The 72,089-nt window shown below is 31.9% G+C and overlaps 1 long non-coding RNA gene across 4 annotated transcripts; it reads right to left on the bottom strand.

Moving 5' to 3' along the window:
* Positions 1-22,100: 22,100 nt before the first annotated feature.
* On the bottom strand, positions 22,101-53,798 carry LOC145166086 (uncharacterized). Of its 4 annotated transcripts, none has more exons than XR_013740351.1 (5): positions 53,689-53,798; positions 52,958-53,014; positions 52,372-52,461; positions 28,728-29,086; positions 22,101-22,253 (listed from the first exon to the last, which is right to left on the bottom strand). It is a non-coding gene; the product is annotated as an uncharacterized LOC145166086 (long non-coding RNA). The 4 variants fall into 4 exon arrangements; XR_013740350.1 differs by lacking the exon at positions 22,101-22,253 and adding an exon at positions 26,465-27,399; XR_013740349.1 differs by lacking the exons at positions 22,101-22,253; positions 28,728-29,086 and adding an exon at positions 32,458-32,621.
* Between the last annotated feature and the right edge of the window lie 18,291 nt (positions 53,799-72,089).

Consider the following 72,089-nt stretch of genomic DNA (forward strand, 5'->3'; position numbering starts at 1 on the left):
ATGCAATTTTAAAGTATGATGACTTAATATGAAAAAATTGGAAAAAAATACAATTTTCAAAACATGATGTCTTAATATGAAAATGTTTTGAAATTTTAATGTAATTTTGTAATGTATAATGTCTTAATAGGTAAAATAAATTGAAAATTTTGAAAATAAGATGCAATTTTTACTAGTATTTTACTTGAACTGTTACTAGTATGCTCTAGTATCTAGTATGAACTGAACCCCTAAACTATAGTATGCTCTAGTATTTAGTATGAACTGAACCCCTAAACTATACCCCTTATAGTTTACTAGTATTTTACTTGAACTGTTACTGAAAGACTTATTTTTCTACTAAGTTATGTTGGTACTTTAAAAATGGAGTTTTGTTAAACTATAAAGTAACATAACTTTAAAAGAGTTTTTGAAACGTTTTGACCACTTATAAACGACATAAGCAATCTTTTTAAAGATTTTTATAACAAACAATTACACAATTATCATTGTGTTCAACTTGTATTCCCCCCCCCCCCCCCCCCTTAAAAGCATTTAAAACAGTTTAAAAGATTGATTACAGGGGTATGAACTCACCTTATGTGGGTGATTCAAACGAATATGCGTGTAAGGATGAGATGTTCCACGAATGAAGTCCCGAGACTTAACGAGTCCTAAGTGACATATAATGGCATATATTGGCATAAATATAGTGTTTAGAAGCAACCAAATGCAAGGAAACACCTTTAGGGACTAGGAAACACTTTGACCAAGTGTTGGAATCACATGTGATTCACTAAAAGGGAGTGTACGACCACTTTGAGGAGTGTACGACCATTTTGAGGAGTGTGCGGCCATGGGTGTGCGGCCAGGGAGTATGCGGCCGCACACTCATGGTAATGAGTGCACAAAAGTGTTTTCCAAAGGTAGGGAGGCTTGTGGGACAATTTCTCATCAAGTGTTGAAGCTGGGAATGCACTTTGAAGGCCCTTTAGGGGTGTTTTGAGGAATGTATGGCCACTTCTGGGTGTGCGGCCGCACACACCTTATGTTCATGAGTTCTGGGCATTTTTAAGGTGTTAAACTAGTGTTCTTAACAAGATCTAAGTATATGGAAGGAGCACTTACGATCCGGAGGCTCAAAATCACCTATAAAGACGTGTGTGTTCTTGGTGAAATGGATGAAGATTTGGAGATCTAGCCAAAAGATAATTTCCAATGGATGAAATCAAAGGGTGTTACTAGGTTTAAAGGATTAACAACAAATCAAGGGGAGAACACTTACAATCTTGAAGATCTAGGATGAAAATCGGAAGGTAGTTGAGAGAGAAGTCGAGTTCTTGGCTTGGGAGGGTGAAAAGAGGTAAAGGAAAGCTAAGTCCCACCTATAAAGACGAGAGTGTGCTGCCAGGAGAGGGGTGTGCGGCCGCACACTCCTCATGTTGGAGTGTAAGGCCTGATTTCGATGTTAGAAGTGTACGCGACTCAATCCTATACTCAATGCTTGAATGTACTGAGCTTTGAACCTTTAAACGAACTCTAAACAAGGCTAAATGATAGCAGAAACGAGTTTGACACTCAGTTGAGTTGAATGGCTGAACTGATAAGGCAAAAATTTTCTGGTTGTCACATATGTCGTTTAAAAATGTTTCGGTTTTTGAAAACCGAATTATAAAAACCGATCCAACCGAATTGTAATTGGATCGGATCGGATCGGATTTGAATTTAGTTTGCACTATTCGGATCTATGTTTTGAAAACCGAAATCAATTTTGGATTCACTTGGATGGATCGGATCAAACCGATCCATCCAAACGAACACCCCTAGTTCCACATGAGATACAAAAATGAAAGTAGGATCCTGTAGTTACATAAATGGTCTCTATATAAGACTAAATTTACACAAACGGTCACTGTATGAGACTAAATTTACACAAATGGTCTCTGTTAATATTTTGTTTAAAAAATCATACACACATACACAATAACACAAACAATGATTTAACTGGGAAAACTTTGAAAGCAAATTGCTTTAACCGGAAATATGTTGGTATTTGTTGCATTAAGTAGAGGAAGAAAATCTTACATGAGACTGATTCCTTTGATAAAGAACAAAAATAAATTTTAAATTCGGTATTGATTAATATTACTCGGTATAAGATTAGAAATAATGCAAACTATTTTTATAAATGTGTGAATAGAAAACTGGACAAGCTATGGTTTGTCAATTAGTTAGTATATTGATAACCACTACACATCAATCCCAGAAATTCATGGTTATGGATCAACCTGATAATTATGACAATGTGCACATCAATCCAAGTTCATCATAGTGCATCTCATAAAGCACAAAGTACACGAATCAAAACTTTACCTATTGCCCATTTCATCGATTGTAATTCCCCTGGATCAACAAAATTTACATAAAGCCCCTTATAATATTAAATATTTTCTTTACTAACCCCCATTTTTGTGAAAATGTCTCAAAAGACACTACTATACTTTGCAAGAATGAGCCATTTTGGACAATTATCAAAAATCAATGCAGAAAAAAGCATGTACTTGGCCTTCTTATCTAAAATCACTCATTCTTAAAGTGTATAATGATTTGAAAAGTCAACCATGAACGATTTCTTATAGTGAAAAAGATGTTTGGAAAGTGTATTATTAAGCATATATTCAACTACAAGAAGTCGTTCATCATGTTCACAGCAGCAGCCGAGAATATTTGCTAGCCTCACATTACGCAATTGACCAACCAATTTTACTTCTTCCTAATATTCATAAAATGATAAAATCAAATTTTCACATATATGTGTTATAAAATTCACAAAATAGAACAAATAATTGAGTTTTTTATACCAAAAATTATCGGGAATTAGACCAAGCGGACTTGTTAAACCTTTTAACAGCCATCCTCACTTTATTTCAAGTTTCCATTTGTAGACGACATTTGGAGCCTTTTCACCATGTTCAGATACAGTGTTTTCAGTTGCAAAACTTGATGTTGCATTTTTAAGTTGCTCAAAACTGATTTCTTTAAATACAGGCAAGTTTCTAGCTAACTCTTCATTCCCTATTGTTAAAAAAGAGGGTTTGTTAATAAATTGCTTAAAATGATAGAAGGATATATTATGGAAATATGGAAACATACCACCATTTGGGTCCTCGAGAATTGAAGCTGTGTGGTGAAACCAGACATGGAATGAGCTTCGTGCAAAATGAACCCATGTTGATGAATGCAAATCAATATCTATAACATACAACTCCACGACAATTAATTCCATTGATAATGATAATAACAAACGAAAATGCTAAATATTACGCATAAAAAATAATTCTAAGGTGGCAAATAAGAGAAACGAAGATAGATGAGACTGGATTTAATTTTGAGTCAATTAATTTGTGTGCCGGTAACTAATTAATTTAAATATACCTAGTAATTATGTTAATTACCTTTGTAATTAAATTAAAGAGATGTAAGTTAAGAAAGAAGTCGAGAGCCCAAGTAAGAAGGAAATTAGAAGTCCAAAACTCAAGTGGCCTGAGTTAAAAAAAGCTTGGTATCTGTCCACCTCTAAATTCTAATAGGGCTGTTGGGCTCTATGCTCCAACCCCGGTATCCACTTTCTTCTCGGATTTAACCCATGCCCAATAGCCGTTTAAAACTTTTCTTTCCACTCCATTAAAACCCCAACTATTTACTCATTAATCCATTCATAATATTTTCACTTCCATATCAATTTAGAAACACTTTCAAAACACGTTTCATCATCAAGTTTATGTTGTCCAAGAAATATTTAAGATTTACTTTATGTTGTCAATTCCAAGCAATATTTAAGATTTACTTCGTCGATGACATTTTTCATTTTTGAGTTCAAGATTGGTAGGCAAGTATAAACAGAAGAATTAACTCCTCTTGCCCAATATAAGGTTCCGGGCCTCGTATTTCAAAGAAGGATTATCACTAAGGGAAAGTAACTCCGGATATTGATCTACTGGCAACTTCTAACTCTCACTCTCATTCAGCTGATTCAAAATCGTTTCTCTTGAAGAGAGGTGCAAAAGCTCCCCCTTTGACTCAGGGGGCCTTCCACCACTTCGACTGATGCGGACGCGGTTCTTGTGATCAACAATGAGCTGTTTCACCAAGATAAAAGAAACAAACCAAATATGAGGAAAAAAAAATGAGAACATGGATTACTTAGAACCTAAGCTTTTATTAACCATAAAAACTTATTCTATGATTAAATATAAAGAAAACGTAATACCCTATTTATACTTAGACAAAAAGAGTTCGACTCTGATACAAAAACTTGGAAAGAAAGTAAAAAACAAAACTTTCCAAAATACCCTTACACACAAAATCCGATTAATCCAACAATTATCTCGTTGTGAAAGAAGTAATTAAAGGTAAGTCGTGGGTCAACACGCGCTCGTTGTTGCATGTATAGCTTTCTAGAGTAGAGATCTAGTTATCAGCACATATCATTGGTATTGGATGTATCGTTAGGTTGTGCCGAGTCAAATATGCTCAATTTTTTCAATGTGTGTGTGTGTGTGTGGGGGGGGGGGGAGGGGGGAGGATGGGGCCTCTCAGAGAAAATAGTGCTAGTTGTAGCGTGCTAACGCGCATTTGACTAAAAAGAAGACCGGAAGAAATGAGATTCGAACCCATTCATGATGCCTTAAGCCCTTGTGTTATCCCCCATGATCAGATCAGATAGCCCTTTGGGCAACCAACCCATTTCGCTCTATCACTTCTTCTTTCTTTCCTATCCTATTGAAAACACTGAATCGACCTCGATATGTGGAATCATCTTGCGCCATATGTACTAAGATTGTTCGGGAGACATGGTCCAAGCCCTCTATGAGGATGACGTGTGCCTAGGGGTGCAATGAATTCTTTCCCGGTATGCCGCTCTACGAGCTACGTCCCCGAGCGGCAGTTAAACACGGGTGTGAATGCGAGATGCCAATGGAATGATCGGCCAAACAAAGGTTAGGGATCCTTCCTTCCCCTCACGTCCTTAGATTGTCATTCGTAGCCAGAGCATTAGAGCATTAACTGATGTGACATCATAAACTAAAGTTATACGTGGCGACCCCTAATGGTGTAACTAACAGGTTTTGATATCCAGCTAAATAACATCTGATCACGCCTGATCACGCCACATAGTAGGATTTGAACAACCCAGTGAAGAAGCCTAATGATTTTGAAGTAGAATTTCTTACAGGAGGTCCAGGTTCAAAAATCTGGCACACCCTACGGTTTACAATTTTTTTAGTAGGAATTGAATTTGATGTAAGTACTATGTTTATCGTTGGAGGTTTTAGATTTGTAAACACTATTATTTTATAAAGTTCATTAATTTTAGTAATTTAATAATGCTACTTAGACTCTTAAAGATTTTTAAGTGTGAAACAACTTTATTGTTGGGTTTTTCTTAGCCATGTTGTCCCAAAGCAGCCACAACAATGTGTAGGATCGGGGGAGGGGATGCAAATACACATAGTTAAGTATTGTATATATGTTCAACATGACCAACTCACGGTCACAACGTATAGTATGATTTGAATTTTATTTAAGTATCGTATTTAGCATTGAACATGTTAGATTTGTTGTTCTTCCCCGACCTTGTTGTACCAAAGCATCCACAGCGGTGTGTAGGACCGATGTCATGTATTAACAGGGGCGGATCCAATGTAGAGCCCGGATGCCCCTTAATTTTTTTCAGTAGTGTAATTTTTCTAGGAAAATTTTGTTTTATGTAGTGTATATATACATAATATTAGTACGTTTAGCAAAACAATAACAAAAGTTGTAGTTGGTTTAGGTGGTTATGGCATTAGGGTGTTTATTTTGGAGGTTGCAAGTTTGAATATTCTTTCTAACATTTCTTTTCTTTCATTTTCGCAACTATATAAAAGGATTTTATATAACGTTATTCAGATTTTCTACCTATTATTATATGATGTTGTGAAAATTAAACCCAAGTACCGAGTTGTCCAAGTGGTAAAACGCTGAACCTGGATGTCCCTATTTCGAAGCTCAGCCTTGACACAGGTGTATTTTATTTTGTTTATCAGTTTCTATCATATATCCCTTCAACTTGCTTCTTATAATTCTAAAATTGTCCCACATCGGCCATTACATAAAACATAGCTCCTATACATCAGTTATATAAGCAACACAAACTTCTCAATTCTCAGCAAGTTAAACTTTCGAATGGGCTTAGGTTTAAATCCGAAACCGAGTTTAAAAAACTGAGAAACCGAACCCATTGGTTTGGGATACCACTTTACTTTGATCATGACTTCATGCATATATAATTAAGTATTGTCTTTATGTTCGATATATCTAGCTAAATAACCTGCAATTAGGATTTGAATTTTATATAAATATATTGTTGAACGTTTTAGTTTTAGATTTGGATTTCCGTTTCAATTTATTTAATTCATTTGGATTTCCGGCTAATACACCAAACAAACGACACAAATGTAAATTGTAATGAATTTTACAAATAGAAAATTTATCTCAAAAATGTTTTTTAAAAGAATTATTTGGACACACCTCATATTTTACCTTTGACCAATTCCCTCGACTTTCTCCCCCACGCTAATAAACTACAGAGAAATTTCCAAGAACTGGCTTGAGTTTCTGTATATAAATATTAGGATTGGTTAATCCACCCCAACACAAAAAAAAAAAACAAAAAAAACAATGTACGAGATATTGCCAGTTTTACTATTTCGTAGAATTAAGATGGCAATTTTGTTCGGTTTGTTTAGTTGTTTCTTGGGTTCAAACAGAGTGGCAGTTGAAGGAAATCAGAGAGAAGATCATCACGTCGATGGTGATCATGAAGCAAAGAGCAACAGTAGAAAAAGTGCAGCAATTCCGGTGGCTTACTTTCCCGTTGGCTCAAACCGTTCATGCTTGTAGAAGTGGCCACAAAAATGTCACAAAATGTTGTCAGAAAAATGATAAATTACAATTTTGCCATATTAGTATTTTTATTGGAATATAATTTTGGATGTTCGTTCATTTGAGGAAAGGAACTACTGATTAGGCATCCATAGTTTATACCTAATACCATCTCCAACTCACTTCTATTTTTTCCCTTAAAAATAGAATAAAAAATAGGATAAATAGTGTTTCATCTCCAATCTTATTTTATTTTTTACCTCATTTTTACCCTAAAAAAATATATTCCATATATTTCATTCTTCCAACTTATATAGATTATCAAACACACCCCTTCTATTAATTTTGTTTAACAAATATATAATCTATATTTTTTCATTATAATAATATTAAATAAATAAGATTATGTTTATAACACTTAATTATAAGCTTTTGTAAAATACGTTATCGTGTTTTAAAATTTCAATATGTATTTAATTTTTTATATGAATTTGATAAACAAAAAACAAACTTTATATTTATAATTAATTAATATAATTTAATATAGAACACAATATTATAAGTATTAAATATTAAATTTAAATTATAATTAGTAGATAAAAATAAACTAGAAATGTATAAATATATAAAAAGAGAGATTAAAACCGACAACTCAAAGTTTATCCTCATTTTGGGAGAAATGAATAGTATAAGACCATATTTGGTGTTATACTATTCATTTCCTCCAAAATAGGGGAATAAATGGAGTAGGGTTGGAGAAGAATGGAGAAGAAATGGGGAAATAATGGAAAATGGGGGTGGGTTAAGCTCGTTTTCAACTTGCATGAATTCTTGTCTCACAGATATTGCTAGAATTAGGGCTGACAAACATATACCACGGAAAACCAACCAACATGTTACCAACCAAACCAAGAATATTGGTAACCAATATGTTTGATAACCAACATGATTGCTTGGTAGTACCATACCAATTGCAAAATCATGGTACGGTAGTGGTACAAAGATTTTTATACCACGATAGTACCATACCAACCAATTCAATAATATATATATATATATATATATATATATATATATATATATATATATATATATAGAGAGAGAGAGAGAGAGAGAGAGCTAGGTTCAAATGTTTCTAGCAACTATTGTGTGCATGTATGCACCAATGAGAATTGAGGAAATAATAAATCATTAAATAAATTAAAAAAGGTATAATGGTAATTAGTATATCTAATTATGGTAAAAAAATAATAATTCATTTAATCCCTCCTTAATTAGTTAAACCCTACAAAACCAACATCCCTAACCCTACCCCCCCATTCCGTCGACTGAGCCACCCAAACACCAACATATCCTCCCTCTCAATCGGCGCCCTACACTGCGATACCCACCTCCGATACTTTCATCCGAATGAACGAAACAACTTTTCATCGGGAGTATTCTCTAAGGTTTGTTAGTAGGGCTTTTATTCGGGATACTCTTCAGAGACATTAACCGATCTCATACCCAAACTCAAATTGGGTTTTTCGCATTCAGGGTATTTGCTCTATACAAATTGGGTTTTTCGCATCCGAATCTCGCATCAACACCCGTTTGAGTCTTTGTTGTTAAATGAGTTTGGGGGTCGAAGGGAAGATGGAGGTGTATTCAACGATCTGATGGTGGGTGCTTGGTTTCCAGTGAACAGTTCTTAAAGAAGGAGAATTTGAAGGACATGCATAAATGGTATAATTTGGGGATGATGGTGGTGTTTAACTTTGGGTACATGCTCTAAAGGAATTAAAAGAGATGAAGCAAGCAACTCATTGATTCGACACTGTTACTGCTAATACTCCCAAATGTCTGCAACAATTACTCATTGGAACTGTAATATTTGAAGAACATCTTCTCTTTACCTGAGTAAGTTTTTCTTTTTTTCATGTATTTTATTCTTAAACATACAATTTAACACTTCTGATTACTTAATTTAGTGTAAAACTTAGACAAAATATTTAGTTAGAAGAATTGATTGTTCACATCGGAAGTAATATGTAATATTCATTGATTTACTTTATTCACAACTTGGTGAAATTAGTTAATAATCTTCAATTATTTTATTTATGAAATGTTCGCCGAAGATCGACATCCGCTGGTCGCGATTTCTTAGCCACCACCGTGCTATCCGATTGACTGTTCAGATCGTGTTCCTCTTCCCGATCAATTGGCAGAATAATGTTGAAGACCTAACAATCTGAAGATACATGATATCTTTGACGAAAATATAAACCTACAAAGTTTGTCTCCAAAGTCAAAGGTAACAAAGACAATCACTCCACATCTGTTTTCTTTAGATTTGGTTGTTTTCATTGGATATGTATATTATTGCACTCTAGTATTCAAGAATCTTAATATTCCATAACATACAATTGAAAGTGTTTGTTCATACAATTTAGGATCCAGAAGGTGTTTGTTGGTTTCAAGAATATATACATTGTATATCATATACAAATTCTGTTAGAATTTTACATTGTAATGGTGCTTTTAGTTTAATGATTCTTTAAGAATGATTTATGTTGGATGATTTTCGTTGTTATTTGTGAATTTTTTATTAAGGATAAAACTCAATGATATGACACATAATTGTTTTTTTTTTCAGTATCTTGATTACAGCTTCAACAAAGAATTATTCTGTTAGAATATTCAACAAAGAATGTATTATTCAGGTAGAATAATATACAATGGAATGCTGAGATTTTGGCCAACGAGTGCAGGTAAATCTAGAGTTTCAAATTTCATTCTACTCACAACTTAGATCTGCCAGAATATATTCTATGTATTCTGTCATATTCTATGTATTCTACCATAATATATAAATTAATAGTTAATTGCAACTAACATGTTTTTAACTATTATTAGTTTTTGTTGTATTTGTGATAGGAATGGCTGGAAGAATGAGTTGAAGACCTAATAATGTTGTTATTTTAATAATGTTGAAGAATGAATAAAGTTTGATCATAATCACATTTTAATAATGTTGTTATTTTTTAAGAATTTTATTCATTTTTGTTGATATTCTTTTAGAATATGTATAAGTATATTAAAATGTATAAGACGTTTAGTCTGTAAGAATATGTATGAATTTGTATTTAAGTTCGAATGTATATGAATATATTAGAATGTTGTTATTTTTCAACCTCAGATTCAAGAATTTTGTTATTCTTCAATAATATTCTAATAGAATAAAATTCTGAAAGAGCATCATTCTAACAAAAAAAATTATGATAGAATAAGATCGGTTATGTTTACAAATTACGTTAGAATTAAAATTGAATTAATTAAAAAAATTCAAAATTTTAAAATTTGGAGAATTAATTATCCCTAAAAATCCGAAAAGTTCCTTTTATAATTGTAGTTGATTGTCCAAAATACCCTTTTGCTAAAATTTTTGTGATTATATGGTACATGCTATCCCATTGTAATATCATACACTCTCAAATCATGTTCATTGATTAATTCCATCCGTTGGTCCAGATCTATGCATTCTGGCACACAATAGTTAGTAAAAACAAAATAACATAGGCCTATATATATATATATATATATATATATATATATATATATATATATATATATATCAAGGTCACAGAAATCGGGATTAATCGTTTGGCGTTCTCCAACCGACTAGGATTAAGGGTGCTTGACAGAAATTAAGGATTAATCGGTCTTAACAGGATTAATCAACCAACAAAAGTCAAAATAAAGTCAAAAAAGTAAAAAAAATAAAAAAATAAATAAAAGTTTTAATCCTAAATTTTCAAATTTTAAAAATTTCAAATATTATATCAAAATGTTCATATTTCGTATTTTCAAATTTTCAAATAACAAATTTTCTTACTTTTCTAATTTTGAAGTACTTGTTTTTCTTAAAATATATTAATCTTTGAGTAATTTTAATATTTTATTAATAATCTATGGTCCCCGATTAATTCCGCCAAAACCGATTAATCTCTTAACCCGAGTCGACCGTCGAGCGATTTCTACAACCTTGATATATATATATATATATATATATATATATATATATATATATATATATATATATATATATATATATATATAGAGAGAGAGAGAGCTAGGTTCAAATGTTTTCTACAACTATTGTATACATGTATGGACCAATAGGAATTTAACAATAATTTAATCATTAAATTTAAGAATAAGGGTACCATAGTCATTTTACTTTTATAAACCAAAAATAAATATTGTATATTTAGAAAATCATTAAATGAAATCTTAATATTTTTGTAAACCCTAATGATAATGACGACCATAAGATCGTCTTCTCTGTAAACCTACCGCCATCACCATCCACGCAATGTTGCCCTCTTTCTTCCCCAGCACCGTCGGCACAAAGAATCCTCCATCACAACCATATTATTTCACACAATCCATCATTTCTTCTTTCTCGTCTTAGAACTCTGTCACCAATTCGATAGAGATTGTCCAAAAACTCACCATCGTCGGCGACCCAATTTCTTCTTCCTCCCTCTCCACCATTGGTGACTTATGCTTCCTTCATGCCACTGTCAAACGATGTTTACTTGTAAGTACAAGGCTTTAATTATTCAAATCAAAGCTTGATCAAAGTAACAACTCAAGTTATGGGCAGAGAGAAAAAATGGTACTGAAAGTATATGTTGATAGACTCTCCTAGACATCTCGTTCTGTTCTCCTATTCTACAGGTAAATTACATTCTTCATTTACATTGGGTGTTTTCTTTTTCTGTCCCAACCTTTACTTTTTCACATTTGGCAGCTTCGTTGTAGAAATGGTCTAAAAGAGAATTTGATGTCTATGTTGCACACCAGGTGTTTGTAGAAATGCCTCAAAGAGAATTTGATGTTCAAATTCTTGAAGAACACAAAAATAATTCTAACTTGGTTATTTGTGTTACTTGGTTCTAACATGTGATATGCTTATTTGTTAATTGCCTGAAAGAGTACTTCTTTTATTTTCTTCATTAAACCTTTTGATATGTTTTTTTTGTTAACTCCTTATTTGTTAATTACCTGAGTAGCATCAATCTTTGCTATTGGAATTTGATTTTTTTAATCAATTTAGGCTGATGATTTGAGTAACGGTTTATAAGAGATTTTCACAAATTTGAGACAGTTTATAACTTAAACATTGTATGAATGAGAAAACTCTTCTCAAAAGCATTTGTAATCACCTGATTAAATAAGCAATATGTGGAAAATATCAAAATATAACCGTCTAATATTTGCAAAATATTAAACTTAACATGTTCCACTATTCCAACAATTTTATAATCTTGATTTAGTAGCAAATTCTATGTATTCTGCCAGAATGTATTCTATGTATTCTATCATATTCTATGTATTCTTCCAGAATATATAAAGTGCTAGGAATTGCAAGTAACATTCTAGTAATTCTGGTAGAATACATTTATACATTCTATGCTTTAGAATGTTTATATATATAGAAATACGATTGCAAATGGCAAATCACATGCTTTTAATTCTTTATAGTGGCATGTAAAGTTATAACTAGCAGATTTTATTCTATGTATTATGCAAGATTGTGTTCTATATATTCTACTAGAATGTATTATATGTATTCTGCCAGAATGTATAATTTGATTGGAATTGCAAGTAACATGCTTTTAACCATTCTTAGTTTTTGTTGCATTTGTGATCGGAATGGTCGGAAGAATGGCTTGAAGACCTGATAATAATGACTTGAAGAATGAGTCAAAGATTGATCACACTCACAGTTTAAGAATGTTCTTATTTTTTAAGAATTGCACTTGTATTTATTCATTAATTGTATATTCAAGAATGCTGATTTTTTATGATAGTCTTTTAGAATATGTATAAATATATTAAAATGTATAAAAGCTATTAGTATGTAAGAATATGTATCAATTTGTATTTAAGTTCGAATGTATATGAAAATATTAAAATGTTGTTATTCTTCAACTCGGAGTTCAAGAATTCTGTTATTCTTCATTGATATTCTAATAGAATAAAACTATGAAAGAACATCATTCTAACAAAAAAACATTCTGATGGAATAAAATCGGTTATGTTTACAAATTATTTTAGAATTAAATTGAATTAATTTAAAAAATTCAAAATTTTAAAATTAGGAGTATTAATTATCCATAATAATCCGAAAATTTCCTTTTTTAAATATAGTTAATTGTCCAAAATACCCTTATGCTGAAATTTGTGTGATTATATGATACATGCTACCGTATCGTAATATCATAGACTCTCAGATCATGATCATTGATTCTATTCCATCTGTGGTTCAAATCTGTGCATTCTGGTACACAATAGTTTGTAAAAACAAAATAACCTAAGCCTATATATATATATATATATATATATATATATATATATATATATATATTTGAAATTTTAGTATGTTTGGTGGTTATGATTTATGAGCTTTGATATTAGCATTTACTAAATTAGTAAAATTTAAAGTTTAAAACTTATATTGGTGTGTCAAATATTCCTCCACATATTGAACTTATAATTCATGATAGAAATTAGTAAAATCATTTTGGAATGAATTTTCAATTTCAACTATTAGAAAACTCTTATTCTTAAAACCCTCATTTAAGTTTCACAATGCTCAAGAACACAAAAATGGTCATTCACAAAACCTTCGTAGATGTTGGTATATACCATTACCACCATGTACCAACCGAATTTATTGGTAGCCAAACAAGTTGGTACCAACTATACTTGGTACAATAGTGGTAGCAAATTTTCCGTACCAACTATAATTGGTATGGTACACGGTTTAATGAAAAAAATGAATTGGTACCTACCAATTCCACCCCTAGCTAGAATGCAAGTCAAATATTATGCTATATTACAAAATATAAAGAGATATGAAATGTTTTTGAATAAAATAAACTTGATGAATTTGCTTTTTTTTCCTATAAAAGAACAATTTCGCAATGTATTTGCGTACTACAAGAATAGCCATTTCGTATTGTTTTTTGTGAGTTGTTGATGGAAACATTGAGAAAAAAAGGTTTTTGTATCATACTCGACAAATCTCACCCCGGACAATATCAACAACACTTTCACAATGCGTGACACTACGAAATTGTTCAATGTCCCAATGCATGTTGTTTATTTGGTTTATGTATTTCTGGTAGTTGCTTGTATAAGTTTATGTAAACGATATTCAAATTTTAGTTGTATATAAATATTTCCACTGATGAACATTTACGGATTGACCACTGTGAAAATACAATTTCACAATGCGATTCATTGTGAAATAATTCATTTTCGCAGTGCTAGCTAATACGGACGGTTTGTGTGTTTTTCAATTAGTTTGTTAAAAAAAGTAGTATACACAATTTCCCGTTGTGATTCATTACGAAAATGTACAATTTCACAATGAGATAATTCATATTTGCAAAGCCGGTTTTTATTAATTACATGGATATTCCGAATTTGAAAATTATCACTTAGTAATTTTCCATACCAACGCTCAATCCAATTAAGTCCATAGCTTCTACTGTTTTCGCCATATCCCTTTTTTTAAGATTAAAATCTCATCTAGGTGGTACGTGTGGTTCGAGTGTTTTTCAGTTAGTGTGTTAAAAAGCAGTATATAATGAACTATATTGTTGAAATTATTGTTTAAATAATATAAAAATGAATGCTTATGAGAATATCACAGATAAAACTTAGGAACTATAGTATTTATGAATTGTCGGTTGTTAGTGTTCGAGATACGATCAACTAAAAAAGTAGAATGTTTTCGATTACTAGGAGAGAGTGATATGAGAAAACTAATTTACTATGTTTTCTCTATCCGGGAACCATTGCATACACACAAAAACTGATAATTATCCATAATATTACAACCCTTATTTGGAAACTGTTCATCCGACGTGCATCATAAGTAATGTCATGATGGAACAACATTTTCAGCTCTTGTACATAAACATTGGCTACAATGAGTACAAGTTTGGGTTTAAATTATTTGGATCGAACTTATTGGTATTAAACCCTAGATAAATATTATGTCTTGTGTGCAAAATCTAGAAAGACCGTGTCAAAATCTTTCCAAACCCGAGCATCACTTGGATGTACAATATTTTCCAATTTTTTTGATGATTGAAGTGTCACGTTGTATTTTTGGTTGTGTTTTTTTTAATAGAATGATATTTGAAGTTTTGTTCCAATATTGTCAACAAAGGACTAACCAAAGAAAGTATTTTGTATACATCTGTCAAGGCAACCACATAGTGTATAATGTCTTAATTGGTAAAAAAAATAGGAAATTTTGAAAATAAGATGCAATTTTAAAAGTATGACGACTTAATATGAAAAATTGAAAGAAAATGCAATTTACAAAATTATGATGTCTTAATATGAATTTTTTTTGAAAGTTTAATGCAATTTTGTAATGTATAATGTCTTAATTGGTAAAAAAATTGAAAATTTTGAAAATAAGATGCCATTTTTAAACTATGATGAGTTAATATGAAAAAGTTGTAAGAAAAATGCAATTTCCAAAGTAAATGGCTTAATATGAAAAAACAAGATGAAAAATGCAATTTTCAAAACATGATGTCTTGCTATTAAAAATTTTGAAAATTTAATGCAACTAATGTATAATGTCTTGATAGGTAAAAAAAATTGAAAGAAAAAAAATGCAATTTTTAAAGTATGATAACTTAATATGGTAAAATTGAAAGAAAAATGCGATTTTCAAAACATGATGTCTTAATATGAAATTTTTTGAAAGTTTTATGTAATTTTGTAATGTATAATGTCTTAATAGGTAAAATAAATTGAAAATTTTGAAAATAAGATGTAATTTTTAAAGTATGATGACTTAATATGAAATTTTTTGAAAGATTTAATGTAATTTTGTAATGTATAATGTCTTAATTGGTAAAAAGGTAGAAAATTTTGAAAATAAGACACAATTTTAAAGTATGCCGACTTAATATGAAAAATTGAAAGAAAATGCAATTTTCAAAAATTATGATGTCTTAATATGACATTTTTTTGAAAGTTTAATGCAATTTTGTAATATACAATGTCTTATTTGGTAAAAAAATTAATTTTTTTTGAAAATAAGATGCAATTTTTAAATTGGAAGAAAAATGCAATTTTCAAAACTTAATGTCTTAATATTAAAAATTTTAAAAGTTTAATGTAATTTTGTAATGTATAATGTCTTAATAGGTAAAAAAAATTAAAAGAAAAAAATGTTATTTTAAAAGTATGATAACCTAATATGAAAAAATTGAAAGAAAAATGCAATTTTCAAAACATGATGTCTTAATATGGAATTTTTTGAAAGTTTAATGTAATTTTGTAATGTATAATGTCTTAATAGGTAAAAATAAATTTAAAATTTTGAAAATAAAATGCAATTTTTAAAGTATGATGACTTAATATGAAAAAATTGGAAGAAAAATGCAATTTTCAAAACATGATGTCTTAATATGAAAATGTTTTGAAATTTTAATGTAATTTTGTAATGTATAATGTCTTAATAGGTAAAACAATTGATTATTTTGAAAATAAGATGCAATTTTTAAAGTATGATGCTTAATATGAAAAAATTGGAAGAAAAATGCAATTTTCAAAACATGATGTCTTAATATGAAAATTTTTGAAAGTTTAATGTAATTTTGTAATGTATAATTTCTTAATAGGTAAAATAGATTGAAAATATTGAAAATAAGATGCAATTTTTAAAGTATGATGCTTAATATGAAAAAATTGGAAGAAAAATGCAATTTTCAAAACATGATGTCTTAATATGAAATTTTTTGAAGGTTTAATGTAATTTTGTAATGTATAATGTCTTAATAGGAAAATAAATTGAAAATTTTGAAAATAAGATGCACTTTTTAAAGTATGATGACTTAATATGAAAAAATTGGAAAAAAAAATGCAATTTTCAAAACATGATGTCTTAATATGAAATTTTTTGAAGGTTTAATGTAATTTTGTAATGTATAATGTTTTAAAAGGTAAAATAAAGTGAAAATTTTGAAAATAAGATGCAATTTTTAGAGTATGATAACTTAAAATGAAAAAATTGGAAGAAAAATGCAATTTTCAAAACATGATGTCTTAATATGAAATTTTTTGAAATTTTAATGTAATTTTGTAATGTATAATGTCTTAATAGGTAAAACAATTGATTATTTTGAAAATAAGATGCAATTTTTAAAATATGATGCTTAATATGAAAAAATTGGAAGAAAAATGCAATTTTCAAAACATGATGTCTTAATATGAAAATTTTTGAAAGTTTAATGTAATTTTGTAATGTATAATTTCTTAATAGGTAAAGTAGATTGAAAATATTGAAAATAAGATGCAATTTTTAAAGTATGATGCTTAATATGAAAAAATTGGAAGAAAAATGCAATTTTCAAAACATGATGTCTTAATATGAAAAATTTTGAAAATTTAATGCAATTTTGTAATGTATAATGTCTTAATTGGTAAAAAAATTGAATATTTTGAAAATAAGATGCAATTTGAAAGTATGAAGAGTTAATATGAAAAAATTGGAGGAAAAATGCAATTTTCAAAACATGATGTCTTAATATGAAACTTTTTGAAACTTTAATGTAATTTTGTAATATATAATGTCTTAAAAGGTAAAATAAATTGAAAATTTTGAAAATAAGATGCAATTTTTAGAGTATGATAACTTAATATGAAAAAATTGGAATAAAAATGCAATTTTCAAAACATGATGTCTTAATGTGAAAATTTTTGAAATTTTAATGTAATTTTGTAATGTATAATGTCTTAATAGGTAAAACAATTGATTATTTTGAAAATAAGATACAATTTTTAAAGTATGATGCTTAATATGAAAAAATTGGAAGAAAATGCAATTTTCAAAACATGATGTCTTAATATGAAAATTTTTGAACGTTTAATGTAATTTTGTAATGTATAATGTCTTAATAGGTAAAATAAATTGAAAAATTTGAAAATAAGATGCAAATTTTAAAGTATGATGACTTAATATGAAAAAATTGGAATAAAAATGCAATTTTCAAAACATGATGTCTTCATATGAAAATTTTTGAAATTTTAATGCAATTTTGTAATGCATAATGTCTTAATTGGTAAAAAAATTGAATATTTTGAAAATAAGATGCAATTTGAAAGTATGAAGACTTAATATGAAAAAATTGGAAGAAAAATACAAATTTCAAAACATGGTGTCTTAATATGAATTTTTTTGAAAGTTTAATGTTATTTTGTAATGTATAATGTCTTAATATGTAAAATAAATTGAAAATTTTGAAAATAAGATGCAATTTTTAAAGTATGATGACTTAATATGAAAAAATTGGAAGAAAAATGCAATTTTCAAAACATGATGTCTTAATATGAAAATGTTTTGAAATTTTAATGTAATTTTGTAATGTATAATGTCTTAATAGGTAAAACAATTGATTATTTTGAAAATAAGATGCAATTTTTGAGTTATGATGCTTAATATGAAAAAATTGGAAGAAAAATGCAATTTTCAAAACATGATGTCTTAATATAAATTTTTTTGAAAGTTTAATGTAATTTTGTAATGTATAATTTCTTAATAGGTAAAATAAATTGAAAATAAGATGCAATTTTTAAAGTATGATGACTTAATATGAAAAAATTGGAAGAAAAATGCAATTTTCAAAAATGATGTCCTAATATGGAAATTTTTGAAATTTTAATGTAATTTTGTAATATATAATGTCTTAATAGGTAAAACAATTGATTATTTTGAAAATAAGATGCAATTTTTAAAGTATGATGCTTAATATGAAAAAATTGGAAGAAAAATGCAATTTTCAAAACATGATGTCTTAATATGAAATTTTTTGAAGGTTTAATGTAAATTTGTAATGTATAATGTCTTAATAGGAAAATAAATTGAAAATTTTAAAAATAAGATGCACTTTTTAAAGTATGATGACTTAATATGAAAAAATTGGAAAAAAAATGAATTTTTCAAAACATGATGTCTTAATATGATTTTTTTTTGAAAGTTTAATATCATTTTGTAATGTATAATGTCTTAATAGGTAAAAAAATTGAATAGAATAAAAATAAGATGCAATTTTTAAAGTATGATGACTTAGTATGAAAAAATTGGAAGAAAAATGCAAATTTCAAAACATGATGTCTTAATATGAAAATTTTTGCAAGTTTAATGTAATTTTGTAATGTATAATATATTTATAGGTAAAAAATTGATTATTTTGAAAATAAGATGCAATTTTTAAATTATGATAACTTAATATGAAAAAATTGGAGGAAAAATGCAATTTTCAAAACATGATGTCTTAATATGAAATTTTTTGAAAGTTTAATTTAATTTTGTAATGTATAATGTCTTAAAAGTTAAAATAAATTGAAAATTTTGAAAATAAGATGCAATTTATAAAGTATGATAACTTAATATGAAAAAATTGGAAGAAAAATGCAATTTTCAAATGATGTCTTAATATGAAAATTTTTGAAATTTTAATGTAATTTTGTAATGTATAATGTCTTAATAGGTAAAATAAATTGAAAATTTTGAAAATAAGATGCAATTTTTAAAGTACGATGACTTAGTATGAAAAAATTGGAAGAAAAATGCAATTTTCAAAACATGATGTCTTAATATGAAAAATTTTAAAAGTTTAATGTAATTTTGTAATGTATAATGTCTTAATTTGTAAAAAAAAATGATTATTTTGAAAAATTTTAAGACGTCATGTTTTGAAAATTGCATTTTTCTTCCAATTTTTTCATACTAAGTCATCGTACTTTAAAAATTGCATCTTATTTTCAAAATTTTCAATTTATTTTACCTATTAAGACATTATACATTACAAAATTACATTAAAATTTCAAAAATTTTCATATTAAGACATCATGTTTTGAAAATTGCATTTTTCTTCCAATTTTTTCATATTAAGTCATCATACTTTAAAAATTGCATCTTGTTTTCAAAATTTTCAAACTATTTTACCTATTAAGACATTATACATTACAAAATTACATTAAATTTTCAAAAAATTTCATATTAAGACATCATGTTTTGAAAATTGCATTTTTCTTTCAATTTTTTCATATTAAGTTATCATAATTTAAAAATTGCATCTTATTTTCAAAATAATCAATTTTTTTACCTATAAATACATTATACATTACAAAATTACATTAAACTTTTAAAATTATTCATATTAAGACATCATGTTTTGATAATTGCATTTTTCTTCCAATTTTTTCATATTAAGTCATCATACTTTAAAAATTGCATCTTATTTTCAAAATAATCATTTTTTTTACAAATTAAGACATTATACATTACAAAATTACATTAAACTTTTAAAATTTTTCATATTAAGACATTATGTTTTGAAAATTGCATTTTTCTTCCAATTTTTTCATACTAAGTCATCGTACTTTAAAAATTGCATCTTATTTTCAAAATTTTCAATTTATTTTACCTATTAAGACATTATACATTACAAAATTACATTAAACTTTCAAAAGTTTTCATATTAAGACATCATGTTTTGAAAATTGCATTTTTCTTCCAGTTTTTTCATATTAAGTCATCATACTTTAAAATTTGCATCTTATTTTCAAAATAATCATTTATTTTACCTATTATAAAATTATACATTACAAAACTACATTAAACTTTCAAAAAATTTCATATGAAGACATCATGTTTTTAAAATTGCATTTTTCTTCCAATTTTTTCATATTAAGTCATCATACTTTAAAAAGTGCATCTTATTTTCAAAACTTTCAATTTATTTTCCTATTAAGACATTATGTTAGAAATATATAACAATCTGATTACCACGAATAAAAGGCTCGGTTACCAGTTACTGGGTGACAGATATATATATTTAATGAGATTAGATGCCGAAAGATAAGAAGTGCGGAATAAATAAATACTGGAAAGCTATAAATGACTGAAAGCTATAAATGAAATAAATGACAGTATTTAAATGACATAAAGCGTTAATAAAATATATAAATATATATATATAGTAGGTGGTGTTAGAACGGGACTTGTGGAACGACTGTTTTGTCAAGTTGTTAGTCAAATAAATGACTAACAGGCTTAGGGTTGAACTGGATCTTAATAGACTGTGTCTCTATTTGTTCAAAGTTCAATCCGGTAAGTAACAATAAGTTCTTTTTATGTAACAATGAATTGTTTACAAAACGATACAAAATACACGGGTAATGTTTTTTGTATGTGGGTATGGGTTTTTTTAAGGTGATTTGATGAGGTTGAAGTGGGTATTTGGAGGGTGGTAGAAGGTGGAATAAGGTTGTAGTTTTGGTGGTATAATGTAACAAAAAGGGTGATGTTGAAAGAGCTTTGGGTGGTTATGAATATAGATTTTCGTAGTAAATCTCTCTGGATAGCCAATTCTCTCTCGCGTCTCTCTGGGGTTTGCAGTGGTCAAAAAAATCGAGGAAAATTCCTGGATGTAGGTAAGGTCTTGAATAATCTGCGCTGAAAATCTCTCCTGTAGATTCTTCTTGAGTTGTGCTCGGTGAATTTTTTCTTAACTTGCAAATTCTGATGTCGAAAAACAGCAAGGTGGTGATAGTTGTGGTGATTTGAAAGGGTTTTTTGAGGAGGTTTAAGGAGGGTATTTGGAGGGTGTTTGGAGAGTATTTTGAGGTTGGCTATGTGTTTATTCTTCTTGAGATGAGAGAGTAATAGGAGATATATTACAAGGAAACACAAAACACACACCAAAACTCATGTAAACATGCATCTATATATATGCAAATGAATCAAGCAACTCTTGTTTGTTTAAGGAAAAATAATGAAGTGATTGATTGTAAAGGTTGGAAGCACACATGATGTTTGGTACTTTTGCTTTTGTGAAGATTTCTTTCCAATATATATATATATGCATGATTCATGTATATATATATATATATATATATATATATACAATATATACAATATACATACATATATATATACAATATAATGTATATACATATATATTTATATAATATATATATATATATATATATATATATATATATATATATACACACACGAACACTTGTATATATATATATATATATATATATATATATATATATATATATATATATATATATATATCCAATTGTGAATTGAATTTCCATTTTTGACCCTTGAGGTTTTTAAATTCTTGACGATTTTAGTCTTGATTTGTTTTGTCTTCAAACGACCAAATATTGCGTCTATTTTTCCGTTCTTGCGTATTTCGTCTTTTGCATATTTTTCTATTTCATAATTAAGCACGAATCCACGCAACCTGAAATAACTGATAATATTTGTTAGATAATATAAAACCAATTCGTCTTATTTCAGTGATGATCACATATAAAAATATTTTTCAACAATTTCCCCCTATGTGATCATTGATGAAATAAGGATAGATATAATCACATTAACAGTTTTAATCTTGAAGATTTGGGATAAAAGTTTTGTCAATGAGAAGATATATATAAAACCATTGTAATCGTTTTGAAAGTTTGTGACTTGGTTTAACGTATCTTATGTAAAAGATTTTCAGAAATTTGATTCCGAATCAAAGTCTCGGGTTCGGTTATCAAAGGGTAGTCATATATGTATCTAAAGAAATTTCCTTAGATTTTATAGCATTATTAATGACGACAAGTGGTCTAACAGGTCGATTCAGATGAACGCTCATAGGTATAGCTCACACTTCACTTGGGTGTTTGGTTGTTCTGGCAGCAGAACAAGTTAATGATCACTAAAAATGAGTGATATCTCTCTCTGACGACTCACACTCATATTGGAGGTGTTCAGCTATGCTTTTCCTGTAAAGTCACTTAGTCTCATTATTAGATAATCAATCACATAAGACTGGTTTCGGCATTACTCAGCGGGTTTCTTCATTCATGCCATTAAAGTTCACTCTCTCTCTCCGTCGGGAAATACATGTAGAGGGGTTTAGCAATTTTCATAGTGCAGTTTGCAACTAAGATTCTTCAGTGATGAAGTCTACAGTATCCCGGGAAATCCATTGTTGTTGCAGCTTCTTCTTTGATAGTATCCTGTTTGTTGATCAATATCGATTTATTGTAAAAAGATATTTTGTTTTAGCATTGAGAATTTGCTACATTTGAGACCGTTTTAAGAGTATTTGACTTGAGTGATTGAGATATCTTCTTTTGTGAAAAATGGTTAAAACAAATCGCGGGATTTTATGATTTTTGTTTTGAAATAACCATTTGGTTGAAAGTTTGTTTGAAAATACCAAATATAGAATATATATATTTTTTTGTTTGGTATATCTTTATTGAATCCATTTGTTTTCTTGTTGATTTGTCTTTGAGGATTAGATGTTGATAGATATTTGTTTCTCCTTTGGTTTTCTTGTAAGGATATGTCATTGTTTGCTTGATGGATCATGGGATCGCAAGTCTTCATTTTTTGTTGGCTTTTATCTAGGTAGGGATAGGTGGCATAAAAGACAGTTTGTCTAGTATGTAAGAAATGAATGTATCGTCCCTGGTCATTTTGATATCTAAGCAAAAATGAGACCGTGACAAGGTATAATTGGGTATACCTTATAAGCAATAGTGACACACCTAAGCTCACAAGAAATGATTTCCACAATGATTTAGATCGACGAGGCACAAATTCTCACATGGGTTTTTGTTTTCATCTGAACCTCCTAACCTTATGTCCCTTGATTGTTTAAAATCGTCAATAATGAAATAAAATCGAAGGAAATAAAGTTATATACATTATGAAAAGTAGGATATTTGAACCTTCACTCCAATTGAGAATCAATATGACTTAAAATCTTCATCGAGCATAAGCATCTGAAAATTAAGTCAAGAGAAGATTAATCACAAGGTTCTATAAAAGCTTATTATGGCAAGTCTTTTATTAATTTTTTTAAAGATTTGTTTTTCTGAATGTTTTTGGAAATATTGGTTATTTGAATGTTTTTGGTAATTTTTAAAAGGAAAGCAATTTTCAATTGTTTTTGAATTTTCCTTTTGAATGAAAGTAAACACACTTTTGTACAAACAAAAAGTAAAAGATTAAGGATAGATGTTATCTGGATTTAACATTCCTAGACGGCCTAGGAAGTATTGAAACTTTGTTTCATCGAGAGCCTTAGTGAAGACATCGGCAATTTGATCTTCGGTGTTGATGAAGTGCAATTCGATATGACCCTTTTGAATGTTGTCTTTGATGAAATGATATCGAATGTCGATGTGCTTTGTCATGGAATGGTGAACGGGATTGTGAGAAATGGCAATTGCACTGGTTGAGTCACAAAATATGGGAATTTGTGAAATTTTGAAGCCATAGTCTCGCAATTGAGTTTGCATCCATATGACTTGCGAACAACAGCTGGCGGCAGCGACGTATTCAGCTTCTGCTGTTGATGTGGATACACAAGTCTGTTTCTTTGAAGTCCAACTCACTAGTCTACCTCCTAGGAATTGACAGCTACCAGATGTACTCTTTCTATCTAACTTGCATCCTCCATAGTCTGAGTCGGTGAAAGCGTTCATCTGAAAATCGGATTTAGCTGGATACCAAAGGCCAAGTTTGGGAGTGCCTTTTAGGTATTTGAAGATGCGTTTCACAGCAACTACATGGGATTCCATAGGATTTGCTTGGTATCTGGCACAGACACATGTAGAAAACATGATGTCAGGTCTGCTGGCAGTGAGGTATAAGAGTGATCCGATCATTCCACGATATCTTTTCTGATCAACAGGTTTGCCATTTAAGTCTGCATCGATTTTGTATCCAAAAGCCATTGGGGTTTTTGCGGTATTGGATTTGTCCATTGAAAAGCGAGTGAGTAGGTTTTTGATATAATTCTCTTGGTTGATGAAAATGCCATCAGTTGACTGTTTGATTTGAAGTCCGAGAAAAGTAGTCATCTCCCCAATCATGCTCATTTCAAATTTGCTCTTCATTAGATCTGCAAACTTAATACTCAAAGATTCATCAGTAGAACCGAAAATAATGTCATCAACATATATTTGTACGATTAAAAGATGTTTATTATAGATTTTACGAAAGAGGGTTTGATCGATTGAACCTCTTTTAAAACCTGATTCTTCGAGAAAGGTTGTCAATGTGGCATACCAGGCTCGGGGTGCTTGTTTCAAGCCATAGACAGCTTTCTGCAATTTGAAGCTGTGATCAGGAAATTTGGGATCTTCGAAACCTGGTGGTTGTTGGATGTATACATCGCGATCTAACTCTCCATGTAGGAATGCACATTTAACATCCATTTGGAATACTTTGAAGTTCTTATGTGCAGCATATGCAAGAAAGATGCGAATTGCTTCAATTCTAGCAACTGGAGCATATGTTTCATCGTAGTCGATTCCTTCTTGTTGTGAATATCCTTTGACTACGAGACATGCCTTGTTTCGACAAACGATTCCTTGATCGTCAGTTTTGTTTCTGAACACCCATCTTGAACCTATAACAGAAACATCGGGTGGGGTAGGGACAAGATTCCATACGTCATTTCTTTCAAATTCTTCTAGCTCTTCTTGCATAGCTTTTACCCAGTCTGGATCTTTGAGAGCAGAATGTATGGTTTTGGGTTCAGTCATGGATAAGAAGGCTCCAAATAAACAATCATTAGAAGTTGCGGCTCTAGTTTGGATGCCTGAGTTTGGATCTCCGATGATTTGGTCAGTTGGGTGGTTTCTGGTCCATTTTATTAAGCGATTCTCTTCCGCTATAATAATTGGAATTTCAGTATCCCATTGTTCTTCTCCGGGAGATTCATCTTGGAATAGGTTTGAAGGTTCCCCCATAAATGATGCATCGGTATTGTTTTGGATATTTGGGGATGGGGTATTTAAAGGAGGATTTGGTGTTTGTTCCAATGAAGAAGTATGTGTAGGTGGTTCCCCCTCGAATTGATCTGCATCATTTTGGTTTGTTTGTGGAGTTCCTTCAGTGGTTGTTCCTGTAGAATCAATAGAAGTAGTTAGAAGTTCAGAATTGTTAGCGGTTTTGGGTTGTTCAAAAAGTAAATCAAGATCGATTTCAATATCTCTGTCAGGAGAAGGTGTTTGTTGAATTGGATTTTGAAAAATATTATCGATCATTTTTGAACCAAAATGTTCACGATCCAATTTCCTGACATAAAATTCATCGAAATGAACATCGGTACTTTCTTCAATTACTCTGGTACGTTTGTTCAGTACTCGATAAGCAGCTGAAGAAAATGAGTAACCAAGGAAAATTCCTTCGTCCGACCTTGATTCAAATTTTGAGAGGTGGTCTTTATTGTTCTTTATGAAGCATCGACAACCAAAAATATGGAAAAATTTGATGTTTGGTTTTCGGTTGTTAATGACTTCATATGGTGTTTTATGAAGATGTTTATGGATTAAGGAACGATTTTGAGTGTAGCAAGCTGTGGCTATTGCTTCTGCCCAGAAGTATTGTGGCAGATCAGCGAAGATAAGCATTGATCTTGCAGCTTCACATAGAGTTCTGTTCCTTCTTTCGACAACGCCGTTCTGTTGTGGAGTGTATGGGGCTGAGAAGTTATGTTCAATTCCTTTGTCTTTGAGAAATGAATCTAGAGTCTTGTTTTTGAACTCTAAACCATTATCACTTCGGATTCTTCGAACAGGTCGTTTGAGCTTCAGTTCGATTTGTTTGATGAAGTTGATCATCTCTTCAGGTGCTTCTGATTTTAGTCTTAAGAAAAAGACCCAAGTAAAGCGCGAGAAACCATCAACGACAACAAGAATATACTTCTTCCCTTGTATGGTTTGGGTTTTTGCAGGGCCACAAAGGTCTATGTGCAACAATTCTAGTGGTTCGGATACACTAGATTCTGAGATGCTTTTGTGAGTTGATTTGGAAAGTTTTCCTTTTTCACATACGACACACAGAGTTTCATTATCAAGCTTCAGAAGTGGCAGTCCTCTAACAAGATCATCGCCGATCAGTTTGTTGATGTACCCAAAGTTTAGATGGGAAAGGCGGCGGTGCCATAACCAACTGATATCTGCTGGGGCTTTTGATAGCAGACATATATCGGGTTTACCATAGATAAGATCCATGTCAAGTGGATACATATTTCCGGCACGGTAAGAATCAACAATGATTTCTTTGGTTTTGGCGTCCATGATCAAGCTTCTTTGTTTGGTGAATAGGACTTCAAGATTGTTATCACACAGTTGAGAAACACTGATGAGGTTGTGTTTCAGGTCATCGACATAGGCAACTTTCTTTATGGTGAAATTACCATTTGTTATGTTTCCATAACCTTTGATTTTTGCCGTCATGTTGTTGCCGAAGGTAACATCTTGATTTGTTTGGGTGGGTTTGAAGTCACGCAGGTAGTTTCGGTTTCCTGTCATATGCTTGGAGCAGCCACTATCAATATATCATGTATCATCCTTGGGTTCTCCAGCATTAGATACCTGCAATTTAGACAGAAGATTTAGGTACCCAAATCTGAATGGGTCCTGGTTTGTTAGTTGTTTTTATTTTGGGTTTTTTGTTTACCGTACTTCTTGTAGCATTTGACTTCATATTGCTATAAGAGTTTGGTTTATAAGGATGGAATGGTTGAGGTTTGATTTTATTTATCAAATTTTCCCAAAAAGTGATTTGTTTATGAAAATTCGTTGGTTGATAAAATCTGTGATTTGGTGAATGATATCCTAGATGTGAATTTTTTTTTGAAAAGTTCTCTTCATATCTGGGATGTGATTGGCGGTTATGAAAGACTTTTTGAAGATGATGTTTTGAAACTTTCTGATTTGGTCGTTTTTGAAAGTTCATTGAATTTTTAAAGGTGATCTCTTGAAAGCGGTTTTCAAAAGGTTTTTGAAAAGGTTTTGGTTTTTGTTTGGAAACCTGTTTTTGAGGTATGACGTATGGTTTAACAGGTTTCTTTGGTTTGTTTTCAAAAGCCTTTGGTTTGTTAAGTGGGGTTTTGGTGGTTTCATTGGTATGTTTGATTTGGTGAGTTGAAGAACTAGCAGAGTTTGTTTCAGATTTTACAACTCTTTTGATAGACTTTTTGGAAACAGTGAAAGCAGTGTCATCTGGGCTACAGTTGATAACTGTTTCGTCATCTGAATCTTCCTCATTAGCAGATGTGAAAAGATCTGGTATAGTGGATTCAGAGTTTTCACAAATTGTCATGTTTTCAATTTGTTCCTTTTCAAATGCTTCTCTACCAATTCCTGGTTTATAACTTGTATTAACTGTGCCAGATCCTAAGGTTTTTGCCTTAGTGAAAATATCATCACTTAATTTTCTAGCAATATTAATAGAATCCAATTTTCCTTGCAGTCTTTTGTTTTCGGATTCAAGAAATATGATTTTGTTTGAAAAATCAGTCAGTTTTTGAGTTAAAACATAATTTTCATCAGTTGAAGATTGAAATTTTTGTTTCAACTTAATGATTTCCATTTCTAAAATATCTTTAATTTCAGAAGAAATAACTGACTGGTTTTTCAATTCCAAATCCCTCTTTTGAATTAGGGCTTGATTTAATTGTTCCAAGACGTGAGCATTATCTTCAGATTTTTGTTCAACGTCTCTTTCCAATTTCAAAATCGTTCTTGTATTTTCTCCGAGTTTGAATTGCATCGTTTGTGATTCAGACTTGACAATGTCCATTTTTAACCATGTTGTTATGATATGTATTGAGATCAACTTGCAGGCTATTCTCAATCTTGGTTATATGGGATTCAAAAATTGTTTTAGAATAACCAAGTTCTACAACCATGTTCCATACCTGTTCAATGACGTTTGGAGCCCTTGAAGGTATTTCTTCACCAGCCATGAAGCAGAAATTTGACTGTGCTGGTTCAGAGTCTGCTTCATCATCTGAAGTTGGCCAGTATTCGACGTTGGGTTCGTGGATTGCCATTAAAGCTTTATCTTTCTTTTCTTGTTTCTTCAGTTCTTCAGCTTTTTGAACGTAGTATGCTGAGTCCTTGACTTTGGATTTGCTTTTAGCACGACATTCTGGGCATAGTGATTTGTTCCTTTACAATTGTGACAAATGATCACATCATCATTATCACTGTCAGCCTTTTGACTTTGAATTGGTGGTCTTTCAGGTGCCTGGGCTTGGTTCTTTTGTTGAGATTGCTGAAATCCAAAATTTTGATTGTTGTTAGAACCTTGATTTGAGTTGTTATTAAAAATTGGATTGGGATTGTTTTGAAATCCCCGGTTTTGGAAACCTTGGTTTGGGTAGTTTTGGAAAGATGGTCTTTGAGAACTTTGTCCAAAAGATGGTCTTTGTTGAAAACCTGGATTGTTTTGTCCAAAGTATGGTCTTGGTTGAAAACCTGAATTGTTTGGTCCAAAAGATGGCCTGTTTTGATAATTTGGTCTGAAATTTGATTGACCAGAATTTGGTAAAAATCTTTGTAGGTTTGTGTTTGCTACCAAGGCGCATAGTTGTTGATAATCCGCTTCATCATTTGAATCAAAAGAATTATAACAATTTCCCAAAAATGCTTGGTTTTGATTTTGATCGAAAAAGGGTGTTTGGTGTTGAGAAGATGTGGACAAAAGAGCTAATGGTCCACCAAAAGTTGTAGTGGTTGGTGATTCAATAGAGGATTCATACGATTGAAGTTCTCCATACAAATTGTATAAAGATTCAGTATGAATTGCTGGATTTCCCTGAATAATGAGTTTTACCATTTTCCAGCTTTCAAAAAGATTATTCAAAAATTTGAGATTTATCTCATGTTGTGACTTTTTGATACCCAAATTGTTCATTTTAATAACAATAAAATTGAACCTGTCGTGAGCATCATGAATGGTTTCTGATGAAAACATTTTGAAATTGTCAAATTCATTCAAAATGGATGTTTTCTTGTTTCCGATTATTCTTTCGTTTCCACAAAAACGATTTTTTAAACTTTCCCAAATTTGATTTGCGGTTAACAGTATAATGTCATCCATTTGACTTAGAATACTGTGTGGGATTCCAGAAACTAGTTCCTTTTTAGCTTGGAGTTCAAGCTTTCTGTTGTTTTCGGCTATTGTGATTTGATTTGTAGCAAGAGTGGCCATATCTTCTGTAGAGATTCCAGTATACGTTCCTTCCACGCATTTCCAGACATTTTCACCTAAAGTATTTAGATGAAGGTTCATACGGCCAACCCACGAATTATACTCTTCAGGTATAAGTATGGGTGCCCGTGAACCTGATCCCAAGCTGTTAGCAATAGAAACAGAGTTCATGTTGGAATAATTAGCAGAAGACATAATAAAATTTTTGTTTTTGAAAGGATTTTGAACAATTGATATTAAAATGAAATTTTTAAAGAAAATCTTATGGAAGGTTTATAAACGCTAACCAAAAGTTTTCGACAAAAATTTCAAAGTAAATCACACAAGCTCTGAATTTTTTTGTTTAAGATTTTTTTAAAAATTTTTTTTTTTTTTTTAAATTTTTTTAATAAATTTTTTTAATTTTTAAGGATTTTGAACAAGTGATATTAAAATGAAATTTTTAAAGAAAAGCTTATGGAAGGTTTATAAACGCTAACCAAAAATTTTCGACAAAAATTTCAAGGTAAATCACACAAGCTCTGAATTTTTTTGTTTAAGATTTTTTTTTTAAATTTTTTTTAAAATTTTTTTTAATAAATTTTTTTTTTAAGGATTTTGAACAAGTGATATTAAAATGAAATTTTTAAAGAAAAGTTTATGGAAGGTTTATAAACGCTAACCAAAAGTTTTCGACAAAAATTTCAAGGTAAATCACACAGGCTCTGATACCAATTGTTAGAAATATATAACAATCTGATTACCACGAATAAAAGGCTCGGTTACCAGTTACTGGGTGACAGATATATATATTTAATGAGATTAGATGCGGAAAGATAAGAAGTGCGGAATAAATAAATACTGGAAAGCTATAAATGACTGAAAGCTATAAATGAAATAAATGACAGTATTTAAATGACATAAAGCGTTAATAAAATATATAAATATATATATATAGTAGGTGGTGTTAGAACGGGACTTGTGGAACGACTGTTTTGTCAAGTTGTTAGTCAAATAAATGACTAACAGGCTTAGGGTTGGACTGGATCTTAATAGACTGTGTCTCTATTTGTTCAAAGTTCAATCCGGTAAGTAACAATAAGTTCTTTTTATGTAACAATGAATTGTTTACAAAACGATACAAAATACACGGGTAATGTTTTTTGTATGTGGGTATGGGTTTTTTTAAGGTGATTTGATGAGGTTGAAGTGGGTATTTGGAGGGTGGTAGAAGGTGGAATAAGGTTGTAGTTTTGGTGGTATAATGTAACAAAAAGGGTGATGTTGAAAGAGCTTTGGGTGGTTATGAATATAGATTTTCGTAGTAAATCTCTCTGGATAGCCAATTCTCTCTCGCGTCTCTCTGGGGTTTGCAGTGGTCAAAAAAATCGAGGAAAATTCCTGGATGTAGGTAAGGTCTTGAATAATCTTCGCTGAAAATCTCTCCCGTAGATTCTTCTTGAGTTGTGCTCGGTGAATTTTTTCTTAACTTGCAAATTCTGATGTCGAAAAACAGCAAGGTGGTGATAGTTGTGGTGATTTGAAAGGGTTTTTTGAGGAGGTTTAAGGAGGGTATTTGGAGGGTGTTTGGAGAGTATTTTGAGGTTGGCTATGTGTTTATTCTTCTTGAGATGAGAGAGTAATAGGAGATATATTACAAGGAAACACAAAACACACACCAAAACTCATGTAAACATGCATCTATATATATGCAAATGAATCAAGCAACTCTTGTTTGTTTAAGGAAAAGTAATGAAGTGATTGATTGTAAAGGTTGGAAGCACACATGATGTTTGGTACTTTTGCTTTTGTGAAGATTTCTTTCCAATATATATATATATATATATATGCATGATTCATGTATATATATATATATATATATATATATATATATATACAATATATATATTGTATATTGTATATATATATATATATATATATATATATATACAATATACATACATATATATATACAATATAATGTATATACATATATATTTATATAATATATATATATATATATATACAAGTGTGTATATATATATATATATATATATATATATATACACATGATGTTTGGTACTTTTGCTTTTGTGAAGATTTCTTTCCAATATATATATATATATATGCATGATTCATGTATATATATTGTATATATATATATATATATATATATACAATATATATATTGTATATATATATATATATATATATATATATATATATATACAATATACATACATATATATATACAATATAATGTATATACATATATATTTATATAATATATATGTATATATATATATATATATACACACTTGTGTATATATATATATATATATACACACTTGTTTATATATATATATATATATATATACACAAGTGTGTATATATATATATATATATATATATATATATATATATATATATATATATATATATCCAATTGTGAATTGAATTTCCATTTTTGACCCTTGAGGTTTTTAAATTCTTGACGATTTTAGTCTTGATTTGTTTTGTCTTCAAACGACCAAATATTGCGTCTATTTTTCCGTCCTTGCGTATTTCGTCTTTTGCATATTTTTCTATTTCATAATTAAGCACGAATCCACGCAACCTGAAATAACTGATAATATTTGTTAGATAATATAAAACTAATTCGTCTTATTTCAGTGATGATCACATATAAAAATATTTTTCAACACATTATACATTACAAAATTACATTAAACCTTCAAAAAATTTCATATTAAGACATCATGTTTTGAAAATTACATTTTTCTTCCAATTTTTTCATATTAAGCATCATACTTTAAAAATTGCATCTTATTTTCAAAATAATCAATTGTTTTACCTATTAAGACATTATACATTACAAAATTACATTAAAATTTCAAAAAATTTCATATTAAGACATCATGTTTTGAAAATTGCATTTTTCTTCCAATTTTTTCATATTAAGTTATCATACTCTAAAAATTGCATCTTATTTTCAAAATTTTCAATTTATTTTACCTATTAAGACACTATACATTACAAAATTACATTAAACTTTCAAAAATTTTCATATTAAGACATCATGTTTTGAAAATTGCATTTTCTTCCAATTTTTTCATATTAAGCATCATACTTTAAAAATTGTATCTTATTTTCAAAATAATCAATTGTTTTACCTATTAAGGCATTATACATTACAAAATTTCATTAAACTTTTAAAAATTTTCATATTAAGACGTCATGTTTTGAAAATTGCATTTTTCTTCCAATTTTTTCATACTAAGTCATCATACTTTAAAAATTGCATCTTATTTTTATTCTATTCAATTTTTTTACCTATTAAGACATTATACATTACAAACGTTAGAAATATATAACAATCTGATTACCACGAATAAAAGGCTCGGTTACCAGTTACTGGGTGACATATATATATATTTAATGAGATTAGATGCGGAAAGATAAGAAGTGCGGAATAAATAAATACTGGAAAGCTATAAATGAAATAAATGACAGTATTTAAATGACATAAAGCGTTAATAAAATATATAAATATATATAGTAGGTGGTGTTAGAACGGGACTTGTGGAACGACTGTTTTGTCAAGTTGTTAGTCAAATAAATGACTAACAGGCTTAGGGTTGGACTGGATCTTAATAGACTGTGTCTCTATTTGTTCAAAGTTCAATCCGGTAAGTAACAATAAGTTCTTTTTATGTAACAATGAATTGTTTACAAAACGATACAAAATACACGGGTAATGTTTTTTGTATGTGGGTATGGGTTTTTTTAAGGTGATTTGATGAGGTTGAAGTGGGTATTTGGAGGGTGGTAGAAGGTGGAATAAGGTTGTAGTTTTGGTGGTATAAGGTAACAAAGAGGGTGATGTTGAAAGAGCTTTGGGTGGTTATGAATATAGATTTTCGTAGTAAATCTCTCTGGATAGCCAATTCTCTCTCGCGTCTCTCTGGGGTTTGCAGTGGTCAAAAAAATCGAGGAAAATTCCTGGATGTAGGTAAGGTCCTGAATAATTTGCGGTGCAAATCTCTCCCGTATTATCTTGTTGAGTTGTGCTCGGTGAATTTTTTCTTAACTTGCAAATTCTGATGTCGAAAAACAGCAAGGTGATGATGGTTGTGGTGATTTGAAAGGGTTTTTGGAGGAGGTTTAAGGAGGGTACTTGGAGGGTGTTTGGAGAGTATTTTGAGGTTGTTTAGAGGTTGATATAAGGTGGTGATGGTGGTGAAAGTTTATGAAGATGATGATGTTTGATGGGTTGAAGATGAACACCTTGAGTTTGAATGAAGAAGATGAAGATGGTTGATAATGTTCTTCATTTTTGGTTGTTGTTGATCTTGATGTTCTTGGTTATTGTTGTTTGGTGATTGAGAGAGTTTTATGTTCCAGGGAATTTACAAAGAAAAATGAACACTCACACTATAACATATGAATCTCTCTTACTCTCTTCTATCTCTCTCTCTCTCTCTCTCTCTCTCTCTCATTATCACCTACACTATCACATGTGCATATATACTTGAAATGTCTTCAACCACTTAGTCTTTTTTATTGAAAAGAATGGCTGGTGTATGCAAGTTGTAGAAGAAAAAACGTGGGGTGGGGTGGCTTATCATTTCCCTCCCTTTTCCTTTTGACCTTTCCACCTAATATATGAATATAATATATATATATATATATATATATATATATATATATATATATATATCGTTGAAACTGTTTAGTCATGCATATGTGTTTTCGTCATTCGCTGGTTTTTGTATTTTCCGTTTTGATCACGCATTCATGCAACCTAAAATAACTGATAATATTTGTTAGATAATACAAATACAGCTCGTCTTATTTTAGTGATGGTTACATACAATGTCACATACAAAGACATTTTTCAACAATTTCCCCCTATGTGATCATTGCTGAAATAAGGACAGGTATGATATAATCACATTGACAGTTTAACTTTTGATGATTTGAGATAAAAGATTTGTCAATAGATAACATATATATAAAACCATAGTAATTGATTTGAAAGTTTTTGACTTGGTTTAACATATCTTATGTAAAAGATTTTCAGAAATTTGTTTCCGAATCAAAGTCTCGGGTTCGGTTATCAAAGGGTAGTCATATATGTATCTAAAGAAATTTCTTAAGATTTTATAGCATTATTTCTGACGACAAGTGGTCTAACAGGTCGATTCAGATGAACGCTCATAGGTATAGCTCACACTTCACTTGGGTGTTTGGTTGTTCTGGCAGCAGAACAAGTTAATGATCACTAAAAATGAGTGATATCTCTCTCTGACGACTCACTCATATTGGAGGTGTTCAGCTATGCTTTTCCTGTAAAATCACTTAGTCTCATTATTAGATAATCAATCACATAAGACTGGTTTCGGCATTACTCAGCGGGTTTCTTCATTCATGCCATTAAAGTTCACTCTCTCTCCGTCGGGAAATACATGTAGAGGGGTTTAGCAATTTTCATAGTGCAGTTTGCAACTAAGATTCTTCAGTGATGAAGTCTACAGTATCCCGGGAAATCCATTGTTGTTGCAGCTTCTTCTTTGATAGTATCCTGTTTGTTGATCAATATCGATTTATTGTAAAAAGATATTTTGTTTTAGCATTGAGAATTTGCTACATTTGAGACCTTTTTAAGAGTATTTGACTTGAGTGATTGAAATATCTTCTTTTGTGAAAAATGGTTAAAACAAATCGCAGGATTTTATGATTTTTGTTTTGAAATAACCATTTGGTTGAAAGTTTGTTTGAAAATACCAAATATAGAATATTTTTTTTGTTTGGTATATCTTTATTGAATCCATTTGTTTTCTTGTTGATTTGTCTTTGAGGATTAGATGTTGATAGATATTTGTTTCTCCTTTGGTTTTCTTGTAAGGATATGTCGTCGTTTGCTTGATGGATCATGGGATCGCAAGTCTTCATTTTTGGTTGGCTTTTATCTAGGTAGGGATAGGTGGCATAAAAGACAGTTTGTCTAGTATGTAAGAAATGAATGTATCGTCCCTGGTCATTTTGATATCTAAGCAAAAATGAGACCGTGACAAGGTATAATTGGGTATACCTTATAAGCAATAGTGACACACCTAAGCTCACAAGAAATGATTTCCACAATGATTTAGATCGACGAGGCACAAATTCTCACATGGGTTTTTGTTTTCATCTGAACCTCCTAACCTTATGTCCCTTGATTGTTTAAAATCGTCAATAATGAAATAAAATCGAAGGAAATAAAGTTATATACATTATGAAAAGTAGGATATTTGAAGCTTCACTCCAATTGAGAATCAATATGACTTAAAATCTTCATCGAGCATAAGCATCTGAAAATTAAGTCAAGAGAAGATTAATCACAAGGTTCTATAAAAGCTTATTATGACAAGTCTTTTATTAAATTTTTTTTTAAGATTTGTTTTTCTGAATATTTTTGGAAATATTGGTTATTTGAATGTTTTTGGTATTTTTGAAAGGAAAGCAATTTTCAATTGTTTTTTGAATTTTCCTTTTGAATGAAAGTAAACACACTTTTGTACAAACAAAAAGTAAAAGTTTAAGGATGGATGTTATCTGGATTTAACATTCCTAAACGGCCTAGGAAGTATTGAAACTTTGTTTCATCGAAAGCCTTAGTGAAGACATCGGCAATTTGATCTTCGATGTTGATGAAGTGCAATTCGATATGACCCTTTTGAATGTTGTCTTTGATGAAATGATATCGAATGTCGATGTGCTTTGTCATGGAATGGTGAACGGGATTGTGAGAAATGGCAATTGCACTGGTTGAGTCACAAAATATGGGAATTTGTGAAATTTTGAAGCCATAGTCTCGCGGTTGAGTTTGCATCCATATGACTTGCGAACAACAGCTGGCGGCAGCGACGTATTCAGCTTCTGCTGTTGATGTGGATACACAAGTCTGTTTCTTTGAAGTCCAACTCACTAGTCTACCTCCTAGGAATTGACAGCTACCAGATGTACTCTTTCTATGTAACTTGCATCCTCCATAGTCTAAGTCGGTGAAAGCGTTCAGCTGAAAATCGAATTTAGCTGGATACCAAAGGCCAAGTTTGGGAGTGCCTTTTAGGTATTTGAAGATGCGTTTCACAGCAACTACATGGGATTCCATAGGATTTGCTTGGTATCTGGCACAGACACATGTAGAAAACATGATGTCAGGTCTGCTGGCAGTGAGGTATAAGAGTGATCCGATCATTCCACGATATCTTTTCTGATCAACAGGTTTGCCATTTAAGTCTGCATCGATTTTGTATCCAAAAGCCATTGGGGTTTTTGCGGTATTGGATTTGTCCATTGAAAAGCGAGTGAGTAGGTTTTTGACATAATTCTCTTGGTTGATGAAAATGCCATCAGTTGACTGTTTGATTTGAAGTCCGAGAAAAGTAGTCATCTCCCCAATCATGCTCATTTCAAATTTGCTCTTCATTAGATCTGCAAACTTAATACTCAAAGATTCATCAGTAGAACCGAAAATAATGTCATCAACATATATTTGTACGATTAAAAGATGTTTATTATAGATTTTACGAAAGAGGGTTTGATCGATTGAACCTCTTTTAAAACCTGATTCTTCGAGAAAGGTTGTCAATGTGGCATACCAGGCTCGGGGTGCTTGTTTCAAGCCATAGACAGCTTTCTGCAATTTGAAGCTGTGATCAGGAAATTTGGGATCTTCGAAACCTGGTGGTTGTTGGATGTATACATCGCGATCTAACTCTCCATGTAGGAATGCACATTTAACATCCATTTGGAATACTTTGAAGTTCTTATGTGCAACATATGCAAGAAAGATGCGAATTGCTTCAATTCTGGACTGGAGCATATGTTTCATCGTAGTCGATTCCTTCTTGTTGTGAATATCCTTTGACTACGAGACGTGCCTTGTTTCGACAAACGATTCCTTGATCGTCAGTTTTGTTTCTGAATACCCATCTTGAACCTATAACAGAAACATCGGGTGGGGTAGGGACAAGATTCCATACGTCATTTCTTTCAAATTCTTCTAGCTCTTCTTGCATAGCTTTTACCCAGTCTGGATCTTTGAGAGCAGAATGTATGGTTTTGGGTTCAGTCATGGATAAGAAGGCTCCAAATAAACAATCATTAGAAGTTGCGGCTCTAGTTTGGATGCCTGAGTTTGGATCTCCGATGATTTGGTCAGTTGGGTGGTTTCTGGTCCATTTTATTAAGCGATTCTCTTCCGCTATAATAATTGGAATTTCAGTATCCCATTGTTCTTCTCCGGGAGTTTCATCTTGGAATAGGTTTGAAGGTTTCCTCATAAATGATGCATCGAGATTGTTTTGGATATTTGGGGATGGGGTATTTAAAGGAGGATTTGGTGTTTGTTCCAATGAAGAAGTATGTGTAGGTGGTTCCCCCTCGAATTGATCTGCATCATTTCGGTTTGTTTGTGGATTTCCTTCAGTGGTTGTTCCTGTAGAATCAATAGAAGTAGTTAGAAGTTCAGAATTGTAAGCGGTTTTGGGTTGTTCAAAAAGTAAATCAAGATCGATTTCAATATCTCTGTCAGGAGAAGGTGTTTGTTGAATTGGATTTTGAAAAATATTATCGATCATTTTTGAACCAAAATGTTCACGATTCAATTTCCTGACATAAAATTCATCGAAATGAACATCGGGACTTTCTTCAATTACTCTGGTACTTTTGTTCAGTACTCGATAAGCAGCTGAAGAAAATGAGTAACCAAGGAAAATTCCTTCGTCCGACCTTGATTCAAATTTTGAGAGGTGGTCTTTATTGTTCTTTATGAAGCATCGACAACCAAAAATATGAAAAAATTTGATGTTTGGTTTTCGGTTGTTAATGACTTCATATAGTGTTTTATGAAGATGTTTATGGATTAAGGAACGATTTTGAGTGTAGCAAGCTGTGGCTATTGCTTCTGCCCAGAAGTATTGTGGCAGATCAGCGAAGATAAGCATTGATCTTGCAGCTTCACATAGAGTTCTGTTCCTTCTTTCGACAACGCCGTTCTGTTGTGGAGTGTATGGGGCTGAGAAGTTATGTTCAATTCCTTTGTCTTTGAGAAATGAATCTAGAGTCTTGTTTTTGAACTCTAAACCATTATCACTTCGGATTCTTCGAACAGGTCGTTTGAGCTTCAGTTCGATTTGTTTGATGAAGTTGATCATCTCTTCAGGTGCTTCTGATTTTAGTCTTAAGAAAAAGACCCAAGTAAAGCGCGAGAAACCATCAACGACAACAAGAATATACTTCTTCCCTTGTATGGTTTGGGTTTTGGCAGGGCCACAAAGGTCTATGTGCAGCAATTCTAGTGGTTCGGATACACTAGATTCTGAGATGCTTTTGTGAGTGGATTTGGAAAGTTTTCCCTTTTCACATGCAGCACACAGAGTTTCATTATCAAGCTTCAGAAGTGGCAGTCCTCTAACAAGATCATCGCCGATCAGTTTGTTGATGTACCCAAAGTTTAGATGGGAAAGGCGGCGGTGCCATAACCAACTGATATCTGCTGGGACTTTTTATAGACTTTTGATGTCTGCTATCAAAAGCCCCAGCAGATATCAGTTGGTTATGGCACCGCCGCCTTTCCCATCTAAACTTTGGGTACATCAACAAACTGATCGGCGATGATCTTGTTAGAGGACTGCCACTTCTGAAGCTTGATAATGAAACTCTGTGTGCTGCATGTGAAAAGGGAAAACTTTCCAAATCCACTCACAAAAGCATCTCAGAATCTAGTGTATCCGAACCACTAGAATTGCTGCACATAGACCTTTGTGGCCCTGCCAAAACCCAAACCATACAAGGGAAGAAGTATATTCTTGTTGTCGTTGATGGTTTCTCGCGCTTTACTTGGGTCTTTTTCTTAAGACTAAAATCAGAAGCACCTGAAGAGATGATCAACTTCATCAAACAAATCGAACTGAAGCTCAAACGACCTGTTCGAAGAATCCGAAGTGATAATGGTTTAGAGTTCAAAAACAAGACTCTAGATTCATTTCTCAAAGACAAAGGAATTGAACATAACTTCTCAGCCCCATACACTCCACAACAGAACGGCGTTGTCGAAAGAAGGAACAGAACTCTATGTGAAGCTGCAAGATCAATGCTTATCTTCGCTGATCTGCCACAATACTTCTGGGCAGAAGCAATAGCCACAGCTTGCTACACTCAAAATCGTTCCTTAATCCATAAACATCTTCATAAAACACTATATGAAGTCATTAACAACCGAAAACCAAACATCAAATTTTTTCATATTTTTGGTTGTCGATGCTTCATAAAGAACAATAAAGACCACCTCTCAAAATTTGAATCAAGGTCGGACGAAGGAATTTTCCTTGGTTACTCATTTTCTTCAGCTGCTTATCGAGTACTGAACAAAAGTACCAGAGTAATTGAAGAAAGTCCCGATGTTCATTTCGATGAATTTTATGTCAGGAAATTGAATCGTGAACATTTTGGTTCAAAAATGATCGATAATATTTTTCAAAATCCAATTCAACAAACACCTTCTCCTGACAGAGATATTGAAATCGATCTTGATTTACTTTTTGAACAACCCAAAACCGCTTACAATTCTGAACTTCTAACTACTTCTATTGATTCTACAGGAACAACCACTGAAGGAAATCCACAAACAAACCGAAATGATGCAGATCAATTCGAGGGGGAACCACCTACACATACTTCTTCATTGGAACAAACACCAAATCCTCCTTTAAATACCCCATCCCCAAATATCCAAAACAATCTCGATGCATCATTTATGAGGAAACCTTCAAACCTATTCCAAGATGAAACTCCCGGAGAAGAACAATGGGATACTGAAATTCCAATTATTATAGCGGAAGAGAATCGCTTAATAAAATGGACCAGAAACCACCCAACTGACCAAATCATCGGAGATCCAAACTCAGGCATCCAAACTAGAGCCGCAACTTCTAATGATTGTTTATTTGGAGCCTTCTTATCCATGACTGAACCCAAAACCATACATTCTGCTCTCAAAGATCCAGACTGGGTAAAAGCTATGCAAGAAGAGCTAGAAGAATTTGAAAGAAATGACGTATGGAATCTTGTCCCTACCCCACCCGATGTTTCTGTTATAGGTTCAAGATGGGTATTCAGAAACAAAACTGACGATCAAGGAATCGTTTGTCGAAACAAGGCACGTCTCGTAGTCAAAGGATATTCACAACAAGAAGGAATCGACTACGATGAAACATATGCTCCAGTCCAGAATTGAAGCAATTCGCATCTTTCTTGCATATGTTGCACATAAGAACTTCAAAGTATTCCAAATGGATGTTAAATGTGCATTCCTACATGGAGAGTTAGATCGCGATGTATACATCCAACAACCACCAGGTTTCGAAGATCCCAAATTTCCTGATCACAGCTTCAAATTGCAGAAAGCTGTCTATGGCTTGAAACAAGCACCCCGAGCCTGGTATGCCACATTGACAACCTTTCTCGAAGAATCAGGTTTTAAAAGAGGTTCAATCGATCAAACCCTCTTTCGTAAAATCTATAATAAACATCTTTTAATCGTACAAATATATGTTGATGACATTATTTTCGGTTCTACTGATGAATCTTTGAGTATTAAGTTTGCAGATCTAATGAAGAGCAAATTTGAAATGAGCATGATTGGGGAGATGACTACTTTTCTCGGACTTCAAATCAAACAGTCAACTGATGGCATTTTCATCAACCAAGAGAATTATGTCAAAAACCTACTCACTCGCTTTTCAATGGACAAATCCAATACCGCAAAAACCCCAATGGCTTTTGGATACAAAATCGATGCAGACTTAAATGGCAAACCTGTTGATCAGAAAAGATATCGTGGAATGATCGGATCACTCTTATACCTCACTGCCAGCAGACCTGACATCATGTTTTCTACATGTGTCTGTGCCAGATACCAAGCAAATCCTATGGAATCCCATGTAGTTGCTGTGAAACGCATCTTCAAATACCTAAAAGGCACTCCCAAACTTGGCCTTTGGTATCCAGCTAAATCCGATTTTCAGCTGAACGCTTTCACCGACTTAGACTATGGAGGATGCAAGTTAGATAGAAAGAGTACATCTGGTAGTTGTCAATTCCTAGGAGGTAGACTAGTGAGTTGGACTTCAAAGAAATAGACTTGTGTATCCACATCAACAGCAGAAGCTGAATACGTCGCTGCCGCCAGCTGTTGTTCGCAAGTCATATGGATGCAAACTCAACCGCGAGACTATGGCTTCAAAATTTCACAAATTCCCATATTTTGTGACTCAACCAGTGCAATTGCCATTTCTCACAATCCCGTTCACCATTCCATGACAAAGCACATCGACATTCGATATCATTTTATCAAAGACAACATTCAAAAGGGTCATATCGAATTGCACTTCATCAACACCGAAGATCAAATTGCCGATGTCTTCACTAAGGCTCTCGATGAAACAAAGTTTCAATACTTCCTAGGCCGTCTAGGAATGTTAAATCCAGATAACATCTATCCTTAAACTTTTACTTTTTGTTTGTACAAAAGTGTGTTTACTTTCATTCAAAAGGAAAATTCAAAAACAATTGAAAATTGCTTTCCTTTCAAAAATACCAAAAACATTCAAATAACCAATATTTCCAAAAACATTCAGAAAAACAAATCATCAAAAAAAAAATTTAATAAAAGACTTGCCATAATAAGCTTTTATAGAACCTTGTGATTAATCTTCTCTTGACTTAATTTTCAGATGCTTATGCTCGATGAAGATTTTAAGTCATATTGATTCTCAATTGGAGTGAAGCTTCAAATATCCTACTTTTCATAATGTATATAACTTTATTTCCTTCGATTTTATTTCATTATTGACGATTTTAAACAATCAAAGGACATAAGGTTAGGAGGTTCAGATGAAAACAAAAACCCATGTGAGAATTTGTGCCTCGTCGATCTAAATCATTGTGGAAATCATTTCTTGTGAGCTTAGGTGTGTCACTATTGCTTATAAGGTATACCCAATTATACCTTGTCACGGTCTCATTTTTGCTTAGATATCAAAATGACCAGGGACGATACATTCATTTCTTACATACTAGACAAACTGTCTTTTATGCCACCTATCCCTACCTAGATAAAAGCCAACAAAAAATGAAGACTTGCGATCCCATGATCCATCAAGCAAACAACGACATATCCTTACAAGAAAACCAAAGGAGAAACAAATATCTATCAACATCTAATCCTCAAAGACAAATCAACAAGAAAACAAATGGATTCAATAAAGATATACCAAACAAAAAAAAATATTCTATATTTGGTATTTTCAAACAAACTTTCAACCAAATGGTTATTTCAAAACAAAAATCATAAAATCCTGCGATTTGTTTTAACCATTTTTCACAAAAGAAGATATTTCAATCACTCAAGTCAAATACTCTTAAAACGGTCTCAAATGTAGCAAATTCTCAATGCTAAAACAAAATATCTTTTTACAATAAATCGATATTGATCAACAAACAGGATACTATCAAAGAAGAAGCTGCAACAACAATGGATTTCCCGGGATACTGTAGACTTCATCACTGAAGAATCTTAGTTGCAAACTGCACTATGAAAATTGCTAAACCCCTCTACATGTATTTCCCGACGGAGAGAGAGTGAACTTTAATGGCATGAATGAAGAAACCCGCTGAGTAATGCCGAAACCAGTCTTATGTGATTGATTATCTAATAATGAGACTAAGTGACTTTACAGGAAAAGCATAGCTGAACACCTCCAATATGAGTGTGAGTCCTCAAAGAAAGATATCACTTATTTTTAGTGATCATTAACTTGTTCTGCTGCCAGAACAACCAAACACCCAAGTGAAGTGCAAACTGCACTATGAAAATTGCTAAACCCCTCTACATGTATTTCCCGACGGAGAGAGAGTGAACTTTAATGGCATGAATGAAGAAACCCGCTGAGTAATGCCGAAACCAGTCTTATGTGATTGATTATCTAATAATGAGACTAAGTGACTTTACAGGAAAAGCATAGCTGAACACCTCCAATATGAGTGTGAGTCCTCAAAGAAAGATATCACTCATTTTTAGTGATCATTAACTTGTTCTGCTGCCAGAACAACCAAACACCCAAGTGAAGTGTGAGCTATACCTATGAGCGTTCATCTGAATCGACCTGTTAGACCACTTGTCGTCAGAAATAATGCTATAAAATCTTAAGAAATTTCTTTAGATACATATATGACTACCCTTTGATAACCGAACCCGAGACTTTGATTCGGAAACAAATTTCTGAAAATCTTTTACATAAGATATGTTAAACCAAGTCAAAAACTTTCAAATCAATTACTATGGTTTTATATATATGTTATCTATTGACAAATCTTTTATCTCGAATCATCAAAAGTTAAACTGTCAATGTGATTATATCATACCTGTCCTTATTTCAGCAATGATCACATAGGGGGAAATTGTTGAAAAATGTCTTTGTATGTGACATTGTATGTAACCATCACTGAAATAAGACGAGCTGTATTTGTATTATCTAACAAATATTATCAGTTATTTCAGGTTGCATGAATGCGTGATCAAAACGGAAAATACAAAAACCAGCGAATGACGAAAACACATATGCATGACTAAACAGTTTCAACGATATATATATATATATATATATATATATATATATATATGTATATATATATATATATGTATATATATATATTTATATATATATATATATATATGTATTATATATTCATATATTAGGTGGAAAGGTCAAAAGGAAAAGGGAGGGAAATGATAAGCCACCCCACCCCACGTTTTTTCTTCTACAACTTGCATACACCAGCCATTCTTTTCAATAAAAAAGACTAAGTGCTTGAAGACATTTCAAGTATATATGCACATGTGATAGTGTAGGTGATAATGAGAGAGAGAGAGAGAGAGATAGAAGAGAGTAAGAGAGATTCATATGTTATAGTGTGAGTGTTCATTTTTCTTTGTAAATTCCCTGGAACATAAAACTCTCTCAATCACCAAACAACAATAACCAAGAACATCAAGATCAACAACAACCAAAAATGAAGAACATTATCAACCATCTTCATCTTCTTCATTCAAACTCAAGGTGTTCATCTTCAACCCATCAAACATCATCATCTTCATAAACTTTCACCACCATCACCACCTTATATCAACCTCTAAACAACCTCAAAATACTCTCCAAACACCCTCCAAGTACCCTCCTTAAACCTCCTCCAAAAACCCTTTCAAATCACCACAACCATCATCACCTTGCTGTTTTTCGACATCAGAATTTGCAAGTTAAGAAAAAATTCACCGAGCACAACTCAACAAGATAATACGGGAGAGATTTGCACCGCAAATTATTCAGGACCTTACCTACATCCAGGAATTTTCCTCGATTTTTTTGACCACTGCAAACCCCAGAGAGACGCGAGAGAGAATTGGCTATCCAGAGAGATTTACTACGAAAATCTATATTCATAACCACCCAAAGCTCTTTCAACATCACCCTCTTTGTTACCTTATACCACCAAAACTACAACCTTATTCCACCTTCTACCACCCTCCAAATACCCACTTCAACCTCATCAAATCACCTTAAAAAAACCCATACCCACATACAAAAAACATTACCCGTGTATTTTGTATCGTTTTGTAAACAATTCATTGTTACATAAAAAGAACTTATTGTTACTTACCGGATTGAACTTTGAACAAATAGAGACACAGTCTATTAAGATCCAGTCCAACCCTAAGCCTGTTAGTCATTTATTTGACTAACAACTTGACAAAACAGTCGTTCCACAAGTCCCTTTCTAACACCACCTACTATATATATATTTATATATTTTATTAACGCTTTATGTCATTTAAATACTGTCATTTATTTCATTTATAGCTTTCAGTCATTTATAGCTTTCCAGTATTTATTTATTCCGCACTTCTTATCTTTCCGCATCTAATCTCATTAAATATATATATCTGTCACCCAGTAACTGGTAACCGAGCCTTTTATTCGTGGTAATCAGATTGTTATATATTTCTAACATTTGTAATGTATAATGTCTTAATAGGTAAAAAAATTGAATAGAATAAAAATAAGATGCAATTTTTAAAGTATGATGACTTAGTATGAAAAAATTGGAAGAAAAATGCAATTTTCAAAACATGACGTCTTAATATGAAAAATTTTAAAAGTTTAATGAAATTTTGTAATGTATAATGCCTTAATAGGTAAAACAATTGATTATTTTGAAAATAAGATACAATTTTTAAAGTATGATGCTTAATATGAAAAAATTGGAAGAAAATGCAATTTTCAAAACATGATGTCTTAATATGAAAATTTTTGAAAGTTTAATGTAATTTTGTAATGTATAGTGTCTTAATAGGTAAAATAAATTGAAAATTTTGAAAATAAGATGCAATTTTTAGAGTATGATAAACTAATATGAAAAAATTGGAAGAAAAATGCAATTTTCAAAACATGATGTCTTAATATGAAATTTTTTGAAATTTTAATGTAATTTTGTAATGTATAATGTCTTAATAGGTAAAACAATTGATTATTTTGAAAATAAGATGCAATTTTTAAAGTATGATGCTTAATATGAAAAAATTGGAAGAAAAATGTAATTTTCAAAACATGATGTCTTAATATGAAATTTTTTGAAGGTTTAATGTAATTTTGTAATGTATAATGTCTTAATAGGAAAATAAATTGAAAGTTTTGAAAATAAGATGCACTTTTTAAAGTATGATGACTTAATATGAAAAAATTGGAAGAAAAATGCAATTTTAAAAACATGATGTCTTCATATGAAATTTTTTGAAAGTTTAATGTAGTTTTGTAATGTATAATTTTATAATAGGTAAAATAAATGATTATTTTGAAAATAAGATGCAAATTTTAAAGTATGATGACTTAATATGAAAAAACTGGAAGAAAAATGCAATTTTCAAAACATGATGTCTTAATATGAAAACTTTTGAAAGTTTAATGTAATTTTGTAATGTATAATGTCTTAATAGGTAAAATAATTGAAAATTTTGAAAATATGATGCAATTTTTAAAGTATGATGACTTAATATGAAAAAATAGGAAGAAAAATGCAATTTTCAAAACATGATGTCTTAATATGAAAATTTTTGAAATTTTAATGTAATTTTGTAATGTATAATGTCTTAATAGGTAAAATAAATTGAAAATTTTGAAAATAAGATGCAATTTTTAAAGTACGATGACTTAGTATGAAAAAATTGGAAGAAAAATGCAATTTTCAAAACATGATGTCTTAATATGAAAAATTTTAAAAGTTTAATGTAATTTTGTAATGTATAATGTCTTAATTTGTAAAAAAAATGATTATTTTGAAAATAAGATGCAATTTTTAAAGTATGATGACTTAATATGAAAAAATTGGAAGAAAAATGCAATTATCAAAACATGATGTCTTAATATGAATAATTTTAAAAGTTTAATGTAATTTTGTAATGTATAATGTATTTATAGGTAAAAAAAATTGATTATTTTGAAAATAAGATGCAATTTTTAAATTATGATAACTTAATATGAAAAAATTGAAAGAAAAATGCAATTTTCAAAACATGATGTCTTAATATGAAATTTTTTGAAAATTTAATGTAATTTTGAAATGTATAATGTCTTAATAGGTAAAATAGTTTGAAAATTTTGAAAAAAAGATGCAATTTTTAAAGTATGATGACTTAATATGAAAAAATTGGAAGAAAAATGCAATTTTCAAAACATGATGTATTAATATGAAAATTTTTGAAATTTTAATGTAATTTTGTAATGTATAATGTCTTAATAGGTAAAATAAATTGAAAATTTTGAAAATAAGATGCAATTTTTAAAGTACGATGACTTAGTATGAAAAAATTGGAAGAAAAATGCAATTTTCAAAACATGATGTCTTAATATGAAAAATTTTAAAAGTTTAATGTAATTTTGTAATGTATAATGTCTTAATTTGTAAAAAAAATGATTATTTTGAAAATAAGATGCAATTTTTAAAGTATGATGACTTATTATGAAAAAATTGGAAGAAAAATGCAATTATCAAAACATGATGTCTTAATATGAATAATTTTAAAAGTTTAATGTAATTTTGTAATGTATAATGTATTTATAGGTAAAAAAATTGATTATTTTGAAAATAAGATGCAATTTTTAAATTATGATAACTTAATATGAAAAAATTGAAAGAAAAATGCAATTTTCAAAACATGATGTCTTCATATGAAATTTTTTGAAAGTTTAATGTAATTTTGTAATGTATAATGTCTTAATAGGTAAAATAGTTTGAAAATTTTGAAAAAAAGATGCAATTTTTAAAGTATGATGACTTAATATGAAAAAATTGGAAGAAAAATGCAATTTTCAAAACATGAAGTCTTAATAGGAAATTTTTTGAAAGTTTAATGTAATTTTATGATGTATAATGTCTTAATAGGTAAAAAAATTGATTATTTTTAAAATAAGATGCAATTTTTAAATTATGATAACTTAATATGAAAAAATTGAAGGAAAAATGCAATTTTCAAAACATGATGTCTTAATATGGAATTTTTTGAAAGTTTAATGTAATTTTGTAATGTATAAAGTCTTAATAGGTAAAATAAATTGAAAATTTTGAAAATAAGATGCACTTTTTAAATTATGATGACTTAATATGAAAAAATTGGAAGAAAAATGCAATTTTCAAAACATGATGTCTTAATATGAATTTTTTTGAAAGTTTAATATAATTTTGTAATGTATAATGTATTTATAGGTAAAAAAATTGATTATTTTGAAAATAAAATGCAATTTTTAAATTATGATAACTTAATATGAAAAAATTGAAAGAAAAATGCAATTTTCAAAACTTGATGTCTTAATATGAAATTTTTTGAAAGTTTAATGTAATTTTGTAATCTATAATGTCTTAATAGGTAAAAAAATTGATTATTTTGAAAATAAGATGCAATTTTTAAAGTATGATGACTTAATATGAAAAAATTTGAAGAAAAATGCAATTTTCAAACATGATGTCTTAATATGAAAAATTTTAAAAGTTTAATGTAATTTTGTAATGTATAATGTCTTAGTTAGTAAAAAAATTGAATATTTTGAAAATAAGATGCAATTTTAAAGTATGATGACTTAATTTGAAAAAATTGGAAGAAAAATGCAATTTTCAAAACATGATGTCCTAACATGAAAATTTTTGAAAGTTAAATCTCGTTCTGTAATGTATAACGTCTTAATTGGTAGAAAAAATTGAATATTTTGAAAATAAGATGCAATTTTTAAAGTATGATGACTTAATATGAAAAAATTTGAAGAAAAATGCAATTTTCAAAACATGATGTCTTAATATGAAAATTTTTGAAAGTTTAATGTAATTTTGTAATGTATAATGTCTTAATACGTAAAATAAATTGAAAATTTTCAAAATAAGATGCAAATTTTAAAGTATGATGACTTAATATGAAAAAATTGGATGAAAAATGCAATTTTCAAAACATGATGTCTTCATATGAAATTTTTTGAAAGTTTAATGTAGTTTTGTAATGTATAATTTTATAATAGGTAAAATAAATGATTATTTTGAAAATAAGATGCAATTTTTAAAGTTTGATGACTTAATATGAAAAAATAGGAAGAAAAATGCAATTTTCAAAACATGATGTCTTAATATGAATATTTTTGAAATTTTAATGTAATTTTGTAATGTATAATGTCTTAATAGGTAAAATAAATTGAAAATTTTGAAAATAAGTTGCAATTTTTAAAGTACGATGACTTAGTATGAAAAAATTGGAAGAAAAATGCAATTTTCAAAACATGATGTCTTAATATGAAAAATTTTAAAAGTTTAATATAATTTTGTAATTTATAATGTCTTAATTTGTAAAAAAAAATTGATTATTTTGAAAATAAGATGCAAATTTTAAAGTATGATGACTTAATATGAAAAAATTGGAAGAAAAATGCAATTTTCAACACATGATGTCTTAATATGAAATTTTTTTGAATATTTAATGCAATTTTGTAATGTATAATGTCTAAATTGGTAAAAAAAAATTGAAAATTTTGAAAATAAGATGCAATTTTTAAAGTATGATGACTTACTATGAAAAAATTGAAAGAAAAATGCACTTTTCAAAACATGATGTCTTAATATGAAAATTTTTGAAAGTTTAATGCAATTTTGTAATGTATAATGTCTATATTGGTAAAAAAAAATTGAAAATTTTTAAAATAAGATGCAATTTTTAAAGTATGATGACTTATTATGAAAAAATTGAAAGAAAAGTGCACTTTTCAAAACACGATGTCTTAATATGAAAAATTTTGAAAGTTTAATGCAATTTTGTAATGTATAATGTCTAAATTGGTAAAAAAAAATTGAAAATTTTTAAAATAAGATGCAATTTTTAATGTATGATGACTTATTATGAAAAAATTGAAAGAAAAATGCACTTTTCAAAACATGATGTCTTAATATGAAATTTTTTGAAAGTTTAATGCAATTTTGTAATGTATAATGTCTAAATTGGTAAAAAAATTGAAAATTTTTAAAATAAGATGCAATTTTTAATGTATGATGACTTATTATGAAAAAATTGAAAGAAAAATGCACTTTTCAAAACATGATGTCTTAATATGAAAATTTTTGAAAGTTTAATGCAATTTTGTAATGTATATTGTCTAAATTGGTAAAAAAAATTGAAAATTTTTAAAATAAGACGCAATTTTTAATGTATGATGACTTATTATGAAAAAATTGAAAGAAAAATGCACTTTTCAAAACATGATGTCTTAATATGAAAATTTTTGAAAGTTTAATGCAATTTTGTAATGTATAATGTCTAAATTGGTAAAAAAAAATTGTAAATTTTTAAAATAAGATGCAATTTTTAATGTATGATGACTTATTATGAAAAAATTGAAAGAAAAATGCACTTTTCAAAACATGATGTCTTAATATGAAAAATTTTGAAAGTTTAATGCAATTTTGTAATGTATAATGTCTAAATTGGTAAAAAAAATTGAAAATTTTGAAAATAAGATGCAATTTTTAAAGTATGATGACTTATTATGAAAAAATTGAAAGAAAAATGCACTTTTCAAAACATGATGTCTTAATATGAAATTTTTTGAAAGTTTAATGCAATTTTGTAATGTATAATGTCTAAATTGGTAAAAAAAAATTGAAAATTTTGAAAATAAGATGCAATTTTTAAAGTATGATGACTTATTATGAAAAAATTGAAAGAAAAATGCACTTTTCAAAACATGATGTCTTAAAATGAAAATTTTTGAAAGTTTAATGCAATTTTGTAATGTATAATGTCTAAATTGGTAAAAAAAATTGAAATTTTTTAAAATAAGATGCAATTTTTAATGTATGATGACTTATAATGAAAAAATTGAAAGAAAAATGCACTTTTCAAAACATGATGTCTTAATATGAAAATTTTTGAAAGTTTAATGCAATTTTGTAATGTATAATGTCTTAATTGGTAAAAAATTTGAAAATTTTGAAAATAAGACACAATTTTTAAAGTATGATGACTTAATATGAAAAAATTGAAAGAAAAATGCAATTTTCCAAGTATAATGACTTAATAGGAAAAAGTTTGAAAATTTAATGTAATTTTGTAATATATAATGTCTTAATAGGTAAAAGAAATTGAAAATTTTGAAAAATAATATGCAATTTTTAAAGTATGATGACTTGATATAAAAAAATTGAAAGAAAAATGCAATTTTCAAAGTATGATGACTTAATATGAAAAAGTTGAAAGAAAAATGCAATTTTTCGAGTATAATGACTTAATAGGAAAAAGTTTGAAAATTTAGTGCAATTTTGTAATGTTTAATGTCTTAATAGGTAAAAAATTGAAAATTTTGAATATAAGATGCAATTTTTAAAATATGATAATTTAATATGAAAAATTTGAAAAAAAAAATGCAATTTTGAAAGTATGATGACTTAATATGAAAAAATTGATAGAAAAATACAATTTTCCAAGTATGATGACTTAATGTGAAAAAGTTTGAAAGTAAAATGAAATTTTGAAAGCATGATTCCTTAATTGATAAGATACTGAATGTAAAATGCAATTTGAAATTATGATGTCTTAATACGGAAAAGTTCTAGAGTATGGACCAATTTTCAAAATATGATGTCTTATTATGAAAAAGAGATTGAAAATAAAATGTCTTGATATGATAAAACTTGCATGACATTGATGATAAATAATCATGAAGGAGAGAAGATGTTACCTTATACTAGCAAAGTGAGTCCAAGTTTTGTTCCTTTTCTTTCTATATGCTGTTTGGAGTTTCTTTCATTTAGTTAATCTTACAAAGCAACTGTAAGTTTATGTCAAGAAGTTTCATTTTAGAATACAATAATACCATGATTATCTCTAAAAGAAATGGAAAAATGAAGAAATAAATAGATAAGACAATTTATTTGCATTATTAACATTGAACAACATGAAAATATAGACTACAGGGATCAAAACAAATCAAGGATAGGTTACCCTCATAATTGTTAATCTTCATAGGTTAGATTTTTAGAGTATAATGCTAGATTTTGTTAGATTTTGAAATTACAATATTTTTATAGGAATTAAAATGTGTTAATATCAGTTGCATATGTCATGTAGATAGTGATTATTAAGTTGGTTATTTATATAAACTACTTAACAGAGAAGCAATGTCATATAGATAGTGATGATTAAGCAACTCATGTATCAGTAGCACATCATTGGTAGACTTACTCTTAGTAGAACTTATAAAATATAGGACAACTGAATTTGAAAATAGAATACAGAAAGTGAACAAAAGAGCACAAAGAACTCACATGAGTTAATAAATTACTTCATGATGAACTCCCAATTGATTTTGCATACACTCCAATCTGAAAATGCATAAAATATACGTTAGGGTATGATTTCCATCTTAAATGCCAAATCATGAGAGTATTTTACCTATAAAAACTTCAATAACCATGGGTAATTTTTAAAACATAAAAAGCCACCAACACAAGAAAGCAAAGGGAACAGAAGATTTTCACAGCACAAAGAACTCACATGAGTGACTAATTTGTTAGAATTATCCACTCCACCTATTTTATATAAAAGTCGATCAATTAACAAAAATTATGGATATTGGAGATCATGTATGAAAAAACCCCAAATTACTCCTCATGTCCAGAGCCCACCCAAAATTACTGTGATGAAAAACCCTCAAACGACTCACAATATAAAAAGGGAAATGGAGTCAACAAAACAAAGTTAAAAACCAACCAAACGACTCTATTGTTTCAAAGTAAAACAGATTTGACTAATGTTTTCAAAGCAAAAGGAAAATTGATGAAAATCGAACATGAATTTCGTTTTCCCCATTTTTCTAGGGTTCTTAATTTGGTTAAAGGATAGAGCGTCGGCCTTAAATAGATTTTGAGAAAGGAGAATTTGGCGGTGTCTGGGAATCATTAAACGAAAGTACGGAGAAACTAAGTGGAGGCGTTAGTTGGTCAAAAGAAGAAAACGAAGAGAAAACAGAAACAAGGACAAAGAAGAAGAAACTTACCGGAGATAATCGTCGTCATTGAAAAGAATGAGAAGAAAGGTCGGAGAGAATCGTCGTCACTGTAAACTGAAGAGAAGAAAGGTTGAATATACATACGCTTCGTGGGGACTGGGGAGTAGCGTCTAATTTACGTAGTTTCCATTTTTGTTTTATTAAATTGTTTGAAATTGGGTTGATATGTTTATTTTTATTTTTTTCAACCCAACTTATTTAATAAATGGGTTGAACTGGATTGACATATTTAAATTTTCAAAAAAAAAAAAAAAAAAAAACTTCTATAATCTTTAAATAAAATTGCATAAAACTTATACACTCTAACCAAAGTTCAAATTTGAAAATAATACAACCATAATATAAACACAATTCAAGTGCTACAAAACATTACTGATGTTTAATTTTTAAACTTTACGCAACTCAATTTTCACTTTCAACGATTCGACTTTTGTTGAAACTTTGATCGTATTCATTGTAATAACTCACACTTTTTCGAGAAAGTCATTGTAGGTCCATGATTATTAAAATTTTAAAAATAGTGAGTCGTAACTAAGTGGGTGTCGAGAGTAAGATGAAAGAGAAGCAGAGGGAGGTCGATTAGTAGCGATTAGGGTTCAAGATTGGAATAAGTTTCCGTCACTTATGTGACTTCGCGGACATTAGGTTTAGGATCAATCATAATGTGGAAGAAAATGATAATAAGGCTGATAGTAGTGATTTGGTGAGTACGCGACTAATTGTTTAGGATTGTATGTTATTAGGGTTAATATTTAGTTGTATCAAGTATATTTTAATTTTCTCTCCAAAGCTTTTAATTATTAAAATATTAATTACATAGTAATCCTAAATAAATATAAATTAAAACTATTTAAAATTTTTTAAAAGGTTGGCCGATTGAAATCAAAGAATTGCAACCTAATTCAACACATTTAAGTTAATTAGATGAGTTACACTAGTTGGGTCATTAAATAAAACTAGTTAAAAAAAATTAACCCAACTAATTATTGGGTTAGGACCAAATTAGATTGACGGGTTCGATATGGAATCACCAACACTACTCCTAATTGTGTGTCAAATGATGGATCGGCCATTTCCCAAAACTTGAAAACTTGAAGAAGGTAAATCGGAGAAACAACCAGTTAGACATGCACGCATGTCAATAAATGAATCTATAAGTTGGAGATTAAATTGTAGTTTTGGCCCTTATGGTTCACACAAATCTACAGTTTAAGCCTAACTTTTTAATTTTTTTGACATGGCTAGTCTATATAATTTCCAAAAATTGCACGTTTTGTCCCTAAGACTAGTTGTGTTATACCTATCCATTAAATTATGTAAAATGAACATTATATCCTTTTTATTTTCTCTTTTTTTATAATATCATTAACTTCAAGGACCATTTGTGTTAACTTCACAAACTACTGGAAACAAACTCTATAGGCTTCAGCCGATAAACTATTTATACTTTCTCTTATCCCCTCTTGGCAGCTCCGACCTCGACAACACCTTGTCGGACCGGACTCTATCATTTTTTTACCAAGATTCGCTGCTTTCTCACCACCATCCTCGTCTCCTTTGCCTTCCCATGACACTCCCGCCTTCATTACTGTTGTGGGAAAACTTTGCTTCATTCATCGCCGCTCAACCACTATCGGCCTCCTCATCCTTTATCTTCTTGTTCTTCTCATCCCACTACTTCTTAATCAACCCAACCATTTTTAGAAGTTAGTAGATTTAGTATACACTTGACAAAAAGCCTTACTTTCTATCCTTGATCCCCTCATTCAACCCCAACATCGCAACAAATTCATCCAAAGTCAGCGACTCCACTTTCCTGTTAATGTTCAACACCCCCCCCCCCTCTCAACTCCACTATTATTTTCAATTAGGTTTTATGGATTTGATTTGTGCTTGAAATTTTTTCATGTACAAGATCTTGCGTTTGATATTTATATTTAGGAGTTGAATTTGGTTTTGATCTTCAGTGTATATTTGAATGTGATGGTGTTGTATGACAATTTTAGGCAGTGTTTGTTGGTGTAGCGTTGGTGAGCGGTGATGTATTGGTGGGGATGGTGTGGGTGATGGTATTAGTGGTGTTGGTATTGGCGATGGTGGTGATGGTATTAGTGGTGTTGGTATTGGTGATGGTGGTGTTTAGTGGTCGTTTTACTAGAAGACTTGTAGGTGATGGTGGTTGGGTGACATGTATTAGTGGTGGTGATGGTTGGTTTCTAGCAGCAATAGGTAATAGTGGTGGTTATTTGTTGTGTAATGGTGGTTCTTTGATTTAATAAATAAAATAAAATTAGGGGGGACAAGTTGGTGCTAACCTACTTGGCTAATATGGTGGCTAACAAAGTGTTTCTAACAAGAAGACCATGGGTTCAATCTATAACGTCCCAAAACCCAAAACCAATTTATTATTATTATTATGAATAGACCATCATCCAAACATGTTTGTCAAAACCATAAAGTATTCAAAGTATATCAATAAACATCCCAAAAGTACATCAGAGTCAAATAAGCGGAAAATCATGGTGTATGCAATGAGATCATCCCGAGCTCTTCTCCTTCGAACTGGAAGCACCTGAAACATAAACTAAAAACCGTAAGCACAAAGCTTAATGAGTTCCCCAAAATACCGCATACCATACATATACGCCAACTTAAGGCTATGTCGAGTCTATTTCACCCCCGAGCTATTTCACCCTCGAGTCTATTTCAACTCATATGTTAGTACAAGGTTGTACCGGGTCTATTTCACCCTCGTGTCTATTTCACCACCGAGTCTATTTCAATTCATATGTCAGCACAAGGCTGTACCGGGTTTATTTCACCTCGGGTCTATTTCACCCCACATACATATAACGAAGGGGCATACAGGCATACAACACATACAACAAGAGTCACAAAGACTATAAGCACATACAATCCCTAGTGTCCTACAATATATTGAGCAAACTCGCCTCGCAAAGCAGCTCAAAAGCTAACACGTCCTCAAAATCCCACAACAGGTGCTAGGCACCACCTAGATAACCACACGAGGAAAATCCTTAATTTACCTATCCGGACATTAATGACTAAACAAAATCCACAAATCAAAAGTCAACCCTCAAGGTCAACGGTCAAAGTCAACAGTCAGTGTGTAACGGTTCTTTAAAATAAGACCAAAAATTTCATTTTTTTTTTAAATCAACAAAACAATAATCCCAAACATCATCATAGAATCCAAGGTGGAACAAGGTGTATCAATACATCATAAAATATTATAGTAAATCATAAAATGTATAATAAGGTGGTGTGTGCTTTGCAATCATCCCGGGCTCTTCCCCTTCAAACCAGAATTACCTGAAACATCAACTCAAAACCGTAAGCACAAAGCTTAGTGAGTTCCCCAAAATACCACATATGTAATGCCCGTGTTTTCTAGGCTAGGCATTAATATTGACATGATAGTCTAGGTTAACCTTTGTGACTCATTTTGAAGAAATGAAAAGGAATTATGTGAATATTATGTGTTTTATGTGTTTTATGCTTAATTATTAGGGTTTAATTAATTAAGACTAAAAATGAGCGTCGAAAATAAATATTAGATAAAGCCGATATTTATTAAGAAAGTTGTAGTGGTCGTGACAAGGATTACAGATATATAAAGAATGCCGAAATCCGAGTTATAACGAAGAAGTTATGACCTGTCGAAGTTTCGCGATAAACCGGCACGGTGCCGAATGTCGTAAAAAGTGAGTTTTTGATAAACTACTTTTTAGCCTTAGTGATCTAAAGCCCGGAAAATTTATCTATTCGGTTTCGAAGCCCGACCCCTCGCAGAGCCCGGTTTCTCAATAAAACTCCCGGTTTGATTAGAAACGATCGTTTTAAGAAACGAATTGCTGCCCGATTTTCATTAAATCAGGTGAGTGTGTAGTTACTTTCACCTTACACATAGATATGAAGTATTTACCTTAAAATACATGCTGTGTGTAAATATATTAATTGTTTATTTGAGGTGACTGTTGAATAGATGTTTTATACAAGTTTTAAACTGTATATGTATTTTTATCTACTAATATGTTGGGTAAAACATGGGTAGATAGTTGGTGAGTGATGAAATAAAGTGATGAGAGGCCTCGATGTGATTGAGATTCAGTCATCTAGCGGAGTTTGGATGACGACCACGGACTTTTCTAGACAGTCCAGTGGAAACGCTAGCAGGCCCGCAACCTGTAGGTGTTAATGAACTTGAGCGTTCATTCGTTGTACTCCACCCCCCTCATGGTTGCCTTTAGGACATGTATGGCTGAGGAAACCCCTTAGCAGTAGTGTCCATCCCGATGATATTCTTTAGGCTAGGTCCCTTGTGATAAGCGTTTAGGGACGTAAAGTGAGGATAACGGGAACGGGTAATCAGGGTTATTGTTGATTGATGAATTTAATAAGTTTATTATTATTGTGGGTTGAAAACCCTATATGCTCACCAGGCTCCCAAGTCTGACCCACTCAGCTTTTTATATTACAGGTAGTGGACCCCGAGCATAGTCGGATGATGATGATGAGTGATTTTTGGATTATAGGCCAGTAGTTATAAATAATTGTTGTAAGGCTTATAATGTCTTGTTTATGCTTTTGATCTGTATCGGAACATGACATCCCGAGGTTTTGATATAAAAGGAAATTATATATTTCTTAAAGAAAGGTTTTGACAAACTTTTATCATGTTTTGTTTTGGGGACCAATTCCGCAACATCTTTTAAAAAGATTTCTCTGATTTTATTTTAAAAAGCATAATTAAATCGGTCTTTTCCGCCCGAGAAATTAGGGGATGTCACAACATACCATACATATCAAACATATAATGGGACTCGCTCATCATCAGACCCTGCCCGACATCGAGCCCCGCTCAATATACAGATCTGTCAGTCATTAGGCCTTTCCCGGTATACATATAAGCATATAAACATAACAACATATTCACATGCAATAATCACAAGATAAATAGCATACAAAATGATCATCGGGCCCCACCTGAAATCGGGCCTTGCCCGGTAAACACATACACACATAACACATACAATGATCTCAAAAATAGATAACATACAAGATGGTCATCAGGCCCCCGCTCGACATCAGACCCCGCCCGGCATCGGGCTTCGCCCGATAAACATGTAAACACATAACTTATGCAAGAGTCACACAGATTTCTAACATTCTAACATAATAAACCATGGGCTGGCATTGATGCCTTCAACCCGCTAAACACAGTGAGGAAACTCACCTCAAGCTGTCAAATATCTCGAAAGATCTCTGACTGTTGGCCCGATAAATCCATGCGCTATCAATATCAATAACATCCAATTATTAATTGGATCCCAACCCATAATCAGAAGTCTAATCAATTGGGCCCATCATTAGGGCAAAAGACCATTTTACCCTTTATTTAACATGGCCCAAGACCAAGACCTAATTCAACTAATATGAAGGCCCAAATTCTATTTGACAATCCAAAGCCTAATTATGGCCCAATCTTCCAAATTGGGCCCAACCCCATCGTGGGCCTAAAATCCAAAGAACTCAAGGCACTAGCCAAAAGCCCAAAATCAGAAGTCTAATGGTCCAACAAGGCCCAAATGAGGAAAACTCAACCTAAGGCCCAAACTAAGAATGCAAGCCCAAAAAGCCCATCTGCTGAGTACGCGGGGCGTACTCAGCTTGTACGCTTAGCGTACACCTTCTGGGGCTAGTACGCGCAACGTACCAGCCGGGTACGCCCGACGTACTCCCCAGTGTACCACCCCACACCATTAAGCACTTAAATGGTTCATCCCCTACTCCAAACTCTAAGACCTTTTCTCAAAAGACGACTTATCACATAAACTTTGCAACTTTACGTGCATGCACAGAATAATGGGGCTCTAGAGCTCAAAAGAGCTTAACAAAGGTCTTAACTCATGCATGAATCAATATACACCATAAAGTTTGCATTTCTATGCCTAACAGACCCCTAAAACGTCTAGATCTAAGGGCCAAGCTTTTGAAACAACCTTTGCTCACAAGGACCAACCAAAAGGGACCAAAATAAGCCATAAACAATCCCAAAAGTAGATCTATTCAAGGGGTTGACAAGATACGAACTTTATACCTCCAAGGTCTAGAAATGGTGATGCCAAATCCGGATCTCTACGCTCCACTCCAAAGAATAAGTCTTGAATCTTCTTCTACCACTTCAAAATACACAAGAACACACCAAAATGCTTCACAAGATCTCAAAGGCACCAAAACAAAGGCTAGGGGAGATATTAGGGTTTAGAGGATAAGGAGGCTGGTCTAAAATGTCTAGGAGGTGAGTTTATGATGCTTAAATAGGGAACAAACCCTAAAAATTAGGGGTTGTCCCAAGCCTGCATACGCCATGCGTACTCCACGTACGTGGATGGAATCCGCGATCAAAACTTCAGGCTAGTACGCCAAGAGTACCACCTAGTACGCCCCGCGTACTAGCAAAAGGACCAAAATGCAAACTTTTTGATAAAGAAGGTTAAATGCGAAACTTACCAAACTTGAGTGTTACAATTCTCCCCCACTTGAATCAGACTTCGTCCTCGAAGTCCCCTGCCCCTAATAACTATGGATAATGCTTCCTCATCTCATCCACTGGCTCCCACGTCCATTTTGAACCCTTGCGATGTTGGCACTGGACTTTCACCAACTCAACAACCTTGTTCCTCATGGTTTTCGTCTTCCGGTCAAGAATCGTCACCAGTCTCTCAATATAATTCAGGCGGTCATCCACCTGAATTTCCTCCAATGGAACCACTACAGAATTATCCACTAAACACTTCCTCAGCTGGGAGATATGGAACGTGCTATGGATCTGACCGAGCTCATCTGGAAGATCCAAGTGATATGCAACCCGGTCCACCCGGGCCAAAACCCTGAAATGATCGATGTACTTGGGGCCCAGCTTGCCTCTCTTTCTGAATCGAATGACACCTTTCCAAGGTGACACCTTCAGGAGAACCATATCCCGCACCTGGAACTCTAGGTCTGAACGACGCTTGTCTGCATAACTCTTCTGCCGACTCTAAGTTGTTTGGAGTCTACTCTGAACATGCTGGATCAACTTGGTAGTCTTGAGTACCACCTCGGTACTCTCCATAACCTGCTGACCTACCTCTCTTCAACATATCGGGGTCCTGCATTTCCTCCCGTAAAGCATATCAAAAGGAGGTTGATCAATGCTGGCGTGATAACTGTTGTTATACGAAAATTCCGCTAACGGAAGATACGTATCCCAACTCCCACCAAAGTCCAAAACACACCCCCGTAACATATCCTTTAGAGTTTGAATGGTTCGCTCGCTCTGACCGTTAGTCTGCAGATGGAAGGTCGTGCTGAAATGAAAACGAGTACACAACTCATCATGAAACCTCTTCCAAAATATGGAAGTAAACCTGTCATCCCTGTCTGAAACCACAGAAACCGGCACCCCATGTCGTGCCACAACCTCCCTAATGTATACCTCAACCAACTTCTCTGCAGAGATACTCTCCTGGATCGGGACAAAATACGCGCTCTTGGTCAATTGTTCCACGATGACCCAAATTAAATCTACCCCACGCGTAGTCCGAGGCAACTTCGTAATGAAGTCAATGGTAATCTCCTCCCATTTTCAAACGGTAATATCCAATGGCTGCATTTTTCCGTGAGGTTGCTGATGCTCGGCATTGACTTTACTGCAAGTCAAGCACCGCTCCACATACCATGCTACATCCCGCTTCATGCAGGGCCAACAATAATCAAGATGAAGATATCGATACATGTTCGTGGCCCCTGGATAAATGGAGAACCTCGATTTGTGCGCCTCCTCCATTAATGCTTGGCGTACGCCGCCCCAATACGGAACCCAAACCCTCCAATGAAGAGTCAACAACCCACGACTATCATAATCAAAGGAAGCCACCTGACCCACAATGCGCTTGCTCTTCCGGTGCTCTTCCTTCATAGCCTCGATCTGAGCCTCACGAATCTGTTCCAAAAGCAGAGTAATCACGGTCATCCTCAAACATATATCCCTGATCGGAGCCGCGAACGCCTTGCAACTGAGAGCATCGGCCACCACATTGTCCTTCCCTGGATGATAAAGGATCTCACAATCATAATCCTTCACCACATCCAACCATCGGCGCTGCCTCATATTCAGATTTGGCTGATCCATCTGTCACACCCCTAAACCAGAACGACGAAAACATTCGGGGGCGGAGGACGTCATGCTTAGTATCACAACACATGCATCATAGTAATCGAAGTAACAAACAAACATTGCATTAATATTAAAGTGTTTACATTATATGTGATTCACAAAAGATTGACACCAAATGTAAATAACAAAACAAGACATGAAACTACTATGCTCCATCTTCTGAATCCCTGTGCGCGTACCTGTCTACTAGTTTACTGAGAATACAAGTTATTTTGAAAGAGTAGATCAACATTTAAGCTGGTGAATTCATAAGCATTTTTGTTATAAAAAGTACAGTTTGAGTTCTTTAGAAAAGTTCGCATGTTCCTCCAGAAAATCCTATATTTTCTGATGTGATAAAACGATAAGTAAAAATGACTCTACAATTCCTTCTATGAGTACTTGATAAATACAAGTTATATACAATCCGGATGAAACAGACAATGAATTGTGTGGATCTGCCCTAAGCCCACAACCAAACAAGGAACAGGGAATCAGGCGGAAGACACACATTCCATTGTTTGTTAGATCCTCATTGTATATAACCCTGATGTATTCACCAGGTGCTTACGGAGTTAACTGTAATAGTTCTATTATATTTGATGAAAACATTCCTTAAGAAAATCATATATTTTCTTTAGTAAAAATGGTAACCACAATAGTTCCTTCTATAATCACTTAGTTTATACTAGTTATATATAATCTAATATCGAACGGACAGTTAAATGTGTGAATCTGCCCTAAGCCCACAACCAAACAAGGAACAGGAAATGAGGCGGAAATCACACATTCCACTGCCTATCGGATATTAATTATATATAACCTTGATCTATAAACTAAAGAATTATAGAATTAACCATTTAAGGTCCTTTAAGTTATGCTAGTTTAATAAAACAAATTAAACCTTTTATAGATAAGTTTCTAGTTTCACTAACTCTACTGTGAAACATTGATTTTGGTAAAAATGCTATTGTTTTCAGAAAGTTCTATCGAAAGCTGTTTATCTCAAAAGAATGATGTTTACCATAGAAAATCCTATATTTTCTATAAAACTGACTGGTTGTCTAAGTTGTTCCAAGATTGAAAGCACAAGTACAAATATTGTACTTACTGTAATGTTATCTAGTTCTGTTGATAAGTTAGACTATTTGAAGACTTGGTTGTTCTGAAATCCTGATACGACGATACTACCCTCCTATGATTACCTAATACATACGAGTTATATATAACCGAGATCGAACAGACAGTTGATTGGGTGAATCTGCCTTAAGCCCACAACCAAACAAGGAACAGGAAGTAAGGCGAAAAACACACATTCCACTGCCTATCGGACTTCAGTTTTATCTAACCCTGTGGTATATACTAAGTAAGCACATAGTTAATATCCCTTGAGACTGATCATGAAAAGTATATTACTACGTAAATATATCGTTTTTATCTATTTGTGAGTTTTACGACCATACTAATTGGACTGGTTAAACACGACGTATTGTAGACATCGAAAAGAATATGACATTTGTCACCCGAAGACCTGACGGTCCGACTGTAGCTAACAGTGATGTGCGGGATTGTCAATCCCGTATAGATCTATACACAAATTCACGCTCTCCCTCCACGAGACTCTGGTCGTAAGGGTAGACTTTCACTGGTACTTATATGAGTACTAGAAGACGTGTCTCACAAGTTAGATTAACGACTTTACAAGTAATGGGAAAACCCTTTTTATAATTAATAGATAAGTTTATAAAAAGATCTGTTTGTTCCTTAAGTTAAGCTTATTAAAGTTTATATGAATATTTCTATGTTCTATTCAAAGTTTCATGTTCTAAATACAGTTCATTGGGACAAAGACATAATAAGCAATTTATATTTTAAAACACAACACTTCTTGTGTTATACTTGTATTCCCCCCCTAAAAGCATTTAAAATCATTTAAAAGGTAGATTATAGGGGTGTGAACTCACCTTATGTGGGTGATTCAATTAAAGATTTGCGTAAGGATGATAAGTCCCACGAATGAAGTCCTGAGGCACACACGAGTCCAAAGGAGCGTTAGAAGCAAGTTGGAAGGCTGAAATGGGGTTCACGGCTGGGCTTGAGGTGCTCACGACCCAATGGGGTGTTCACAGCCCAAATTGAAGAATGATTCACGGCCAAATGAAGGGTTCACGACCTTGGGAGGGTTCACGGCCCAGAAATGGTGAGGAACACTTGAAGATCTTGGTGTTTTGGCAAGTGTTTGAAGATCCTAGTAAGCTTCTAAGGAGTAGCAAAGGAAAAGGGGTGTTTAAGAGTGAAAGATGGTGTTCTTGAAATATGATACTTGAGAGAGAATGAAGTGATTGTGGCCAAGGAAAGAAGAAGTGAAAGAAAAGTGGCTAAAACTCATACTTATAGCATGAGTTCACGGCCTAAGAAGGGTTCACGGCAGTGAACATGGTCCTTGGCCGTGAACCTCACTTGTTGAGGTTTTATGGCTCAAATGTTGTTCTAGGCTCTTGGTTCTTACGTGGTTCACTTCCTAACACGCAAACCTTACGTACTCGGTCTAGAAACCTATAAGTTTGACCTTAAGTTGATGTGTTTGACCTTACAAGATAGAAATTTTCGGGTTGTGACACCATCAGATACCTCAGGCTCTTGTGATCAATGTAAATAGTACAATGGATCCCATAAAGGTAATGTCACCAAATATTGAGGCGAAAACCACAACCCCCAGCTCCAAATCATGCGTCAGATAATTCGCTTCATGAGGCTTCAACTGCCTCCTCTAAGCGTAAGCGATCACACGACCCCTCTACATCATAATTGCCCCCAAACCCATGATCGACGCATCACAATAAACCACAAAATCCTTTACACCCTTCGGCAGGGTCAAAATTGGCGCCTCGCATAATCTCTGCCTTAGGGTCTCAAAAGTTATTTATTGCCTATGCCCCAACGAAATGTGACTGTCTTCTTTGTCAACTGAGTCAAGGGAACCGCTATATTGGAGAACTCCTGAATGAATCTGATGGGTTTTTGAGCATTCTAACACTTCCTAAGTGTACATGCAACCCTAATAACCTTGAATCTATGTTTTCTCTATATACATGCAAATTTCTTTTCAAGGATATTTCCTAACTAGCATGGCATGGGGATTACATAGAACATAAAACTAGTAGAAATACATACCTTGTTGTTGCTTGGATTCCTTCAAGACTTTGTGAGCCTAGCACCCCAAATGTTGTGCCTCAAATGCTTCACACAACACCACAAGACTTGGAATAACTTGAGAGAATACTTCTAGCACTCAAAATCGGTTATGCCCTCTCTAGTAACACTAGGTCCACTAGCTCCACTTTTTGCTTGCCATAGGGTTCCTTTTATAGTGTTGTCACAATTAGGGTTTACACATGAATGCCCTTAATTGTCATGACTCTTGATTTCCCATGACCCATGGATTTGTAACTCCCATGGACTATCCATGGAGCTCCATATGGTTACATCCATAACCCATAAACCATGGATCATTAATCCACCATAAAAGAATTGATGATTGTCATAATCAACCCTATATATTTAATTAGTCTCACTTTGATCACCAAATTAATACTAGATTAATACTTGATCAATACTAATTAAATAATACTATTATTAATATATTAGAACTTATAATATATTAATAATCATAAGTGCCTTATTCTCTCATTTAGTCTATCCAAGTATTGCAATGCCATGCAACCCAAATGGACCATGCCGGGTCAGGTCAAGTACATACCAAATAAAGTTATGGACTTAGACACTATATCCAACAGTCTCCCACTTGGATAAGTCTAATAACTATATTTGCAAATATGACTTCAAAATCCGACTAGCAATCGTAGCTCTTTCAAAGTCTCTCGGAACTGAGATGATGATGATACGCCATTTAAGATAAGTGATCATATAATCCTCTGTTCTCATGATATCAGCCGGACAAACACATGGAACATGGTCTTACTTATTGTCCAGCATTTGTTTCTCGATCTCTGATTTGTTTCGACATAGAACTAAATTGAACACATCAATTAGGTTCTGACCGGGCCCGGTACATGAGTCAAAACCAAATCATCGAGGGGCCCAGATATCGCTTCTATTTCTAGAAGGAACAGATAAACTTCGACTGATATGCTTGTACTAACTACTTGTTGAATTATTCACAAAGGCACGTTTTATGACATCGAGTTACCAATGCGTTTTCGTACAATCAATGAATAACCAACTCATAGTCAACAACTCATATCTCTAGGTTTGAAGATTTATATGATATTACCGTCTCACGATCACTCGAGATAAATTCCATGAAGTGATGCAAGTGAGCGTGGGTTGAATCCAATACTCAGCCCTTATGAGTACTCATGAATGTTGTAGCAACCATTGCATTGTCTAAAGCACTTTAGACAAATCATACAAGCCAAATTCATAACAGTCTTGATTCATATCTACTTCCAACATATGACTGACTGTGGATGGTTTGAATAATATAATATATACCATAACATAATTATTCTGGAAGTCAAAACATGCAAAGTGAAACACAAGAATAATACTAATCTTATATGGCCCTAACACTTTGAGTGTAAATAAAAACACCTTTTATTTAAGCACCATATTGATTACTCATTATTTATGTTTCGATTAATCAACTTTATGCTTGAATTAAAACATTAGTTGTCCCATGCTCCAGGCATGTACACTATGTTTTTCCAAACAACAATTATGCCATACTCCAAGTATGCATACTATGTTTACATATGGTCCTCTCTTTGTGAAATAGATCAATTGACAATATTCCAATGATGCTCATTTCACAATTCCAATCCTCGTTGTAAATGAAAGAATACCAAACTCTTGCCATCTACTGTAATCTGTTAGATTCTAAACTTATATGAAATTATCCCCTTGTAATGACTATGCACAGAAGTCACAAAGACTTGGCAACAGAAATTACAAAGTATTCCAATGGAAAACAATTCCATGGAAATGAAGTCTCAAATTCAAAGTACATTCCTTTGAACATCCTTCTTAGCATTAAGTTCTTTAATCTTACACAAATTCAAAGAATAACTTCCACCTATGGAGACAATTCCATATTACCATTTTGACCATCACTTATGAACAAGAGTTGCCTCTTTTCAAAATATGTCAATATGGTCCTTACTCTATACTTCTAATTGTCCATGAGCAACCAATCTTTGGTAAACCTCAGATTGTCCTCGACAACTTTGCTTAATCATTTTAGTCATTTCCAGTTCTATTCCTTTTTCCATCTTAATGCCCTAGGCATTTGGAAAATTTAGAATGGATGAATATTATAGCACATGTAATCAAACCTATAGGACATGATTTATGCTATAAAATTTTTTATTTGCCATGTTTTCATAATTTGAACTATGAAGAGGGATGCCGTAATCATAATCGAATTTTGAGAACGCAACATATATAGAATTTCCTTATGTTAAACCATTCCAACATAACATTCATATATATTCTTGACTAAAGTAGATTAAATTCTCAATCTAAGCTTGTAGAATTGGAGTGAAGTATAAAATCCTCTCCCTTAATTATAGCAAAACAACTTTTTCAAGGCGAATTGAAACTTTTGTTTTCTATAATTAACATTGCTAACCTGCAATATTTAACATAATCGTCATGCTCCCACTAGCATAATGATTACCAGCATAACACTTTATGCTCCCACTAGCTTTGACATGTACTCAGAAATCAACTGGACTTCTAGAAATCAATACTTTATTGACTTTCTTACCAAAGTTCATATTTCTGATAGTAGATTGCTTTGATAAGACTTTATCAAAAACATACACCTTTCCTTAGATAGCTCACATGTTTGTCTAGACCTTTTGCAATTCTCACTAGTTAGTGTGCCGGTTAACCACACACGCTCCACTAACTATATGAGAATGCAAATATCACAACTGCTATCTACTTAAAATCTTCTTAGTGGAAGCGTTTCCTCACCATCATTTTCATGAATCTAAGAGAAACCTTATGACACTTAGATTTTATGGTGTATGTGTTCCTATCCATGTGAATTTGTCATAACCATAATCACAGGACTAGGTTAGTGACACTTCCAAATTCATAGGGACTGAACTTGTGCAATCTTAATTTCTTGCCACCTGGTAGCACAATGCCCACCATTGCTTCCGGGTTGTTATGCAAACAATTGAGAACTCATAGAACTCACAAGCATAATCAACTTTCAACTGGAACAGACACAGAAACAAGAATATGTCAACACGATAGGTTACAAACCTCAAGTCGTGGGCTAGTGATTAACTAAACTCTTGATTTAGTTCTTGAAACTATTTTAGAATCATTTAGACTCCCACTATCCTCTTGACATATAAGACTTCTCTTTGTCAAGAACCATTCCTTGACAAAACAAATATTCAAGATCTAGTGCGGATTCTTATCAAGTTAAACACTTCTCACTATTGGTCTTAGCTGGTCTTTGTTTTATCCAAAACATCACAACTTACCAATCTCAAATGTACAAGAATAGGAAACATCTTACTCTACATTTGACAAGTGTTATGAACTTTCTAAAGACTATGTCACTCAAGTTACAATCTTGGAGTATAACTCCAGGATTTGTTTTTGGCACGAAGTATGAATTATCTTTTGATTTAACCATTTCAACAATTCACGATTCCTCTCCTCAGGCAACAAACACACTAAGGTGTCCTTAGAGGATCAATTGTGATATGGTTCCATAATCACTAAGATAATCATAAAACAAAATACACAAGTACTCTCCCATCTCTTCAGATTGGAGAAAATTTTATCTTTCTGCCTTATTTGATTCTTCTTATTCATTCTGCCATACATTGAAACTTTTCCAATGTTTCAGAATTACACTTAAACTCGTAAGCATAACCATATTTACTAAACTTTAGTAAATCATAACGAATAATCTTATCTATCTTTGTGGTGGACCTGACCAGCACACAACCAAGTGTACCCAATCTTTTAGTCCTTCACTTGACTCACATGTACATGTGAACAAGGAATTAGTCTTAATTTCCCAAAGATGAAAACTTCTCATTCATCATACAATACAAGTTGCATGATTCCAAGTTTCTATCTAACTGAAACTTGGGCGATGAGAATCTTTCCTTATTTGGTAAATTATGATACTTCCACAAATGAAAGAATCAAATCCATTTTCAAATATTGCTATTAATGGAAACATATAATCAACAATTTTTCACAAATGCCATTGTAAGGATACTTAAAATAAAATCAAATCAAAACTTTTCTTTATTTTAAAACTTTGCGGAAAACTTATCCTTACAACCCATATGAAAACCTTGTTGTTATCTATTCCTAAGCAATATGTCTCAACTCTTAAGTAATAGCTCAAAATTCTGATCACCGAACCATGCGATCAAAATCCCTCTTCGCGATCAGAATCAGCATATACTTCCTTTAAGTTTCTTCACTTTTCTTTGATTCTTAAAACATCAACATGTGACCCAGTCACATCATGCAATAAGAATCTCAGAATAGAAACTTAATAGAGTTAGACAATGGACTTTACCTGAAGTAGAGTCAAACATTTGACTTTACTATCCTTATGGACTTTTAGGTAAATTTGGCAGCTTCGCAACCAATGCCCTTCCTTTGGCAACAGAAACATATGGACTCTTTGGAAACGGTATACGGGACTATCACAGACTTAGCCTTTCTCTTTACCATTTGGTCAACCGAGTTGACTATGGCCAATCCCTTTCAATTGGGAAGAGAAAGCTTTTCTGGACTTCCAATGTTACCATTGTCAATGTCCATGGAAGTTTGGGAAGTTGATCTTCCAATCAAATTTTGCTTTACCAATGCTCCAAATCATTGCTGATTCAGCATCATCAAGCAAATAGGTAAGATCATTAAGGGTCATGTCGTGATTTGTCATCAGGGAGTGACTGAAGAACCAAGTCAACAACCAGCTACCTCGATACTTCGACACCCGGCTCTCCCGGCTTGTCAATATGGGACTTAATCTCCAAGACCTAAGCACATATAGACTTTGTTTGCCAATAGGGATTGAGTGACTTAGAACTTATTTGGTCTTGAAACTTGTGGGATAAGGAGATTTATTGGAGGAGGTGGAGGAAGTGAAGTATGATTTCCAGTCCCACTAATGCACAACAAAGGGATTGATCTTTCACCTTGGTTGCCATTTGGGATATCATCTTCATTAGGAAGCTTGTTCCTAAAGATTTGGGAAGACCATAGCTGTCTAAACTAGACATCTATAATGGGAGAAATTCAAGTTAGTTGATTTAAAGTCCTTAATATAACACCCAATATGAAATATTAAGGCTAGGACCCAATAACCTATTTATAATTGGAAGAGGGATGTCGTAATCCAAATTATAAAATAGTTAAAGGTAGGTAAATGACGATTTACCAATTTCCACCATGAAAAACGAAATATAATTAAGTTTTAATTGGATTTGAAACTCCTAGATCTTTTGAGATACATTGAACTTTCAATGACATGTTTGAATCTCGATTGTGCCCTCTCAAGTTTGTGACTGGGATGCCGAGGATCACAAACAAGGTGTGAATAACCATACAAATTGACTTGGTACCCTCAACAATATTACCTAATCGATGTGCCGGTTAACCACACACGCTCCACCGATCTATAATAAGGTCAAGTTACCCTTTGCCACTCTTACTAGTCCATGTTAGTGTGCCGGTTAACCACACACGCTCCACTAACGACTTGGTAAGGTACAAAGTGTAATTTTATGGGCTAGCACCAATTTCACATTTTCCTAAAGTAACTAAGATTGGGAATTTATAATGTATAGTTACTTTATAATTCATTATACTTTTAATGAGTATTTAAAGTCGTATCCTACCCGTTCGGCTAACGACCCTCCACCGATCAAGGAAGCGGTGGGTGAGAGTGGACACCCATTAAGTCACCATTTTATAGGCAACAACCTTATACCCCCCTTATAGACCGGCTTCGTGAATGAGGCCTACTAACGGTAAGAATGACATACTCTTATACATATCTATATAATTAAAATTATAATAATAGTATAAGGGTGTAGTTTAAACATTTAAAATACTTGGTGGTTTAATCTATTAATTAAACTATACTTAATTTAATTAAACTTAAACCATGTCTTTATGGAATTATTAACTCTTTTAATTAAACACTTTAATTAATTTAATGAAGTCCATAAAGCTTGAATTTTACCTTTAAAAAATTCCAAGAGTTCAATTTGGAATTAAAGTGTAAGGCTTTTCAAATTCCAAAACTTGAGGGCAAGAATTGAAACTATTCCAAGTCTCTTCAATTTGTAACTTATGAGTTTTAATGGTTCATAAAATGAAGACTCTTCATTTTATGAAACCTCTTTAGTTCTTTAATTACAATTTAAAGAAGTGACTTTTGGTTATCCATAACTTGAGGACAAGTTATGGACACCATCATTGCCATTAAGATCATGAATTAAACACACATGGAGGTTACACATAATTTCTATGATCTTCTAAAAACTCATAAGAACAAATATTCATATCAAACAATTTCAAGAAAATCATATAAACATATACAATACTTGAAAATTGATATAAGTCATGTAAAATGGGTTAACATAATCATTATCATTTTGAAAAACAGATTTTACAAGTCCAAAACAGATTGGGATAATGATCTTAATCCATTTCCAGCAACAAAACTCGAAAAAACTGCCTAGCACGCTCCTACTCGCTGAGTGCATTATTCTACTCGTCGAGTAGGATGAATTTGTTCATGGACTCGGCGAGTCCTCCCCATGGACTCGGCGAGTCCAGTCGTCAGAATGCAGAATTTTCGATTTTTAAGCAGTTTTGCATCAAGTATACAGAAAACAATCCTAGGCTCTGATACCACTGATGAGTTTTTGAGCATTCTAACACTTCCTAAGTGTACATGCAACCCTAATAACCTTGAATCTATGTTTTCTCTATATACATGCAAATTTCTTTTCAAGGATATTTCCTAACTAGCATGGCATGGGGATTACATAGAACATAAAACTAGTAGAAATACATACCTTGTTGTTGCTTGGATTCCTTCAAGACTTTGTGAGCCTAGCACCCCAAATGTTGTGCCTCAAATGCT

The sequence above is a fragment of the Lactuca virosa genome, chromosome 3 (assembly GCF_052849685.1).
Source record: "Lactuca virosa cultivar CGN04683 chromosome 3, Lactuca_virosa_CGN04683_v6, whole genome shotgun sequence".
Lineage (NCBI taxonomy): Eukaryota > Viridiplantae > Streptophyta > Magnoliopsida > Asterales > Asteraceae > Lactuca > Lactuca virosa.